This window comes from Bos indicus, chromosome 2, assembly GCF_029378745.1.
Source record: "Bos indicus isolate NIAB-ARS_2022 breed Sahiwal x Tharparkar chromosome 2, NIAB-ARS_B.indTharparkar_mat_pri_1.0, whole genome shotgun sequence".
Taxonomy (NCBI): Eukaryota; Metazoa; Chordata; class Mammalia; order Artiodactyla; family Bovidae; genus Bos; species Bos indicus.
The window spans coordinates 95580401-95652489 of NC_091761.1; the positions used below are offsets into that span (position 1 = coordinate 95580401).

At 41.1% G+C, this 72089-nt stretch overlaps 1 long non-coding RNA gene across 3 annotated transcripts; it reads left to right on the forward strand.

Annotated features, from left to right (window-relative positions):
• Window positions 1-15987: 15987 nt before the first annotated feature.
• LOC139186436 (uncharacterized) lies at window positions 15988-48784 on the forward strand. 3 transcript variants are annotated; one of them, XR_011569979.1, is made up of 4 exons: window positions 15988-16131; window positions 36820-36958; window positions 45196-45400; window positions 48136-48784. It is a non-coding gene; the product is annotated as an uncharacterized lncRNA (long non-coding RNA). The 3 variants fall into 3 exon arrangements; XR_011569978.1 differs by lacking the exon at window positions 36820-36958; XR_011569973.1 differs by lacking the exon at window positions 36820-36958 and having other exon boundaries at window positions 15989-16131; window positions 45267-45400.
• The last annotated feature ends 23305 nt before the right edge of the window (window positions 48785-72089 follow it).

The window sequence follows — 72089 nt, forward strand, 5'->3', positions numbered from 1 at the left end:
ACAAACTTAAGTGATTCTCTGAATGGGAAGGCCAGCCTTGTTTGCTGTGCTCTCCTTTTTCATCTCCGTGTATAAGCCCTGCCCAGCTCTACCAAGAGAACTGATGGAGTTCTGCCTTCAACAAGAGGTGGGATGGGGCAAGTGCTTCTCTGAGCTACAGAGAAGTTGGCTCACTCTCAATATTCTTTTGTTTTGAATCAGTGGTCTCTGCCTCCTACCCAAGCTCCTACCAGAGTGTTTGACACTCTGGTATTTTGCCACTTCTCGACTTAAAGAGACTTAAAAGTTTTCCAATTAGATAAATCTGATTTTTGAGGAAGTGATAATTGTTAAATCATGATAAAGAGACATTTTATCATGCTTTTCAGGGGAAAATTGTTGCAGCTGCTGACAATTTAGAAAGAGGCGCATACTTTACAACTAACATGTTAGACGTTAGAGTTCAGAGAAGGTCAATGAGAAGTAAGTGAAAGCATTGTTGAGATTACAATTCGAACAAAAAGGAAAGCACAGTTCAATTTCACCCCCAAAGGGTGATTTTATATGCACATTTTTAAGGGAACACATCCATGATTAAAAGTTAACTACACCTGTAGATCACATTCTTTCAGCACTTTCCAGTAATCCCAGCACAGTATGGAGAAAATGGATGCTTCTCTTAGTCAAGCATGTAATCACATGTTTCCAGATGAGAGGCACAAAAAATGATTAAAGGTTTGGGAAATTGGATCTATGCAGAAAGACTAATGTAATATATATCCTCAAGAAGAAGGAAGGACTAGTAGGAAAAGGGAGCTCTCAACCCTATTATGAAGGGATATGCACAACCAGTGTTTCTATGAATTAACTGAAGGCAAAAGCTTAAAATTCAACATTCAAAAAGCTAAGATCATGGCATCAGGTCTCATTACTTCATGGCAAATAGACGGAGAAAAAGTGGAAACAGTGATGGATTTTATTTTCTTGGGCTCCAAAATCACTGTGGATGGTGATTACCACCACAAAATTAAAAGACGCTTGCTCCTTGGAAGAAAAGCTACAACAAACCTAGACAGTGTATTAAAAGGCAGAGACATCACTTTGCCAACAAAAGTCCATCTAGTCAAAGCTATGGTTTTTCCAATAGTCGTGTATGGATGTGAGAATTGGACATAAAGAAGGCTGAGTGCTGAAAAAATTGATGCTTTCAAACTGTGGTGTTGGAGAAGACTCCTAAGTGTCCCTTGGACAACAAGGCGTCCCGAATATTCATTGGAAGAACTGATGCTGAAACTGAAGCTCCAATACTTTGGCCATTTGATGCAAAGAGCCAACTCATTGGAAAAGACCCTGATGCTGGAAAAGATTGAGGGCAGGAAGAAAAGAGGGCAATAAAGAATGAAATGGTTGGATGGTATCACTGACTCAATGGACATGAGTTTGAGCAAACTCTGGGAGACAGTGAAGAATAGGGAAGCCTGGCATGCTGCAGTTCATGGGGTTGCAAAGAGTTGGACACAACTTAGCAGTTGAACAACAACAACAAACGCATGGCTGTTCAAGAGCAGCCAGATATACTGTGAATAGGTGTTTAAATCTTTGACTATTTTGGCTATAGGACTACTTAGAACCATTCTAACAGTATCAAAAGAGGCTATGGGTCTGTCTGGAAACTTTAAGCAATGTTATACCTGGGATTTCTTTCTGGGTGAGCTTGGTTAGCCACAGAGAGAAGACCAGAAAGACTTTGAGAACCTCTCAGAATTAACATTTTAGAAACTTGACTAGCATTAAGCTCAATAAGATGGCAGCAATCTGACCAGAAAATAGCAGTGACCTTCAACACAGCCTCCTCAATCACCATCCAGATGTTGTCATGGGCCTACATCATCTCCTCAAACCACAGGACTGCCCTGAACCTATCAGCTCCATAAAACAAGTTGTTTAGTATGACATTCCTATCACTGTAAATGATGTCACCTTTTCTACAGTCATCCCAGCATGACACCACAGAGTGATTTAGACTCATCTGTCTCCCTTTGTCCTCACTGCTGGTCTGTCAACAATGCCTGTTGAGTCTTCCTTCTGTCTTTCTCATCTGATAACCATGACTTCTTTTTCACTCCCAGGGGCAACATCGTAATTCAGGTGATCATCAAGACACATCAGTGAGAAAATACTTAGATGTTCAATTTCCCTCTCTCAAATTCCAAATTCTTCATCAGTGTTTCTCAAAGGGTGGTGCAAAGATCAACTCCAAAACTACCAAGTTCAGTTCAGTTCAGACGCTCAGTCATGTCTGACTCTTTGTGACCCCATAGACTGCAGCATGCCAGGCTTCCCTGTCCTTTGCCAACTCCCGAGCTTACTTGAACTCATGTCCATTGAGTCAGTGATGCCATTCAATCATTTCATGCTCTGTCATCCCCTTCTCCTCCTGCCCTCAATCTTTCCCAGCATCAGGGTCTTTTCCAATGAGTGAACTCTTCGCATGAGGTGGCCAAAGGATTGGAGTTTCAGCCTCAGCATCAATCCTTCCAATGAATATTTAGGACTGATTTCCTTTAGGATGGACTGGTTGGATCTCCTTGCTGTCCAAGGGACTCTCAAGAGTCTTCTCCAGCACCACAGTTCAAAAGCATCAATCCTTTGGCACTCAGCCTTCTTTATGGTCCAACTCTCACATCCATACATGACTACTAGAAAAACTATAGCTTTGACTAAACAGACCTTTGTTGGCAGAGTAATTCTCAGCCAACCAAGCCCCAGGCTTAACAACATCCCAAGTTTCACATGACAAAACGAACAGCATTAATATGAAACCATAGCTGCAATTTGCTCACAGATTGATAATGATATTACTTTGCATCCTGGGATTGTAAGTGGGAACCTCAAACTGCAATCTTTGAAGTCTCACCCACGGAGTGGATGGGCTGCCTGGGACATTTTCCCAGTTGGGACTCCAGATGTGCTGTGACACGGGACTTCCCAGTGCTGTTTGAGTCTGGATGTTGGGCAAAACCCAATTTGGTGATGTATCCTCTGCTGTTTCTATTTCTCTTTTCTTTCAATGTTAGTATATTGAAAGTAAGCTAGACAATTCTCTCATAAATATTTGCATTATTTATGTGGCTTATTTTGTTAACAAATTCTTTGAACCTGAGACGAAAGTGAAAACTTTCAGCAAAACATCAACCACACCTCCTCCCTCTATCCCAAAATGTTATTCTTTCTCCATCCAAATTTTAACCATACATGAAAGACTGATTTTGCTTCCTCATGACCCCTTTTCCTGATCACTGTGGGTTGAATTGTGTCCCTCCAAAAGATGTACTGAAGTCCTAACACCTGGTGCCTGTGAATCACTGTCTTTGGAAATAGAATCTTTGCAGATGTATTGATAATTAGCTAAGAGGAGGTGATACTGGATTAGGGTGGGAACTAAATCCAATGGATAGTGTCCTTATAAAGAGGCCAAGTAAAGATACAGAGGCACATAGGGAGTTCATGTGAAAATAGACACAGAAATTGGAGTGATGTACCCATCAAAAGCTAAGAAAGAGGAAAGCAAGGATTTCCCCCTAGAGCCTTCAGAGGGAACCCCGCAACACCTTGACTTTGGACTCTAAAGTGATGAGAGAATAAATTCATGTTATTTTTAATCACCAATTTGTGATAATTGGTTATTGTAGCCCTAGGGAACTAATACACTGCTCCTACCCATGATCACCCTCTTTTACTCCTTGAGTCCCATGGCTCCTAAATTCTAAACAAATCCTTTGGCTGCTGTGGTAGCCGGCCTCCCACATGGCCCACAGGGATGTCCACCTCATGGTATTGATGCCCTTGTATAGCTCCCTTCCATGTTGATAGGACTGATATATATTTCCATGAGTACATTATGGAAATGGTGTGTGGTTTCTGAGGCCAGGTCATAAAAGTCACTGCAGAACTTCCCTGTTCTCTTGGACACTTCCCCCTGGAAGAAGCAAGGTGCCATGTCATTATACACTCAGGAAGCCCTAAGGAGACAGACACATGGTAACAGCCCTCACAACTCACCATTTATGAGAGTGAACCAACTTGGAAGCATATCCTCCAATCCCAGTCAAGCCTTCAGATGCCTGTAGCCCAGGCTGAGATCTTGGCTAAAACCTCATAAGAATCTTTGAACCAGAATTATCAAGATAATCTACTCCTGGATTCCAAATCCACGTAAACTATATGAGGTAAAAAATATCTACTGTTCTAGCATGCTAGGTGATGGGGTAATTTTATCAGCAACAATAGACAAATAATACAACTCTTATTCTCATACACTAGCTCATTTGCTTGGCTCTAAAGATAAAGATATTTGGGGGAATATCTTTACTCCTCTTCAGTTCAGTCAGCTCAGTTCAGTCACTCAGTCATGTCCAACTCTTTGCAACCCCATGGACCACACCAGGTTTTCCTGTCTATCACCAACTAGCAGAGCTTGCTCAAACTCATATCCATCGAGCTGGTAAAGCCATCCAACCATCTCATCCTGTTATTCCCCTTCTCCTCCCACCTTCAATCTATCCCAGCCACAGGGTCTTTTCTAATGAGTCAGGACTTCACATCAGGTGGCCAAAATATTGGAGCTTCAGCTTCAGCATCAGTCCTTCCAATGAATATTCAGGACTGATTTTCTTTAGGAGGGACTGGTTTGATCTCCTTGCAGTTCAAGGGACTCTCAAGAGTCTTCTCCAACAGTTCAAAAGCATCAGTTCTTTGCCGCTCAGCTTTCTTTATAGTCCAACTATCACATCCATACATGACTACTGGAAAAATCATAGCTTTGACTAGACAGACCTTTATTGGCAAAATAATGTCTCTGCTTTTTAATATGCTATCTAGGTTGGTCACAGATTTTCTTCCAAGGAGCAAGCATCTTTTAATTTCATAGTTGCAGTCACCATCTGCAGTGATTTTGGAGCCCCCAAAAATAAAGTCTCTCAGTTTTTCCATTGTTTCCCCATCCATTTGCCAAGAAATAATGGGACTGGATGCCATGATCTTAGTTTTTTGAATGTTGAGTTTTAAGCCAACTTTTTCACTCTCTTTTTCACTTGCATCAAGAGGCTCTTTCAGTTCCTCTTCTCATTTCTGCCACAAGGCTGGTGTCATCTGCATATCTGAGGTTATTGATATTTCTCCCGGCAAACTTGATTCCAGCTTGTACTTCACCAGCCTGGCACTTCACATGATGTACTCTGCATATTGGAGAAGGAAATGGCAACCCACTCCAGTACTCTTGCCTGGAAAGAGGAGTGTGGTGGGCATGGACGGAGGAGTGTGGTGGGGTCTCAAAGAGTCGGACATGACTGAGAGACTTCACTTCACTCACTCTGCATAAAAGTTAAATAAGCAGGGTGACAATATATAGCCTCAACATACTCCTTTCCCAATTTGAAACTAGTCCACTGTTCCATGTCTGTTTCTAACTGTTGCTTCTTGACCTGCATACAGGGCTCTCAGAAGGCAAGTAAGGTGTTCTGGTATTCCCATCTCTTGAAGAATTTTCCACAGTTTGTTGTGATCCACACAGTCAAAGGCTTTAGCGTAATCAATGAAGCAGAAGTAGATGTTTTTCTGGAATTCTCTTGCTTTTTCTATGATCCAGTGGATGTTGGCAATTTGATCTCTGGTTCCTCTGCCTTTTCTAAAACCAGCTTGAACATCTGGAAGTTCACAGTTCATGTACTGTTGACGCCTAGCTTGGAGAATTTTGAGCATTACTTTGCTAGTGTGTGAGATGAGTGCAACTGCACAGTAGTTTGAGCATTCTTTGGCATTGCCCTTCTTTGAGATTGGAATGAAAACAGGTCTTTTCCAGTTCTGTGGCCACTGCTGAGTTTTCCAAATTTGTTGGTATATTGAGTGCAGCATTTTCACAGCATCATCATTTAGAATCTGAAATAGCTCTGCTGGGATTCCATCACCTCCACTATCTTTGTTTGTAGTGATGCTTCCTAAGGCCCACTTGACTTTGTACACCAGGATATCTGGCTCTAGGTGAGTGATCACACCATCATGGTTATCTGGGTCATTAAGATCTTTTTGGTATAGTTCTTCTGTGTAATCTTGCCACCTCTTCTTAATATCTTCTGCTTCTGTTAGGTCCATACCATTTCTGTCCTCTATTGTGCCCATTTTTGCATGAAATGTTCCCTTGGTAGCTCTACTCCTAGATTCCAATTGAAAGCAGGCATCATTTTTTGTATTTCTTTGCATCCTCAAACATGTCTAATAATTATACATATATAAATACAGATATATATATATGAAAGTGAAAGTTTTAGTCACTCAGTCATGTTTGACTCTTTGTGACCCCCATGGTCTGTAGCCCACTAGGCTCCACTGTCCATGGAATTCTCCAGGCAAGAATACCGGAGTGAGAATACCGCCATGCCCTTCTTCAGAGGATCTTCCCGACCCGGGAACTGAACCTTGGTTTTCCACATTGTAGGCAGATTGTTTACCATCTGAGCCATCAGGGAGGCCCTATATATATAGGTATTGATATCTCACATTATATATGTGTGTGTGTGTGTGTGTGTATACATATGTGTATATATGTATACATATATATATATTTCACACACACACAATATGCTTGATAAATGTGGGCATACTGAATGAATAAAAGAGCACAGTGTATCCCATTAGATAGGCTTTCAAAATATTGCATTGAATTGACTCTCATTTAAAGATCAAGTTTATGGACTTCTGTTGCAAGCAAATCACTTGAGAAAAGCTGCGTTTGAAGCCGTTTCGAAGTCATTCTTTTTTCCCTCACCCAGTTCCCTGTCTCTCTGTTGTTGCTTGTTGGCTTCTGAAATGTAGGTCACCTCCAGTAGCATGACCTAATTAGGAGAGGTAATTTAACAAGAAAAATAAAATAAAAGAAATCCTCTGAGATGGCAGAATTGAAACAAAGAAAAGTGGTTCTTTCATTTTATGTTTTTTGGCAGTAGCTTCCCTACTAAAGTTATCCCCTTTCCACCCTCAAGCTACACAATTTGTAAAGCACAAAGAAGAAAGGAAGAAATGAGTTTGGGAGCAGCTGGAAATGATGAATTTATAATGATCGCAAAAGGAGTAAGAGTAAGCTTTACTTCACCAAAGTGCTCTGTGGGGCTTCTTCTTGGCAGCGCCGTGAGTGAGGCTTTGGAAGAAGAAGTATTGATGCTGATACAAAGCATCACACATCTCAGGATGAGAGGAGACCTTATGGCTCGTCTTACCCAACCCCCAGGAAATGCTGTGACACCTGTTGTGTTTGGAATACAATAAAATTTTGTATATACAGCATTTAAACAATAGTGGTTTTTTCTTCATACATTTGGCACACTTCTTTTAGAAAAGATAAAAATGGTAAGTAAGCTAAGCAGATTTTAAGGGTTATTACCAAATTAACTTCTAGGGGATGTCACGGGGCCAGGTTGGATTCAGCCCATCTCCCTCACGTCTTCCTCTCAGAGGCATGATGCTGGGTTCCTGTAAAATGCCTAAGTGCTTTCTGAATCACCCCAGAAACACTTAACTACACTGATCATAATTGAATGCATTATTAATTCCTTTTTGGAAAACTGATATTCCATGCTTGTCATTAAATGATCCCATTGATCTATGTGTTGTTGAGTTGCTAAGTTGTGTCCAACTCTTTTGCGACCCCATGGAGTATAGCTTGCAAGGCTCCTCTGTCCATGGGATTTTCCGGGCAAGAATACTGGAGTGGGTTGCCATTTCCTTCTCCAGGAGATCTTCCCCACCCAGGGATCGAAACTGTGTCCCCTGAATTGGCAGGTGGATTCTTTACCACTTCCCTGATAAACACTATATAAATTATATATGATATAAATTATATTTATATCATATATAATATATTTATAATTTATCAATTATAAATATATGATATAAATATAAATTTTATCATGTATAATTTATATAGTCTATATCTATATATATGTATATATAGATATATATAACTGTATTACTTCCCTGGTGGCTCAGATGGTAAAGTATCTGCCTGCAATGTGGGAGACCCAGGTTTGATCCCTGGGTTGAGAAGATCCCCTGGAGAAGGAAATAGCAACCCACTCTAGTACTCTTGTCCAGAAAATCCCATGAACGGAGGAGCCTAGTAGGCTATAGTCTATGGGATTGCAAAGAGTCGGACACAACTGAGGGACTTCACTAATACTGATTCTTTACCACTGACCCTAAATTCAAAAGCCCCTTTACCACTGACCCAAAATTCAAAAGCCTGCTATGTGTATAACCTACCTGATGGCTGACATTTATTAAGGTGAATACAGTTATATTAATCCCATTTTACAGAGGTACAGAAAGATTAGGCCACTTATTTAGTGAATAAAAGGTTAAATCCAAGAAAGAAACCCAGGCAATCTGACTGCAGAGGCTGTGCTCTTAATTCCCTACATTACTTTAAATTAGCTATAAAACTATATTCTTCATGTACTTGGGATCAGTGGGCATTTACTGCCCAGGCAGTATATCTAGTTCTCTTTACAAGTACTTTCCTAATTGCAGGAAAGTACCCTAGTCATTTTCAGCCTTCTAGGGTAAGAACAGATAGCAAACACTTGACTTCAGCATTTGGCCATAAAAAAGAATGCCCACTGCTGGGCATACACACTGAGGAAACCAGAACTGAAAGAGACACGTGTACCCCAATGTTCATTGCAGCACTGTTTATAATAGCCAGGACATGGAAGCAACCTAGATGTCCATCAGCAGATGAATGGATAAGAAAGCAGTGGTACATATACACAATGGAGTATTACTCAGCCATTAAAAAGAATACATTTGAATCAGTTCTAATGAGGTGGATGAAACTGGAGCCTATTATACAGAGTGAAGTAAGCCAGAAAGAAAAACACCAATACAGTATACTAACGCATATATATGGAATTTAGAAAGATGGTAACGATAACCCTATATGTGAGACAGCAAAAGAGACACAGGTGTATAGAACAGTCTTTTGGACTCTGTGGGATGCGGGGGAAATGATTTGGGAGAATGGCATTAAAACATGTATAATATCATATAAAAAGTGAATCGCCAGTCCAGGTTCGATGCAGGATACAGGAAGCTTGGGGCTGGTGCACTGGGATGACCCAGAGTGATGGTATGGGGAGGGAGGTGGGAGGGGGGTTCAGGATGGGGAACACGTGTACACCTGTGGCGGATGCATGTTGATGTATGGCAAAACCAATACAATATTGAAAAGTAAAAAAATAATAATAATAAAAAAATAAAACACAGAAAATAAAAAGAATGAAGTACATTCTACAGCTTGGATGAACTTTAAAAACACTGTGTAAATGAAAGAAGCCAATCACAGTAAACCATATACTATACTATTCCATTTAAATGAAATATCCAGAACAGGCAAAACTATTATAAAAAGTAGATTATTGGTTGCTTAGGGCTAGGGAAAAAGGGCACACAGTACAGGGGCCAGGGGGTTAAAGATTGGGAGCTATGATAGCCAAAGGATATGGAATTTCTTTTTGAAATAATGAAAATACTCTAACGCAGGCTGCAGTGATAGTTGTACATATCTATGAATATACTATAAACATGTACACTGATAAATTCTATGGATATGTAAAATATATGGTTTGCATCTCCTGCATTGGCAGATGGATTCTTTACCACTAGCGCAACCTGGGAATCCCTTAGATAAGAATGTGCATGTGCTAAGTCGCTTCAGTGGTGTCCAACTCTTTGTGATCCTATGAACTATAGCCCACCAGGCTCCTCTGTCCACAGGATTCTCCATACAAGAATATTGGAGTAGGTTGCCATGTTCTCCTCCAGGGAATATTCCTGAATCAGAGATCGAACCCATGTCTCTTTTGTCTCCTGAATTGGCACTTCTTCACAAGTGTCCACTCCTCACAAAGTGGTGAGGGGAGGCAGGTGGCCATAGACATCTTTTCTTCTGATATTTCCCATTGAGCTAGTGTCCCTGCAGGTCATACCTACTTTGGGAAATATTTTAGGACACAGCCTTACAGGAGTATCTTACAAACGTGGACTCCATTGCCAAAACAAGTCAATGTGCAGATTGTAGGAAGCCCAACAAAAAGCAACGAGACAAGAATCTAATCAGAAGATAGACAGAAAACCGCTTGAAAGACACTTCTCAGACATTTGATATAAATCGTGCCCTAAGTCAGGAGCTAGGGATAAGAGATAAAGGCACTCACTACTGACCACTGAGAAACACCTCGTCAGGGTGAATGTGTATGTGAAGTAAAGAGTGAGGGAGGTGTGGTCTGGAAGAAAGATTTAAAAAGAAAGACAGAAAAAGGTGTGTGTGTGGGAGGAAGCACAATACAGTGCCAAAAGGCTATAAATACAGATCCGAGACAGCTTCTTGTCTCTGTTGCAGAAACTTAGGTCACAAAATAAATCCCCCCCATACACACACACACATGTTTGCAGAATGAACTGGAAACATGGGAAGCAATAATCTTAGCAAATACCCATTGAGTGTTTACTGTTTACTTGTCAGAGCCACCCTAGGAACTTGACATACATCATGTCATCTAATCTCACAGCTCTTCAGGGAGGTACGTTTTTAATCTCTGTTTCCCAAATTGTGAAATTACAGCTTAAAGAGGTTAAGTGACTTGCCCAATGACACTCAGATATGAAATAATTGAAGTTTTCTCCACATCCACATGTTTAAACTCTGCACAACGCTGCCTGGGCAGTGGATGAAGTTTAAAATAGACAGATTTTTTCCCTTGTTTTAAAATAAAACTTTACGTAGGAATGAAAAGGGAAAAAAAAAAATAAAACCTAAGTCCTCCATCCTTAAATCCATTCTTAAAACAGAGTCAGCCTCAGCTGATGAAGGAAGACAGAAACAGGAGGGGAAAAAAAAGGAATGGTCAGTGCATAAGTGTAAGCCACACTCCAGGGAGACCCAACTCCTCTGCAAGAGGACAGAAGAAGCAGCCTTCACTCCGAGTGAGCACTTCCTGTGCCAGATATTGATCCGGTGAGACGGTGACACAGCAGAATGAATTAAGAAGTGTGTACTCAGAGCCACTATTGCCTCAGAATAACATATGCACCAAGCTAGAGTCCATTTTACGGTGGGGGTGTGTGTACACAGAAACAGTTTCCCAGAGATCATGAAAGAGGGGAGAAATGCCTGTTGAACAATTGCAAGGTGTCAGCACAGTCTGTCTGTCTGTTAGAGCTGAAGATCGAGACTCCTTTGGGCAGAAGTTTTTCAGCTGCATCACTGCATGGATCCAGTTAGAGACACATACGAATGTTCCAGTTCTGAACATACTATACACATGCGTGCTATGTTGGTTCAGTAGTGTCCAACTTCAGTCTGTGACCCCATGGACTGTAGCCTGCCAGGCTCCTCTGTCAGTGGGATTTTCCAGGCAAGAATACTAGAGTGGGCTGCGTGCCTTTCTTCAGGGACTCTCCTGATCCAGGTATCCAACCCGCGCCTCTTCTGTCTCCTGCATTGGCAGGCAGGTTCTTTACCACTAGCGCCACATGGGAAGTTCTATATTATACACAGTATGTATTAATAGGGAGAAGGCAATGGCACCCCAATAGAAACAGATCCTTTTATCGGAACCTATGAACTGAACTGAACTCATGGAATTGTCTTGGCCATATTTCTGGTTCCAGAAAGTATTACAGTCAAAGTAGGAGTAAGTGTGGCACCTGAGACACATCCCAAGAACTGTCTTTCAGTTTGGTATCACCCAGATATTTGGGGATAACAGGGCCTCCTTCTGCTGGCATATTCAACTTCCCCAGACTTGGAATCTGGCCATCTTGTCCCATTCTCCCCACTCTAAGATCAAAATTGGCTCTCCTAATTGTCACTTTTGCCGTTTTTAATTTGGCTTCATATAACTTAATCCGAATATATGAATTTTAAGAAATTATATATGAGGTGTGAATCTCTTTGCATAGATGGAATCCACTTGAAGAATCCTTTTGTAAAACCACATTTGCTTACATTTGCCAATAAAAGCTTCATGATAGATTTTCTTTCTTGAGTCTTCCCTAGCATATCCATTATGTACTCTGAATCAGGAAAATGACTTTGAAGAAGCACATGTAAATTGTGAGCCATGCCTTTATGGAGGTGGGATATGGAGAGAAGTTGTGCGATTGGAGGCTTTTTAGGGACGACATTATCTGGGTATCTAGTTATTGCTGTGGATTATAATTCATACTGACAGCCCTCAGCTTATACCAATTGCTAATGCTGAGTTCAGTGTTCAGTGGGGAAAGTATAGAATATTAGTGCTGGAGAGAAAATTAGAAATTTTGAGAAAACATTTTGTCTGTTCTTCTCACTTTATAGATAAGGAATCCAAAATTCAAACTGTTCATAGCTTACTCCAGATCATATGATACTGCAAGTTTGGTAAATATCCCAAACATTATAAACATTCTGCTGCTGCTGCTGCTGCTAAGTTGCTTCAGTCGTGTCCGACTCTGTGCCACCCCACAGACAAACATTCTAACATCACAAATATTATTAACCTTGGGCTTAGCATATACAGCCCAATCTACTGAAGACTTCAAGTGGTTACAGCAATTTTCTCTTATTCTCAGCTACAGTCATGAAGGAAATCAGATATTGTTACCCAGAAAAAAATTAGGGTGATAGGTATTGGTACAGGTTTTGGGGGGGCTGAAGTTTATAAAATGTAGAAGCCCCTCCGAAAAAAAAAATGCTAAGTACAAGTTTAAAATTAGGTACCTTAAAGCCCATTTATTTAGAAGGAAGAAACAAAATACACATAATTTTTCAAAATTAATGAATAAATATCACATACATCACAAATACAAAAAAAGTAACTTTTTTATTAACTTCCTGACATGCCTCTATGAAAACTATTTTTGGCTGCTTGCTCTTTGATAATTTCCTCACATGACAATAACTTTGATATATTTTATCCCATAGAGGAAATAGAAAGATAAACCAGTTTTTCCCCTAGTATGATTGGTCAAAATTAGACTTTGACTATTAATAGTTTAGAAGATCTTCAGTTCCAGAAGTCATTGTTGGTATTGTCATGTAAACTGTTGGCATGGTTGTCAAATTTGGCGAAATCTTCATCAAGTTTCTTTCCTATATATGAGATTTAGGATTTGGAAGAATTTCCCACGGACTGGCTTCTGGCTCTGCATGTCTGAAATATTTTTACTCCCTGTATACACATGTACACCCAGCCTCAGGCATCTTATTGGGATACTCTCAGAAACACCCTTAACCCAGGCTGGAGGGAATCTGAATTTACAGGCTACACTCTGTTCCTCCTCTTTTTCTGTCCTTCAACACAGGGCAAGGGAGAAGGCAATGGCACCCCACTCCAGGACTGTTGCCAGGAAAATCCCATGGATGGAGCCTGGTAGGCTGCAGTCCATGGGGTCGCTAAGAGTCAGACACAACTGAGCGACTTCACTTTCACTTTCCACTTTCATGCATTGGAGAAGGAAATGGCAACCCACTCCAGTGTTCTTGCCTGGAGAATCCCATGGACGGAGAAGCCTGGTGGGCTGCTGAAGCGACTTAGCAGCAGCAGCAGCAGCACACAGGGCAAGGCATCTACAGGGTCAAATGGACATGTGTACTCAATGCCCTCAGACAGAAGAAAATCTGTCTGCAATTCAGGAGACCTAGGTTTGATCCCTGGGTTGGGAAGATCCTCTGGAGAAGGGAATGGCTACTTACTCCAGTATTCTTACCTGGAGAATTCCATGAACAGAGGAGGCTGGAGGGCCACAGTGTATGGGGTCTCAAAGAGCCAGACACAACTGAACGACTAACATTTTCACTTTCACTTTTCACTCAAAGCCAATGCTTCCCACTTCTTGATCTTGCTCCAGGTAGATAGGATCCTAGGATTTCTTGTTCACACAGCACTTGCCCTCTTCCTCTGTCTGTCCTCCCAAGGGCCAACTTTACCCCACTGTAAACATTCCCAGGACAACCTCATTGCCAGGGACAGAGCTCATGCAAATGAGGGACTCAGCCTTAAACTTCACCAGAGTTGTGGCAAATCTACCTCTACACAGCACCCAGCTTTTCTGTGACGCTGCCTATTTATCTTGGACCCAAGCCAACGTGGAAGCTACTCTACCCCCCAAAAGCAGTCTACAAAAATTTCACTACCACCTCAGCATGGCAACCATGCAGGGGAAGCAGATAGAAAAGTTTCAAAGAGATAGAACTGTACATGGCTCTGAACACTGAAATCTTCCTGGATGATAATTATGTGACAGCAGACATCTTGCCTGTCTACCCTCCTGTAGTGCCAGGACGCCATCTTGGCACCCCTCAGAGGGCACCCCATTGCCATGTGTTGCCTCCACTGTTCCCATCTGGCAGAAATTGGGGAACTTTTCCTTAAACCTGACCCCTTCCCAGTCTCTTCCTCCTCCTTAACCCCATAAGATAACATATCAGGTAGAAATCCCTCCTCAGCCCCTCAACAACTCATGATATTGGCAAAGTGGGCCTGGCCATGGTTAATGGGTGGCACACCTCTGTTTGGGGCTTCCCTCATAGCTCAGTTGGTAAAGAATCTGCCTGTGATTCAGGAGACCCCAGTTCGAGTCCTGGGTTGGGAAGATCTGCTGGAGAAGGGATAGGTTACCCACTCCAGTATTCTTGGGCTTCCCTTGTGGCTCAGCTGGTAAAGAATCTGCCTGCAATGTGGGAGACCTGGGTTCAATCCCTGGGTTGAAAGATCCCCTGGAAAAGGGAAAGCTACCCATTCCCATATTCTGGCCTGGAGAATTCCATGAACTAAGTCCATGGGGTCGCAAAGAGTCGGACATGGCTGAGCAACTTTCACTTTCAACTCCATTAGCTTCATCAATTATGTATTAAAGTGAGAGAGGGAAAGCAGTCTGGCATAGCAGTGATCAAGGAGGGTCATCTACCCTCATGGAGTAAAAAGACCTTTTAGAACAAAGCTGATCCTTTGTTGGGGGGGCTCTCCTGCACCAAGTATTGGGTGCCCAGCCCAAGCAGCCACCCTCTTGCTTTCTTTCCCTTTCGTCCTTTGGCCCCTGTGACCACGCTTCCCTCTTACCACTACCCCATCTACTCGGGGAACACCCCTCTGATGAACAGCATGAATCCTCCTTAGGGACCAAGCTGGGCAAGCCCAGGCAAACTGGCAAAGGGGTCTAAGGCTTATTCCAGCCTATATTGCTTGGCGCCTCTCACATGTCATCCTCTTGGTGCCTTCAGGACCACTGGCACTTTCCCCTGACCCTCTGAGGCCCAGCTTATGGGCACTGTTTTTCACATTCAGGTATATGATATTAATAGCATCCCCTGCCTTAAGACGCGTCTTTAAACAGAAGACAAAGTCTTAAGCAAAACGTTCAAAGTCAACAGCTTTAATAAAACGCCTAATACACATTTAGAAAAACTTCTAGGCATCTTAAAATAGAGTGTTGCATTTAATCATCAGAACCCCCTGTAATGGAAAGAAAGAAAGAAACCAAGAACTTTGGGGGTAATGTAGCCAGGTTGAGGGGGGAGCCTTGGGAGTGGGCTGGGTGTCTTACTGACAAGGTCAGAAGAGTAGGGCTGGGGACAAGCTGTCACTGGCCTGGATTCTGTTTAGCTGGTTCCTCTCTTCACACACACACACACACAGAGCACAGCACAAATGCCTTTGGGGCTTCTTGCGGAGGGGGAGATACTAACAGCTAGCCCACGCCCAAGCCTTGCATTTTGCATTCCCTGCACTCTGAGGGGCAGCCAAGGGTGTGCAGGGGGTTGGGAGGGGCATCTAGAAGGAGAAGGACAAATTTAAAAGGAAAGATTTACGAGTCCATGAAGATGTTTCTCCCAGACTCCTGAGTGCAGGAGTATGACTTATTTATTTTATTTTCATTTGTAACCAAAACCTTCCCCTGACTCCCATTGGCCCCAGCTGAGAAGGGAGAGAGGGCCGGCCCGTCAGGCGTTGATCACCGGGCCAACGGGAGACAGTGTGGCGTGATGCTGACGCAGCCCACTGACAAGCCAGCGAGAGGCCCAGGGGAGCAGCTCTGAGCCGAGCAGCCAGAGCCAGGCAGGTAGGGAGCTGACAGCTGGGGAATTGCTAAGAGGCGCCGGGCTGGTGGGGGCAGGCTGGTGAAACAGCAGACTCAGAGAAGGTGTGATTCTGCGATGCGCAGACACTGTTGTTTATCAGCTTTCCTGGGCGTCTTCTCCACGTCCTCTGCTCCACCAAGCTCACCTCGTTTTCAATTTCCTCTCTCCCTTCCCCCACCTACGAGATCACCAGTCAGTTCCCATAATCTCTTTTCTGCAATGTTTGTCTCCCCGACTGCTTTTGGGAGAAGAAAGGGAGCAGATGACTACACATTAGTAACATCACTAGAAATGTCACTTAGTGGTCAGCTCAAAAAGGACAGTCTTTGCTGGCCTCAAGGCAAACTATTGGATTGAGAGCTGCAAAGTCAGAAGAAAGAATGGGCTGGGAACTAAGGGGTGTCCACACTGGGGACTCGTGATGCAAAGGCACAGGGCTCCTGAGTTAGCAAAGGCTTGAGGACTGAAAGTACACAGTTCCTAGAGGGAGGCATCCTAGGGAAAAGGGGAGCTGTGTCCCCAGGCTGGCATTCTCTTTTAGGGAAATAGAAGTTGAGAGGTAAAGGGGGAGCCAAGCTTCAAGCCTTTGGATAAGTCCTGAATTCTCTTCAGGACAGTGACCCAATACTGGCAGTCCCCTGCCCATTTATTGAGGATCACAGAGTCCCTTGCAAAGGCCTCCCATGTAGGAAAATCCATCATCCTTTTCATACAAAAATAACAAACAAAAATTAAGCAGAACTTTATTAATCAGGTTGCATTTACTTATCTTGCCTGTGACTTTTCTGGATGATGTCCAAAACAATGTGAAACCCATGCTGACACCTGTCTTGTCACTGAATATAATCAGCCAGTTCTCTTACACTAGACAAGGCAATATCATAATTTTCACTTATGGAATTATCAGGATAGACACTCCCTATCTGATGCCTGGATTACTCAGACTGATTTGAACCACAGATGATTCTCAGCTGCCCGAGGTCACATGCTCCCTGCTCCCAAGGACTTGTAGGTCTCTGCCCCTCCACCTCATTACTGGATAAGAGGTTATATCATTCCCAGTCTATAAATGGAACAATAAAGGCCTGTTTGGGTGGAAGTGACTCCATGAGTCTGCCGCTTCATCTATTGTATTGGAAGGTGTGCCATTGGAGACATATTTCTGCATCACCAGAGGGCTTCATAGCTGAGTCATCATTATGAAACTTGCTTCACTCCATCAAAAGTCAGAGCCTCAGAGCTTGCCTTCTAGTCCAAACTCTGACACCTGCTTCATGTAGAAGTCTTCAGGTCCAAGAGTCAGAAAGTCTGAGAATTACCACTTAGCAGTCATGTTAATCATATCACTTAAAATCTTCCTGTAGCTTCCTACTGCCTTTATGATAAGCCATAACCCATATTCAGAACTCTGTATGCCCTGGCTGTTGCTCATCATTCTACCCTATCCCACACTTCTCTCCCTCTCACACTTTACTTCCAGCTGCACCAGCCTTCTTTCTATTTCTGAAGTCACTGGGCTTGTTTACACCTGGTTGTCTTCATACCTTTGTTCCCTCTGCCTGTGTTGTCCTAAAAGGAGCCTACTAATCATTCGGAGAAGGCAGTGGCGACCCACTCCAGTACTCTTGCCTGGAGAAGCCCAATGAACTGAGGAGCCTGGTGGGCTGCAGTCCATGGGGTCGCTAAGAGTCAGACACAACTGAGCGACTTCACTTTCACTTTTCACTTTCATCCATTGGAGAAGGAAATGGCAACCCACTCCAGTGTTCTTGCCTGGAGAATCCCAGGGACAGGGGAACCTGGTGGGCTGCCATCTATGGGGTTGCACAGAGTCGGACACGACTGAAATGACTTAGTAGTAGTAGTAGTAGTAATCATTTGGCTCTCAACAAATATGGATTACTTCATGGCAAATTAAGCATAAGTATTATAAAAAGTGATGGCACCCCACTCCAGTACTCTTGCCTGGCAAATCCCATGGACAGAGGAGCCTGGTGGGCTGCAGTCCATGGGGTCGCTAAGAGTCGGACATGACTGAGCGACTTCACTTTCAGTTTTCACTTTCCACTTTCATGCATTAGAGAAGGAAATGGCAACCCACCCCAATGTTCTTGCCTGGAGAATCCCGGGGACGGGGGAGCCTGGTGGGCTGCCATCTATGGGGTCACACAGAGTCGGACACGACTGAAATGACTTAGCAACAATAAAGCAATAGTACCCCCAAAAATATGGGGAAAATAATTTGAGATTTGATATGTTTTTTTGATCTCTCGAAGTCCTGGGTTCAATTCCCTGGGTCAAGAAGATCCCCTGGAGAAGGGAATGGCAACCCACTCTAGTATTATTGCCTAGAGAATTCCATGAACAGAGAAGCCTGGTGAGCTATAGTCCATGGGGTAGCAGAGACAGACCTGACTGAGTGATGAACACTTTCATGTCAGTCATCCTGGGAAAGATAAGAATCTTTCATTTGCTCATTAATTCATTCATTTAGCAGACATTAATGGTACTTACATGCCATCTGTCTCCTCAAACTTAAAATTTAAATTCCATGAAGACAGAAGCCTAGTCTGTCTTAGACTCCATCAGCATACAGAATGTGCTTGAGAAATGTCTGTTAAATAAATAAGTGAATGAATGAACACATAAATGAGTGTAATCTCAGACTAATCACTTAAACTTTCTGAGCCTCAGTTTTCTCATCTTATGACTAACACTAACATACTTGTCTGCTTCAAAGTGCGGAGAGAGTCTGAAATAAATATGTGTATGAGACCTAACAGAGCCTGAAGCAGGGATTAAGTACTGGTGCTTTATTTAGAGGGTACAATCCTAGAGCATCCAGATTGAAGGCAAAAGGAAACAAGACAAGAAAAACAGGAAGAAATGAAAAGATGATGCGTTACTGCATTGACCAGCACTTCATGTGAAGCCACCGTGTCACCACCAGTTACTTGACAGATATATTTGCAGGATTATGTGAGATATCCATGGAGAAACTAGACCTGGAGACAACCCATCAAGGAAAGATGAGGCATGATGAATATTCACCCACTGAAAAACTTACTGCCCCGTACTTCCGGATTGCCCCATGCCTCTACCCCTTGAAAGTACCCAGAAAGTCTACTCCTACGTCCTTCTGAAAGAGCATAGTCTGAAAGTTTGTCCAAGTCTGAAAATGTCTGAAAGAGCCAAAGTCTCCAGGCCTGTGGAAGATTGACCACAGTGGTGACACCCCACAGCCCCACAGCTTCAGGAAGGGCAGCTCCTCAGAACAAGGAGCTGAGTCCAGGCCAGGAGGTGAGTGAGGATGAGAGAATCCAGTGAGGATGAAAAGATACACATACACTATTTCTGATAAAGTATCTGAAAGCAGTTTGAACGCTATAAAGTCCAAAACAATGACAAATGTTGCTGTCTTATTGGTCTTTAAAAAAAAAAAATCAAGTGTGTTTTCACCTCATAGTCTGTGCACTTGTATAAGTTTGATAAGCTTTCAATCAGACACTGCAAATGAAAAGAAGTCTCTTCTGTTTGCATTGCTATTGTTGAAACATCCCTCTCTGAAATAAGCCACCTTATCTCCACATAAAAAATTCTTTTGTCCAAAATGGAAGCATAAATGTGTTCTGTTAAAGTGGGCATTTTTCTTGTTATGTTTATTTAGTTTCTGTTCTTGAAAGAAAACACAGCAAACATGAGCAATTCATATGGGAGATACTTTTCAAGTAAACCTCTTGCCTCGTGATCCTTCCTCCATCACTGCTTTCTTGTAACAGTAGCTTCCTTGAGCCTGTTCTTATGTTTGTACGTTGTCTACACTGTGATCAACTTTAACAGACCTCCAAAATGCCAGTAAATGTTAATAACAGAGAGCCCATGGAATGGTTAGACTGGAAAGACTTCCTAACCTGAAATGCCTCCACTAGAAGTTACATAACTTGCTGATATGTGGCCCCCTCATCAGATTTTATCTACAAATCCCAAGCCTTTACTATTTAGGGTCAGCTTGAATTGAGGAGCCCCGTGTGTTTTGGATTTTCATTTCATTCCTGAGCCCAGTAAAATGAAATGCCTGGCACAGATTAAGATGCATGCCCATGGACATGCACCTGTATAGTCATTAAGTGATTGAATGAATGAATGCAGTCAGTTTGCAGTAGAAATTTAAAACATTAAAAGTATAGCTTCTAGAACCAACATGTCTGGGTTCAAATCCCAGCTTTATCATCAAGCAGTGACACTGGAACGTTTGCTTAACCTCTCTGTGTCTCAGTTTGTGCCTTGGCTTACTCACCTGTAAAATGAGGATAAGTTCACAGTTCCTTTACAGCTTTGTTGCGACAATTAGATGATACACGGAATGTGAGTCTCTTAGCCCAATGCACTATCAAAAGTTAGCTTTGATAGTAATTTTGCATTTTTATTAGCTCCCCTCCTTGTTCAGCCTAGGTCTGGTTGAACCGTGAAGACATGCTTTGCTATCATGCCATCTGCCTTCACTGGTTCAACCAGATGCAGGTTTACATGTGTTAAATCCACTGTAAAGCCTGTCCTTAAAAATTTGTGTAGCCAAAGGGAATCTCATACTGGTCATGGCATTTATGTTACTTTGTGATTTTATTAGCTCCCCTCCTTGTTCAGCCTAGGTCTGGTTGAACCGTGAAGACATGCTTTGCTATCATGCCATCTGCCTTCACTGGTTCAACCAGATGCAGGTTTACATGTGTTAAATCCACTGTAAAGCCTGTCCTTAAAAATTTGTGTAGCCAAAGGGAATCTCATACTGGTCATGGCATTTATGTTACTTTGTGATACACCGTGTTTTTAAATGTGGTGCTGTCAACTGATTTAAGTATTTTATTGGACAATTTTACTGTTCTGGTGCCCCGAAGCTTTTTAAAGCAAGAACCAGTTTTTTAAATCAAATAGATAAATGTAAAGTCGTTGCACTTGAAATAACAGCAGTACAAGCAGTAGGGCCAGAATTTCCACTCTGGCTGTTTAATTATTTCCCTGAAGATTTTCCTAAAATTTAGGGGAAGAGCAATGGGGACAGCTGACTGAACTTTACTACCAACCTCCTAACCCCTTTACCGGGTGTCCCCCAGACTCCCAAGTCCACTTCCCTGAAGTTATTGCCAGGATCCAGGACACATGGCAATTTGCTCATCCTCCAGGGCAGAGGTAGTGTGACCTCAGCTATGTCTCAAGTCCCTTTGACATCCAGTCGTGTCTCCCCCATCACTGATGGAATAATGGATAATGAGTCATCATTTTAGACTATTCTTGCAAACTGTTGCTTGTGTCTATTTTGTAAGCTGCAAATCACCTTACTTTTAGTACAAAGGAGCTCTCTACTGTCCAAAACATAAACTGTTTTCTTATAGAAACACTGAAATTAAAGAACTTTAAAAACTTTAGCATCACTAGTAGCAGAATATCCTAACCTTCCATGCCTCCTGCTATGACGCAGTATGGATCACTTTTGAAGAGCTCTTGACAACCTGAACTGAACTAAACCTTTGACCTAACTTCCAGTTTACAAGAAGTATAGGGAACAGAGGGAACATCACAATAGAACAATAAGAAAAATTCAGAATTTGGGAAGTTCTACAAGATAACTGGCCTAGCTTCTCAAAAAGTGATGTCATGGGGAAAAGGGGGGGTGGGATAAGTTTCAGACTAAAAGAGACTAGAAACACCAAATGCAATTGGTTGACGAAATAGAAAGGAACCAGGATTTGTTTCAGTTGATAAAGCCAGCATTATTTGGGGTTTCTGTGTCTTCCATGAGTCATGATATTCAAAGTTATTTCAATCACAAGTATATGAGGTCAACAGTGAGCTATCCTCATACTGTGCCTGTCCTTGGGTGTTATAACAAAACAGGGCACAAGTGTACATGAAACTGTCTCGGGGCCAGAGTGAAACTAAAAACCAGGACCCAGAAGAGGGGCGGGTGGTGGGAGCAACCCCTGGGTTGTCAGAGGTTACCGTGCCGGGTGGGGGTAGTCAGCCCAGAGGGCTGTGCCATGGCCTTCCGGAACATCGTCCCTAAAAAAAAAATAAAATAAAAAAATAAAAAATAAAAATAAAAACCAGGACCCAAACAACTGAATAGCTGAATATATTTTGAATTGTTCTTGTTTGGAGGATTTACTTCCCTGGAAAACACTTCAGGCTGCCACTTTCTATAAAGCACTCTTCTGCTAGTAAAAATGAATTCTTGCATTGCAAGAGCTCAACATGAAATCTCATCTAGGCCCTTCTTCTGAGACATCAAGAGAGTATTTTATTCATTTATTTAAAATCTAAAAAGAAAACCACGGACATTCATCCCACCCATGTTTTCATTCCTCCTTTTATTCTTTGGATTTATTAAATTCCCACTGGATAGGAAGCACTTCTAGTACTTAGGCGAGAGCAGACAGCATAACTAAGAGTCATCAAGATTCTTGCTTCCTAGAAGTTACACTCTAGTAGGACAGTGAAAGCAGGTTAATAAGGAATAGTGAACAATAAAGAATGGGGGTGTGGGGAACCTACCTTAGATATCATGGTCCAGGAAGTCCTCCTGAGAAGGTAAACTTGGAATTAAGACAGTTGCTCACAGTTACCCATGTGGAGATTTGATGAAGGGCATTCCAGGTAGAGAATGCAAAGCTCCTAGGGTAGGAGCGAGCCTGGTGGACTTGAAAGACAGAAAGAAAGGCCGAGTTACTGAACAATGTGAATGACAGAGAGTGAAATGAAATGTAGGTTTTGGTTAGGAGATTGGACTTTATTCTAATTGCATTGGGCAGCCATTGGAGGGCTTGAAGCAGCAGAGAGGCATGATCTGATTTTCACTTGAAAAAGACCTCTCAGGCTGACGCTTTTGATCAGGGACTATCTCCTCACATTTAGCCCAGATTCCTCCTGCTACAATTAAAGTGCATTTTCTCTCCTCACAGTGAACAGATGCTATTTGGTGCTGATATTAGTTCAGATGCCTAAGGAAACATCAGATGGCTATATCAGGATCCCCAGAAGGCTAGAATGAATGTAGTAAGAAGACCAGGGTGATGATCATCAACCTGAATTACAATCAGAAGCCCCTGATAAAATTAAAACCTGTTTCCTTCCCCAGTGGTGGTAGGGCTGGTTCTTTCCTTAGCTCTCCCATAGCTCTCGCATTCTCATTGTTTCTCAGACCCCACTCCCCACCAAGCAATCCATGGCAGCAGCAACATTAACATGGTGGAAGACTGTGTCAAGTATTTATGGTAGGGAACATATTGTTGGTGTAAAAGACCATTAAAATATGATGAATGGGACTCCCAGTGAATTCTCCCTAGCATCACAACAATTTAGATACAGAAAATTACAAAAATTAAAGTAAAATCATTTAATGTCTCTGGAAATTATCTTAAGGGCATAGAGCAAAAGGAGAAATACTCGTGCAAAATAATCTGCTGAATTGCATAAGAACAAGCATCTATGACATGTCTGCCACCATCTGCTCCTTTAACTCCCATATCCTGGGCATGTGCAGCAAAGAAGAGAGGGGCCTCCTCTCCCTAAAGTGCACCGTCTGGGCTATGATTTCACCCCAGGAGTGGCATGTTGCCAGCAATATTTCTCATACACTAGCCCACTGTTGCAGAAGCTCTATTCCTAGGAAGAAAGATCTAGGGGATGGGGCGCCTTGCCAAGTCCTGCACCAGTTGTAGCTCACCGAAAGTACAAGGACCCTGATCACCCTTGCCCCAGCTCCATTATAGAGGTTCTGTTCAGAAAGGGCAAGCTGAGAAGGCCAGGGGCTGGCACTGCCCCATCCCCAACCAGTGCCCTCATAGAACTGGAGTAGAGTTCTAGTGTAGCAGCATGAGGGTCCCACCCAGGAGGTGAGGCAGACCTGAAGGATGAAGGATCCTGAAACTCTGCCTGAGGGTGTTAATCATTTGGAAAAGGAAGTAGAGATCTCTATGCTTAAGGGTGTTTTAAGAAACATTGGAGATCTTGAAGGTGAAGGTGAAGTTGCTCAGTCGTGTCTGACTCTTTGTGACCCCGTGGACTGTAGCCTACCAGGCTCTTCCGTCCATGGGATTCTCCAGGCAAGAATACTGGAGTGGGTTGCCATTTCCTTCTCCAGGGTATCTTCCTGACCCAGGGATCAAACCCAGGTGTCCCGCATTGGAGGCAGACGCTTTAACCTCTGAGCCACCAGTGAAGATCTTGGTAGAGAGTAATTGTAGATCTTGGTAGAGAGTAATTAACAGGAGAAGGATAGCTCCTGAAGACATGCAAAACAGCAGAGCAGCCAGAAGTTTAACAGAGAGAACTGGGAAAAGAGCAGCCAGGAAAAGCCCTCCTGGGAGCAGTCAGAGTCCAGGATGGAAGCCTTGCTGGCACAAGGGGCTTAAACACACCCCCTGACCAAACCATGAAGAGTAGGAATTCTGATCCAGGGTGACACCTAGGTTTAAAACTAAAATCACACTCGCCCCTAACAAACTGGCAGATTATGGGCATCCCCAAGGCTGAGCCCTCCTGGGAACAATCAGAGAAAGAAGCTCCAAGCTATAAGTCCTTCACTGAACATAGGGCAATAAACACAAATTCCCTGAACTGTAATAGCAGCCTTGAAGCCACATGGATGTCATAAAATATACAGCAAAAATCTGACTGGCTAAGGGGGATAAGTACTACCTTTGGCCAATAAGTGGCTTATGCCAACCCAGACCTAGGGATGACCCTTACTTAGGTGAAGAAAGAAAAGTGAAAGTGTGAGTTGCTCAGTCGTGTCTGACTCTTTGCAACCCCATGGACTACAGCCTGCCAGGCTCCTCTCTCCATGGGATTCTCTAGGTCAGAATACTGGATTGAGTTGCCATTTCCTTCTCCAGGGGATCTTCCCGACCCAGGGATTGAACCCAGGTCTCCTGCACTGCAGGCAGATTCTTTACCGTCTGAGCCACCAGTGAAGCCCTTGGGTAGACAGGCTTAAAAGCAAAAACAAGGGGGAAAATGTAAGTATGGATTAAAGGGGCTGCCCATTGAGGGGGAAATAGATGCCACATGATTAGTTCAGCCAAATCACTAAACAAATCAACAACTGACAAAGCCAACAACCACCACCATCCCTTGGGAGTAAGGAAGGGAATTGGTATCTAGAGTTGCTATAATATACTACCAAGAAATTCAGTTTCCAAAAAAAAACAAAAAAAATGTGAGACATGCAAAACAATAGTAATAAGCACACCTAGCTCCCAGATCTTGGTTTCTAATACCCTTCTCAACCAAAAGGAAACAGGATTTTCTTGGACAAATGACTGATTCTAGGACAGGGGCAAGAAATATACAAGATGAACCTGGAGTATTTTGCAATGACAGAAATAAGGAAGTGCTAAAAAATAAATTAAAACCCTACATTGATAGAGATACGCCAAAGGAATATAGGAACCGATTGAGAGAGCTCCCAGTGGCCAAGGTTAGAATCATTTGAGCAAAATAAATAAATAAAATGGCATTAGATTATAGCCCATAGCATAAAAATAAATATCATGTGCCCACACTGATATAAAAATGATTGAATAAGCAAATAAATAGGGAGAAGAGAAAAATCTCCTGGCAGGAGAATTCCAAATAAATTATGTAGATATTCTGTTCCTAATGAGGGAACCTAACTTCCCATTCCCTACGTGTAGACTGCTGACCTCCTTCCAAAGAATCAATATAGAAGATACAGCTAGGTGAGAGTACCTTTATGGTGGAGAAACCTGAGAAACATTATCTCAGCCAAATGATCAAGGTCAAGATCAACAATGATGAGTCAGGCTGATAGTATGTATCTTGACATGATGTAATGAAAATGGCCCTTGATCTCTATGATCAAGTAAACCCTATAATGCCAGTTTAATCATAAGAAAAACACTAGACAAATTTCAATAGAGGAGCATCTTAGCATTCTTCAAAACTATGAAGATCATCAAAAATAAGGAAAGTCTGAGAGCTGTCACTCCTAAGAGGAAACTAATATAATATTGTATTACATTACAAATATAATGTTCAAATTTGTATATTTGTTACAAATATATGTTCATATTTCCAAATATAATATTGTATCATGGATGGTATCATAGAGGAAAGAAAATAAGTAAAAACTAAGGAAATCTGGGGTACATACCCAAAAGAGTCAAGAGCAGAACTCAGATATTTGTGTGCTCATGTTCACAGCGGCATTACTTCCAATAGACAAAAGGTGGAAGCAATCCAACTGGTCATCAACAGATGAATAAACAAAATCTGGTATGCACAAACAGTGGAATATTATTCAGTCTTATAAAGGAAGAAAACTTTGACATTGATGAAGTTTGAAGACATGATGCTAAATGAGATAAACCAGACATGAAAGGACAAATATTTCATAATTCTCCTTATATGAGGTAGCTAGTTAGTCAAATTCATGGTGATAGAAAACAGAATGGTGGTTGACAGGGGCTGAGCAGAGTGACGGTTGGAGCTAGTATTTAATAGGTACAGAGTTTCAGTTTGGGAAGATGAAAAGATGGATGGTGGTGATGGGTAGACAACAATATAAATGTACTAAATGCTACTGAACTGTACATTTTTGAGTGGCCAAAATGATAGCTTTCAGTTTTTTAAAGCTTAAATTTTTAAAAAGCTTTTAAAATTTTTTTTAAAAACTAAGACAATCTAAATCAACTATGGAATTTACTTAATATATCAATTGTTGTCATTGTTTCATTGCTAAGTCATATCTGACTCTTTGTGATCCCGTGGACTGTAGCCCGCCAGTCTCCTCTGTCCATGGGATTTCCCAGGCAAGAATACTGGAGTGGATTGCCGTGTCCTTCTCTAGGGGATCTTCCTGACCCAGGGATTGAAACTGCATCTCCTGCATTAGCAGGCAGATTCTTTACCACTGGGAATACTGGTTCTTTAATTGTAACAAATGTATTATACTAATGTAAGAAGTTAACAATAGGGAAAATTAGTGGTGGCATATATAGGGACTCTAATATTTTCTAAATTTTTCTATAAATGTAGTCAGTCAGTCAGTTCAGTCACTTTTTAGTCTGTCTGACTCTTTGTGACCCTATGAACCACAGCACTCCAGGCCTCCTTGTCCATCACCAACTCCCGGAGTCCTATTCTGAAAAATAAAGTCTACTTTCTTTTTTTTTTTTTTAATTTTATTTTATTTTTAAACTTTACATAATTGTATTAGTTTTGCCAAATATCAAAATGAATCCGCCACAGGTATACATGTGTTCCCCATCCTGAGTCTACTTTCTAAAAAAAAAGGTAGTAAAAGAGACATAGAAAAACAACAGGAAAAAAGACATGAGACACAGAGAACAAAACATCAGAATGTCAGATGTAAGTCCAATTATATCAATGATAACATTGAACATGAATGAGTTAAACAATCTAATCAAAAAGAGATTATCAGATTGGATTTAAAAAACAAAAAACAAAATCTAACTATCTGCTGGTAGAAGACATTAAATACCTTATATTGAAAGATACAAGTAAATTGAAAGTAAACAGATGGAAAAAGGTATATCATGTAAACAGCAACCATAAGAGAGCTAGGAGGGCTATACTAATGTCAAACACATTAAATAATGTGGTCACCCTGCTTACTGTACCAATTTTTGTGGGTCCCTTGCAAGATGGACCCTCCTTCCCAAAATTTGTTTCCAAATATAAGACCAATGCTACCACACCAAAGGGATAGGAAAAGATTCATTGCCTGAAAATGGGTTGAGAGAGCAGGAAAAGGAGACTGACTTGAGATATTTTTGTTGTTGTAGCTAGGCAGTGAGGCCAGGTTGAGGGTTTCCATTTGTTGTTGTTCAGTCATGAAGTCATGTCTGACTCTTTGTGACCCCATGGACTGCAGCACACCAGGCCTCGCTGTCCCTCACTATCTTCCAGAGTTTGCCCAAGTTCATGTCCATTGAATTGGTGATGCCATCCAACCATCTCAACCTCTGTTGCCCTCTTCTCCATCTGCCTTCAATCTTTCCCAGCATGGGTGCCTTTTCCACTGAGTTGGCTGTTTGCATCAGGTGGCCAAAATATTGGAGCTTCAGCTTCAGCATCAACCCTTCCAATGAATATTCAGGGTTGATTTTCTTTAGGATTGACTAGTTTGATCTCCTTGCAGTCCAAGGGATTCTCAACAGTCTTCTCCAGCACCACAGCTCAAAAGCATCAATTCTTTGACACAGCCTTCCTTATGGTCCAACTCTCACATCTGTACATGACTACCGGAAAGACCATAGCCTTCAATACATGGACCTTTGTCAGGAGGTGACGTCTCTGCTTTTTAATACACCGTCTAGGTTTCTCCTAGGGTTCCCATCCACTGCCACAGTAGAAATTTATTCACTTATGAAGGGAACTTCAGGTAAAGGGAACACCAGCAGCGTCTCCAAAGAAGCCAGGAGAGTGTCCAGAAGGGAAAGAGAAAGCATTGACCATTTACAAAGTACTTCCCTGAGCTTCAACACTTGTAGTGTCAGAAAGCAAGGTTAGATATATGCAGAGGGAAGAGTAGAAAAGAAGCAGAAAGATGACCACACTCCCTTCTCTGACTGCAACTGTCAGTCAAAAATAACACAGTGTAATGAGATGGAGAATGACTGTTAGGAGCTCTGACTCCTGGAGATTAAGGCACTGGAACCTAACTGATAAAAAGGAGACAGTCATGATGGAATCTGAAGAAAGAATATTCTAGGCAGAAGGAACACACAGAGTTCCTTGCTGAGCCCACAGCTTGTGTTCCATCAGTATAAACCCTACTAGTGCATCTCATAGAATGACTCACAAAATCATTGTTAGCTAAACAAATTCTCTCCCAGTAGCCTGGAGTTTTAGAAAAATATAATTTAAAGTCATCAAACACTTCATTCATATATACCACTCATATGCCAAGATTCAGCCCACTATGTGCCAAGTAAAAATCTCTGCTGGTCCTCACACATGTGATTATAATTTCTCTTCCATCTTGTATGTCATTGATACTGTATAACTTCAGCATGTGATTTGATAAGGGAATTTTGTGAATGTCATGTTCCTCTTTCTTTCTAGGAATAATGTTTTAATTAACTTTGGTCTTCAAATTTCTTGGCAAAAGTGTGACCCTTAACATTTTTCCTGTAAGAAAAGGAATGTGAACTATGTCATTCCTCTTCTTTGCCTTTAAAGACAAAATCAGTTAATTTCTATCAGGAATTGTTTTGCAGTTGTTCTGGAAAAACTCAATTAGTTTACTAGAGAGGACAGTGGGCTTTAAGTGGATGCACACAGGAGGAATGATGTTGTTATTACTATAATAATGAATGTTTACTGAGCACTTGTATGCCAGGCATCATGCTAAATGCTTATATGACTTATTTAATCAGACAACAACACTACAGAGTAAACATTATTATTTCAATTTTCCAAATGAGGAAATCGAAGCTTAGAATGTTGAAATAATTGTCTAGGGCCACATGGTTCTAGAAACTGAACTCAAGCACTCTAGCTCCATATCCGCACAGCAAAACCTGACCATTGCGTGATTACACCATGCTGCTTAGATGGGCGTGAGGATGAATGCAGGAGAAAGTCAAAGAGACTAAAGGTAAACCAGGCAACTTAGGGATTTTAAGAAGTTGTCCATAGTTGTCAATAATCATTTTAAGAATGACATACAAGATGGAGAGAGGGAACCTTCTTCAATTTTGCACCCCAGACAATTTTTGTGATCTTTATGCTAGTCTTGGTCTGGGAGAGGCAAGAGAAACTGTAAGAGCTAAAAACAGGAATAAGGGGAGGATCCTGTAGGGCCCTGTGGCTTCTACTAAGAACTTTGTTACTCAGAGTGAGTTGACAGTCATTGGAGAGGGTTGAGGAGAGAAATAGCATGACCTAATTTAAGCATGAAACTCTTTGGCTGCAGGATGATAACAGAGTATAGGAGGGTGAGGGCAGGGGCTGGGAGACCAGTTAAGAGACCATTGCAATAATCCAGGCAAGAAGTCATCGTAACTTGGACCAGGTGGCAGTGGGATGTTGGGAAGTAGTTGAATTCTGGATGGATTTTGAAAGTAGAGCTGACAGAATTTGCTGTTGGATCAGATGTGGGATGTGAGAAAGAGATCACGTGGAAGATTTTTCTCTAAGCGAACACCCCAGAATGCCAAATAATCAGAGGCCTAACAAAAACCCTATTGGATTTGGAGTTTAGAAGATGCTAAATGATTTAGGTGAAAGTATTTCATGATTAGTGATGGGGATGGAAGTAAGGTTGAGCTAAGCTAAGTTATAAATGAAACATAAGGAAGTAGAATAAGCTACACTTATGACTATATATGGAAAGGAGTCTTACAGTAGCTAGGACACTCTCAGTCAAGGGAAAGTTGTATATATATTTTTGAAGATGGGGGGAAATTGAGTGTATGTATGTGCTGAGGGCAGAAACCAATAGAAAAGGAGTGACTGAAAGCACCTAGTAAAGCACCCTGAACTGAGCCCCCTTAGGAGATGGGAGTGGAAGTGTCTGCAACCCAGAGCTCACTTAAAGGGGCTAGGCTGAACAAAGGAGGACTTTGGAGAGAAGGAGGGTATGGCTGTCACTGTTTATATATGACAGAAAAAAGAAGTTGAAGGAGTTCTTGCTGGTCAGGATATGTGTATTCTGTGAATTAAGAGGCTATGGGCTTCCCTGGTGACTCAGATGGTAAAAAATCTGCCTGCAATGCAGGAGACCAGGTTTGGTACCTGGGTCAGGAAGATCGCCTGGAAAAGGAATGGCTACCCATTCCAGTATTCTTGCCTGGAGAATTCCATAGACAGAGGAGCCTGGCAGGCTACAGTCCACGGGGTTGCAAAGAGTTGGACATGACTGGGTGACCAGCACTTTCACTTTCAGTAGGTTATGTCATGAGCCAGGCTGTTCAGAATGATCAGGAAAGGAAGCATAGGATTATGGCTGCAATGAGGACCCAGCAAAAGCTTGAGGTTGTAAATATGTAGCTGAACCAACTCACATGGTTGTATGAAACAGACTTACATAACAGTAAACAGTTTTTGCAATAAAACTTCCATCCACAGACACAGTGGACCATATTCAGTGTCTTAAGAATTAATAAAACATGGTCTACAAGCCCCAAGCCACAGTTTCAACCAGTAAAGAACAAATGGTGCCCAAACTTTCTTTGCTCAAGTTATGCATAGACTACACCAAAGCCTAGTGCTAAAATAGGTTTAGGTCAATGTCAGATTTATTTCACTAAGGACTCCCACACTCCCTCCCTCTTTCACACCATTTTTAAGAATATATCCACTTCAGTTTTCCATTGTGTCCATTTCAACATCCGATTTCTCTGATACTAATACATATCACACAATTATGAAACTTTTAAATCTCATCTTAATTTTGTTTTTTAAACAGAGAGAATATTACCTGGTCTCTACTTAAAACATAAATCTTAAAATTAAACTGTTTCATTCTAGAAGCTTTTCCAGCATATTTTTAAGATTTCATCAATCTTTCAATTGCACTTAAAGAAAGAGAGATAATTAAGTGTAGTTGAAAACTGCTTTATCATTGCAGTAGTTGTATCATTAGTTTTTTCCATTGGGCAATGTGCTTAGCAACTTGCACATTAAGCCTTCTATTAAAGTTATATTAATATCATAAATATGCAAAAAGGAAATCACTCTGAAAGTTCAAAATAATAGCAATAACCTTTCCCTCATATAAAACCTTTTATCTTGAGATGTCTATATACTTCCCCAAAAAGCCTGAGTACCCTGTCCAACCACTTTCGCAAGGAGCCAATTAAAACAGCAACCTCACTTTATTCACTGACTCAAAACGCTAGTAAGGATCGCAAAGCAAACACCCAATATAATCATGATTTTAATTCTTAATGTTTCCTATGGCAGCATGTATAATCTTTAAGAGGACCAGACCTCTCGTCTGTATGAAGTCCCTCGTGGCTGCCTCCTTCTTGATTTTATTATTTAGCCATAGCTGATGGAGTATGATAGAAAGCAGAGTGGGGAGGGGAGGGTGGATAGCTGTGGCGAACTCTTTCATATGACTGGAGAAACACCCACATGTCTCACACAGAGACACACATGCACAATGATGCAATCATGGCTAGAAATGAATCAGGGCCCTTGAGGCAAGAGCCCAAGACTAATTCTCTCTAAGGAGCCCATGGGCCGCCTGGTGAACTGGCTACAGCAGGCCCATTACTGAACAAAGCACAGGTGAGGAATGAGAAAAAGGAAAAAGGAGGGGCTGAGGCATTGGGTTCCAGGTTTTGAAACACATTCTCTTGAGATTATCCCCAGGGAATTATTTCTGGGCACTGGAAGGGGAAACTGAGATTTGGCCTGATCGATAACATGCAAACTCACTGTGAGATGAAGGATGACTTTCTTTATTTCCCTGGGCCTTAGTTTCCCCATCTCTAAAATATGAGGAAATTATACAACTACATCAGGAAGACTCCTACTTCCTCCAGTGAAAGTAGCTCAGTTATGTCTGACTCTTTGCGACCCCATGGACTATAGAGTCCACGGAATTCTCCAGGCCAGAATACTGGAGTGGGTAGCCTTTCCCTTCTCCAGGGGATCTTCCCAACCCAGGGATTGAACCCAGGTCTCCCGCATTGCAGGCGGATTCTTTACCAGCTGAGCCACAGTGGAAGCCCAACACCCTATGAAATAAAGTCATTATTTTCTGTCTTTCAAGAGAAATAGAGTGTCATTAAAAAGAGTGGGGGGAACACTTCCCTGGTGGTGCAGTGGATAAGAATCCGCCTGCCAGTGCAAGGACATGGGTTCAATCCCTGCTCTGGGAAGATCCCACATGCCAAGGGGCAACTAAGCCCATGGCCACAGTTGCTAAGCCTTTGATCTAATGCCCCTGTTCTGCAACAAGGGAAGTCACTGCAAGGGGAAACCCACACACCGCAACGACGAGTAAAGTCCGGCTTGCCGCAACTAGAGAAAAGCCCGTGAAGCAACAAAGACCCAGCACAGCCAAAAATAAACAAATTAATTAATTTTTTTTTTTTAAAGAGTGGAGGGAATCATTCTTCAGAAAAGTATTTCAGATTCTGGAGGAAGTATGACAAGCTCTCTGGCATGTTTCAACCCTGCTGCTTCCATTTGAAATGACAAACCAGCATAAAGAGTGGAGAGGAAAAGTGTTTCTCTCCTAGTCCTGAAGTCCTGTAAATGTCCGTGAGAGGCATTTTACCAACATGTATACACCGCTGCAGACAGAATCAAGAGGAGCATTTCTGACCACCGCCAGTCTGCTGGAAATGCATAGTGTGGAATATTTCTCACCACAGTGGCTAATTCTGCCCACTCACCACCTTTGGAGACATTATTCCTTAAAGTGTCATTTTCCTAGAATTGTGTCCCAGGGTGCCATTTATTAAACAAGTAACAAAAATCCATAAATATGTCAGCCTCGTTTTTCACCTGAAGAAGAAGTGAAAAAGAAAGATAACTTCCCCCAGCCTAGGTCAAGCCCAATCTAGGACTTGAAAATAACAATAAGAACATTTGGGAGAGGGAACCAAGGAAGGATCCTCAAGAGAGACCAGCAGGTGCTCATACCTTAGGCAGCAGCTACAGTACACAAGAGGCCCCCAGATCTCTCTTTTGCTTCTAAGAAACTGGGAGAGGGGTTAGCCTAGATTTTTCATTTTAATTGATGCCCCTGTAAACCATGTTTCTTCAATTATGGAGGGTGTTTGAAGTCTTCAAGATTGGAAGAACAAAGGTCCTGTTGAGCAACTGAAAAGAGAGCTGAGTTGAGCTGAACTGAACTACAAGTTGACCACAGTTTGGGGTTTGCTTGTAAGTGATATGGCTTTGGTTACCCCCAAAGTGGTAAATCTCCTTTCAGTACTCCTCATGACTGTGATCTGTTGCCTCTTCCTGGTGTTCTAAACAGTTGTACAAGACAAGACCCAGACACATTATATCAGAAGGACAAGGTGCTGAGAAAACTTAGCAAGGTAAGAGGAAGCAAGTGTCAGAAAAGGGAGTTTTTAGATTGGGGTCACAGAGAGCCACAGGAGAAAAGGAAGTTAATTGTGTCTCCAGAGAAATGGAAAACTGTCTTGTTGAAGATTAAATCCATATCAGCATAGAACCAGATCTGCAAATTTAATACTACTCTTGAAGTTTATTTTTCCCCAAGTGTTTTAGTGTAGGTATTATCTACTTTCAATTAGTACAATAACTATCTATCTGAAACTGACATTTACAAAACTAATCAGATGAGGGGCTATATTGATTCTCTCAAAGAGCCTCCCTAATGCACTATGTTACTCACTCAGTCATGTCCAACTCTTTGCAACCCCATGGACTGTAGCCCGCCAGGGTCCTTGGGATTTTGCAGGCAAGAATACTGGAATAGGTTGCCATTTCCTCCTCCAGGGCACCTTCCCTACCCAGGGATAGAACCTGGGTCTCCTGCACTGGCAGGCAGATTCTTTACCATCTGAGCTACCAGGGAAGCGCAAGGCACTAAATATATGATTTACAAAAAAATTATTTTTTCATAGTGTCTTTCAGGAGCACCATTATTATAAAAAGTGAATACCGGTGGTTTCAGACACACAAAAAATAGTCAAGATATATGATTTAGTATTGTTCCAAAAACTTGCCCATTTATATAGAAAACAAAGATTTTATATTTAAAATTTCACTATTCATGAATTTGGTTTTACCTAAAATCATATTATTTGCAACTGTGTCCATCTCACAAATTGTTGACACATAAAATACCATGCTGTTCATGTATCAAGTCAACAACTATCCCATGCCTTTTACATGCCCTGAATTATGTAGTTTCTGTGAGAGGTATAGGGACAGGATATGCACAGTACTCCTTGTGACATGGATTACAATGTTATTCCCCAATAACTTGGTTCTTTCAGATCATAAATGGGTTGCCTTTGTCTTCTAATAATCCATGTGATCTGCAGCAGAAATTTTCTAGATGGCAACCAATGGATTCACTAATTGTTTAGGTTTGTCCAAGACAGAGAGAGTTCCTAGGATGCCAGAGTTCCAGAGTTAAAATTGGGAACGTCCCAGGCAAACTTGGATAAGTTGTTCACACTAAAGAGCTGAGGAAAAAATGAAATTAGTAAATCATATTACTGCAATAGTCACTATAATTCCCATTACCAGTTCCAATGTCTATAGGTTTTTCCCACACTGTTCAGTAATACTCTGACACCAGCTGAGTATCCTACAGTTCAGCTCAATGCCATCCCTAGTACTGGGAGGTAGTACCATATGTTACAGGTTAACAGCTCAGACCTACAAGTCTGCTCCCCATCCCCCACTTCAGACACCAATTGTAAGTCCAAGTTGTCATCCATGCTTCTGACTGACATGCTCTAAACTGGAGATTCCAATATCCCACTCCTTAGGTTTGATAAATTGGCTAGAGTTGCTCATAGAACTCAGAGGAACATTTTGTTTACTTAGATTATCAGTTTACTACAAAAAGATACAACTCAGGAACAACCAGATAGAAGAGATGCAAAAGGGCAAGGTATGAGGAAAGGGCGCAGAGCCTCCATGCCCTCTCCCAGCCACAGTTTTGCTGAACCCCCATTGCATTCACCAGTCTGGAAGCTCTCTGAACCCCACTACCCCTCATTACATAGACATGATTGATTAAATCATTAACCACTGTTGATTGAACTCAATCTCAAGTCCTTCTCCATCTCTATGGAGGTGGGGAGTAGGAGGTGGAGAAACTGAAAGTTCCACCCTCTAATCACACAGTTGGTTCCACTGGCAACCAGCCCCCATCCTTAGGTGTAGCTCAAAAGTCACCTCACTAATATAACAAAAGACACCTTTATCATTCTCATTGATTAAAAATTCTGAGGGTTTTAAGAGCTCTGTGCAAGAAACTGGGATGAAGAGTATATATTTCTTATTATAAATCACAGTATCATACGCCCAGTCATGCTTGTCTTCTTTTTCATTCTCTCTCTCTCTGTCTCTCTCTCCCTTCTTTCCCATCCCATATTCGTCTCCCAGGGTACCTCTATGGCACATTGACTAAGAACCAGACTCTGGTTTCCAAATAAATATATGGCTAAGTTCCAGTCTTGCCATGACTTTTTAAAGAATCTTGAATAACTAAATTTCTCCAGTACTGCTTCCTTACTGTAATACTAAGAGCTGTTAGGTTTGGCAATTGAGAAAATGCACGTGAGGTATTCACCACCATGTCGGACACCTATGTCACCTTGTATGTGTGGTAAGTGTTATTATCTCACAGATCACATAGTTACGGATATTTCAGACTTTCTGTGTTCTGGATATAGTGAGTCTGATTTCAGACCGTGCTGTGGGTCAGCTGGGATTAAATCTTCCACCACAGGGCATTTGCTGAGCCATAAGCAGATCAATCCTTTCTCCCTTCATTAGTCTGAAACCAGAGCTTTTTCAGTTTTATTCATGCAGACTTTTCAACCAAGGTCTTTGCGCTATTGTTTACATATGTATCTCACACACACACACACACACACACACACAGATTTTTATGCTGTTAAGAGGGGAGAGATAGGATAAATATTTTTTTCTCTTGTTTCTTGACAAATTAGTATGAGGAAAATGATGTGGCACTAAAGAAGAACAGAAAAAAGTGAAGAGACAGGACCAGGAGTGGAGGAGGGGAGAAAGTACTGGGAAGAGAGCTGCAGAAAGAAGACTTGATGGGGCACAGAGTTCCTGATAAAAGCGGTGAGGAAGCCCCACCAGCCAGTGTGTGTGACCTCCTGGTAATTTCCCCGGGGAGTCCCCCCTCAGAGAACTTGTACATCCAGAATCAGGAGGAAGCTGAGCTAGGTAAATTCCCAAACAGAGGGGCCTGCCTAGATGATGACCTAAAGACAAACAGGACAAGTTTCCAAGCGGGTTTCCCCTCTCTGCTCCAACAGTCATGAACATGAGCTGAGCCAAGTAGAAGGGGATGCTGTGACTAGCGATTCTTGCTGGTATTTTCTTTTGTCTCTCAGCTTCCTGGGTTTGACATGCAGGAATCTGAGGCTTTTCTGTGACCACTCTTTGTCTGGGATTCTTTCCTCAAGAGGCGTTCATGAATTTGTCAGGACTGCCAGGAAAGAGCGTGAGTCACAGCTTCTGAGCAGACAATATTCGGCTTTAGAAATTCCCAGAGATACGACTTGTTTATAGGAAAGGAAACAGAGCTATTCTGAGCTGCCAGGGGAAGAGGAAAGCACTGCTCATTTTTTTCAAATGCTATGCTGAAAGGTCATACAAGTGGCCAGAGTGCCAGCAAGAACCTGGTATAGACATTGATGTTAGCAGTTCATTTGTCTACATTTTGGAGGCTATTTTTAAGCTTGGCATTTAAAAATGTAAGACTCATGGCACTGAAATTCTACTCTCAGTCTTAAACCCAGAGGCCAGAGCTTGCTGAGTATGAGCCAGTGAGGCCTGGCGGGGGCGGGCCGGGGGGTGGGGGGTGCAATCGAGGGGGCAGGGCCTGAACCTTTGGCTGGAGAGAGAGGCGCACACACGAAAGGCACCATCTGGGACCACCTTCCAACTGCACGTTTCATGAGCAGGCCACTGATTTTCATTCCCATTGTAGGGAAAGTAAAATTTCCTCGACCTTCCTGCAGTCTCCAGCTGGGACTGAAAAACAGATTCACAGGAGAAAAGTAGACACATTTTATTTATATATAAATGAGGGTCCTCACAAGAAAAGTGAAAAATGAAGAGCAAAAGAAGTAACTAGACTGAAGTGCTTCTCTACCAGGTGAAACTTTCCAGAGTAGCACTTTTGGAAAAGTAGCTAAAACATAAGGGTGACTAAAGGAGGACGAGCTGCTGAACACGTTTTTTGTTGGTATAGATTTTTCTCAGCCTCAATTCCCCATCTCCAGTGATAAGAATGGTTCTTTCTCCTGGTACAGGGAGGGCACCTTTCATGTGGGAACGTTATTTCCTACTTTTAGGAAGAAAAAGGAACATCCGAGTGCCATCCTTACATCTGCTGTTTTTCAAGCACCTTTAAAACAGCAAAACTAATACAATTATGTAAAGTTTAAAAACAAAATAAAATTTAAAAAAATAAATAAATAAATAAAACAAAGTAATTAATACACTGAAGCCTCACATACTGAGGTGGCATGTCCTCAACTCCTTTACTCTACTCCATACCGCCTCCTCTAATGTGGTTTTTTCATAGTGTTAACAACTCTGATGTCAACTTAGAAAACTGTCCAAAGCTACCAACTTTAGAGAATGTGCCCAAGGAGACGGGTTCAGGGGGGTTCTCTCTCACAACCCTTGCTTCCGCGTTGACCCACTTTCTTGTGTATTGAGTTTGGCCCTGGTGTGTTCAAACTCATCAAGACACCATTTAGACATTTATCATTGTTAGCAGAGCCGGTCAGCTGATAACAGAGATTGATTTCCAAGGAAAAAAAGAATCCACTGAGTATTCACTGATTCAACAATAATTAACCTGTGTGATAATTTCATAGACACCACATTTGATAAAATCAATATCTTTTCCTAATAATGAAGTAAACATTTAAATAGAATTAGGATGCCCTTTAAATCTGATAAAGGTGCTCTTGGCTTAAAATAAATAAAGCGTATATTTAATGAGTAAACACTGGAAATATTCAAAATCAGAAATAAACTTAAGATGTCCTTTAATATTTTTATCACCTTATATTCTCTGGCTAAAGCAGTAAGTCTTGAAACAAAAAGAATCCATTTTTTGAACTAAGATATTAAATAAAGTACTCAAAAATCACATAAGCATATATCTGAAAAAGCCAAATGAATTAACTAAAAGCTTTCTGCATTAATAAAGACATAAAATGACTTGAAATAGGATAAATACCTAAAAAGCAATAATACTCCAATATACTGACAATAACCAAATATACCATAAAATAGAAAAGAAAAGCTATTCAAAGAGCAATAAATAAAAGACCTACCAACTCAATGTGAAATGTATTAAAACTGTTAAAACTTTGATTAAGAGATATAATTTGAATAATTAATAGGAAGAGTTACATTTATATTAAATGGTAAAATTTTAACATAAAGGTGTCATGGCTTCTCAAACTTATTAAAATAATTCTATCCAAAAATACAACAGGACCTCTCTGGGAAGTCATTAGAATTAGTGTGGACTAACTGTTAAGCTTGGTGCCTATCTTATAACAAGGGATCAAAACTCTAAACAGGAATAATTAGCAAAGGAAAATCCCATGGACGGAGGAGCCTGATGGGTTACAGTCCATGGTGTCGCTAAGAGTGGGACACGACTGATCGGCTTCACTTTCACTTTTCACTTTCATGCATTGGAGAAGGAAATGGCAACCCACTCCAGTATTCTTGCCCTGAGAATCCCAGGGACGGGGGAGCCTGGTGGGCTGCCGTCTATGGGGTCGCATAGAGTCGGACACAACTGAAGCGACTTAGTAGCAGCAGCAGCAGTCTTACGGATCAGTCTCGTTGGATATCAGAATATAGATGTGAAGAATCAGCAATTATAACTGAGTTTTGATATAAATGTAAAAATGTAAACCAAAGGAAAGGACCAAACACCCTGGGGACAGATTCTGTTACACTTAGTGTCACATTTATAGATGGCTCTATAGTTTACAAAGCTTTCTACCTGCATTACCATTTATGCTTCAAAACCATGCAGTGAAGCAAGAATTATTCTTATGCTTATTTTCTTTATGAAGCAACTGATACTCAGAAATTAAATGACTTGCCCAACATAATAAAGTGAAGATGAATGTGGACTTGAGCCCAGATTTTTTGACTTCCCAAAGCAGGCCTCCTTTTACTATATTTTTCTCACAAAGCAATGGAGAATGGCTATTTTTAAAGTGATACTGAAATTTAGAGAGAAAAAACTTTAGACTCACCATATATCCCTGCTAAAGATTAAAAAAAAAAAAATCTGATCGTCTGAAGATTTCAATATTAAAAATCAAATTATAGAAACCTTGGCAAAAGAAAAAAAAAACATAAAGACATGAGGCTGAACCAGCATCTGAGATGTCCCCTCACTGAGCCCAGTCAGAAGTGGGAGCTGCAATGCTTCTGCCCTGTCCTGTTTTCTAGGACTAGCAACCCCTATCCACTGCAGATGAATTTCCCATTATCACAAAGATGTAGAAGTTCCCAAAGTAAAGATGAAACTCTCCAGGAAATAACTGTTCAGAGAAAGTGTATAGTCTTCTTGTTGGACTCCTATGACTTGGGAGCATTCACTGGATCTTACAGATGGGCAAAATCAGGAGTGGAAGAGAAGTCCCTACAGGTTGAGTTTAATTAAACAAACAGTTGTTGCACTGAACCAGGAAGGGATTTTGTGGATAACTCGTGTTGTGGTCACTTCAGGAGGCAGGAAGCTATGAACTTTCTCATTCACCCTATACACCCCCTCTCCCATCACAGACATTAAATCTGCTCCTCCAAATGCAAGAATATCTATGGAGTTTCAATGTGTGTGACAGGTACAGGCAGATTGATGGTTGTTTACAGAAACCAGGAAATCCCCAAACTAAAGTGATCTAGAGGAATTCATTTTGCTCCTCTGAATCCAAGTTTCCCTTTCTGTAGCATGGAAATGTCTTTCTTTAACCTTTTTTTGTCCCTCAGGATGTCAAAATAATAAAACAAAAAAAAACTCTATGTAAAGTTCATTGGGACCTCAGGGAAATGTGTTATGAAATGACACAGTCTCATTGTCACCTGATATCTCATGGCTTCAGCTGGCTCCGCTTCTTTGCATTTCCCTTTTGGCAGGGAACTTTGCCATCTTTACATTTAACATGTCTCTGTTGAGGGACTAGCACTATTAAGCTGGTGCTTTGACAACTACATCGACAAAAGAGCAGGATATACGACATGTGAAGGTGAAAGGACAGTGACTACGGGGAGCAAATGAGCTTTTAAACAAGCCTGACACCATCCAGCTAGTCTTCATACTGCCTCCTGTGAAAAATCCTGACATATTGGTACATTGCTATGAGTTATTTCTTCATATAACTGGCTATAGTGGCCTAACATTATTTGATCTTGTAAAGTGTTATCTGGGACCACAAACTTATTTTATTTTAAGCTCAATGACATTTCATCAGCAGTTAACACAGCATGAATAGCTAAAACTCACTTTGGCACAGTGCATGAGGCCCTCAGGATTTCTCTGCTTTATTTTTGTTCGAATACATAGCTCTCTGACTTTTCTACTTTTGATAGTTTTTGTTTTGATACAGCTTTGTGAGTTTTGAGCCATATTTTTAGTCCATTATTATATATATTATTATTTATTTCACCACAAGATGTACTTATTATCTGTAATAGTGAAAACTAATTCACTTCATTTCCCTACATTAGCTACACCTAAAAAGGGAAGACGTTTATTTCCTGATCATGTTTATAGGGGTAGAATGAAGAGGAGACAGAGATGGTCATTAAGTACTCTATGAGATGCTTCCATCCTGACAAACCTCTGTTCTGGGCTTGCAGAGGACTTAAACACAGGCAGGGTTCTCACTGAACCTTCAGAGGATTCTCTCGATTTGAAACTAAAACCCTCACTAAGACCTGGATTGTTATAATGCTTTCTGGAAACTCAAAACTATCAGTCTTAATTGCTATTGAGCTACCAACTCTCTGGGATTTTTTCTTTAAATTCAAGAAATTGTTTATTTTCTAGATGTATTTTAATTTTATTTTGTTTAAACTCTCTGATTTCTGCCCAATCAATAACATCAACCATACAATTAATCTGCTTCTGTCTTTGAGACAGCTGAAAAACTAGCTAATTTTTCAACCTACTAGGCATAAATTCAGCCTGTATGGAAACTCAGCCTACTTTTTCACCAGTTCTGTAACAACTTTCTCATCTGCAACATGAGAAAACAGCCACCTAGGTCATAGAGTCACCAGAAGAATTATATAATAAACAAGACTGCACCGTATTTGGTGATTGACAACATATATTGCTATCAATAGCAATATTTTCTTAATAAAACAATAATAACATATGCCCCAAGAAGATAAACAATAGATTTTTGCATGCTCTGTCCATTGCAATACTTTGCTCATGCCTAACAAGAATTCATCAGTCAGGGTGACCATATTAATTGATAAGGATAAGTGTTGACTTTTGCATCTGTGCTGATTATAATTTAGACCTCCCTTTAGAAAAACTTTTTATGGGTGTATAATATACATAGAGAAAAGAAGTCTGAGTGTTACAATGTGATGAATTTTCACAAAATGAACACAGGGTATGTACCCAATACTTGGATGAGAAAACAGTATTTCCAGCATCCTCAAAGTGCCCCTGTGTACCCCATCCTGCATACTGGAAAACTCCAGAGAAAACCACTAGCCTTACTCCTAATGCTGTAGGTGTTTCATCTGTTTTATAATTTTTTAGACATGGAATTAGACATGGAATTTTATGTATGGAATTATTAGTGCAAGCCTTTCTGAAGCTTAGTTAAGCTTACCACGTCAAGAAGGTCTGAACCCTAAAGAAGCTTGCCTTTTCTTGGGTAACTTAAGGAAAGTGAGCTGGAAGAGAAGGGGGATGAGGAGAAGAACCATATAATCTGCCATCCAAACTGGAACACCTTTGAGAGCAAAAGGAGGTACTATACATAATGCTGCTGGGACAAAGCGTGTCAACAGTGACTGTCCCCAGCAAACCAGGTCAGGTAGTCGCCCTGGTGAGAAGGGATGGTAGAAGGCAGCAGGGTTGCACTAGCAGGCAAAATCTATCTTAAAGACCATAAAATAAAATCCACTCACAGTGCCTGAGATGTAATTAAGATTGGGGGCTAGAGAGCAACTTCCCATAGAGTGTGAAAGTGAAAGTGTTAGTCGTTCAGCCATGTATGACTCTTTGTGACCCCATGGATTGTAGCTCACCAGGCTACTCTGTCCATGAAATTCTCCAGGCAAGAATACTGGAGTGGGTAGCCTTTCCTTCTCCAGGGGATCTTCCTGACCCAGGGAGCGAACCTGGGTCTCCTGCATTACAGGTGAATTCTTTACTGTCTGAACCAACAGGGAAGCCCCCCATAGGGTGTGGTTATTGGTAAAACTCAGGTCAATAATTATTTACTGAGTCCCAGGTAGGTGCAAGGCACCACAAGGGCATAAAGACATCTCAGGCATTGCTCACAATACCACAGTAAAGCTCAGAGTCTAATGGTGGCAATAAGACAAGTTCACAGATAGGTAAACTGCCAATGGAAATATACAAAGCACTCTGAATTCCAAGGACATATACAAAGAGATACATGGATTCTAAGGAATGAGAGGTCATGTCTACTGGGAGACAGGAAAAAGCACCATGGGACATGTAGCAGTTAAGATGAATTTAGAGTCTGCTCCAATGGTTCTCAACCTTGACTGCACATTAGAATCATTTGGGGAGCTTTTCAAACTCCTGTTACCCAAGAAGTACCCGAGACCAGTCAAAACAGAATCTCCAGGAAAGGTATTCAGGCAAAAGTATTTTGAAAGCTCTCTCTCACTGGTAATTTCAGTGAAGAGTCAAAGTTGAGAACCACTATTGTAGAAAGATGAATAGGCATTAGCTGGCAGGAAAGGTGGGAAAGAGAGGGAACCATGGAGAGAACAGATGTTAGTTAGTATATTCCATTTTTGGTAGGCACACAGAGAAGAATCATCCATTGGGAATTATATATGGAGAAGAGGCACCAGGGCAAAAATAATTTAACCCCCACCAGGAAAAAAAATTAATTAATTATGAAACCATTTGCTAAGGCCAATAACAGGGATGGATGGGGAAAGGATGCACTGAACATCAAGGGAACTCAGAATGGTAATAAATCCATCATGAATCATACAAGCCATCTGATAACTTCTGTTCCTCACATTAGCATCCCATTAAGCCGTTATTAGTGAGAGCAAGGAAACTGAATGAAACCAGCTTCCTGGGTTAGCACTAGCAGCCGGGAGAGAGTTAACAAGCTGCAGTCTTCCACTGGCATCTTTAAGGACCTGAGCTCTATTTATAAGGGATGCTTAGAGGCCCCAAATCTTGACCTATCACGCTCCTGCTGTGGAAGTTTGGGGGGCAGCTAGAATTAATCACAGTGGAGACACAATTTACCGATCAATATCAGCCAATTAGAAGGCTCCCTGCTGTGGAGAGTTCCCTTGGAATGCCAGATGACCTCTGCCCTTGACTTTTCATGGGGGCAGATGTTTCTTTATCACAGCTGCTGGTAAGTATGGTATTAGAGGGTGTGTAGCTCATTTCACAACATGCCAACCCCACCAGGGCACCTTGAAGCTGAAGATTCTTAGGACTTACATATGAGCCACCTGTCCACGGAAGACACAGACGGAAATTGTATCAGTAATTAATTCACAGCCAATGTGCCACTTTTTCTGCAAACTAACCCCCAACCTTCAAGAAGCCATTGATAACAACAGAAAGTAGGAAACTCAGTCTTTCTGGTGAATTCACTCTGGTGTCGCTCTCTTGCTCTACTGCTTGTGCTGTATCCATCAGAAGAGAGGAGATTCCAAGACCTGGAGCACAGCCAGAGGTGGCCAGATTTTTAACACATCAGTTTTGCCAATGGCCCATCACAGAACCACCTAGTGGGGAAAAAATCCTAGTAGCTGCCACTGTGTTCTGTGGTATGGTCAAGGGACTCAAGACAGAGCTTCAGCATGGGCTCTAGGACCTCCCATCCTCCCTGAACTTATGTGATAGCTGTTTGTCATTATTGTTTATAGAGTCAGACCAATTATTTTTTATCACTTTTCTGAGATCTTTGCCACAGAGGTAATAAGCCCCAGGGCAAGAAAGTTTAGAAAAAGAGAAGTAAATAATTTTGGAAAATGTTCTGAAATTTATCATTTATTTTTCTGCTTTTTACTTTCCAATTTTTATTTTAAAGAGAAAAATCTATTATTTACAGCCTTTCCTGCAGACTCCAGGACTTCAGGCATTTGACCCCAAACTCCTTATTTGTTTCATCCTCTCTTGAAGGACTGCAATCATGGTTTCTTCAGATGCACACTTAAGGAAAACTTCTCAACTCTTCTCCAAGAATCCCCTGCCTCCATCCCTAGAGAATCATGGCTTCAAAATGAAACATAAAACAAAGTTTTGAGCTGACTTTGGTAAGTACAAGACCTGGGGCTTGTGATTCCCTCCCCTGCCCGTACCCCAATCCATAAATCTTTTCATTTAAGTCAAACTTGATAAAAACAACAATTTAAAATTTCCTTGAAGGGAAAAAACAAGTTTTTGGAAGGTCAACCTAGAAGTTGTGAATGGATATGTTAGGGACAGCATCATAGATTTTGCCTTGGAAATATAGGAAGAGAAGGAAAGTTTCATAAGCTGATGATATTTCTACAAATTAGACCCAAGAATTTTGAAGTATTTAAATGCACCACTTGGGGCCAACCTCTTTCTGTCTTGAGCCTTCTCATTCACCAAATCCCTAAGTGATTCACTCTCTAAGCCCGTCCCCAAATATAAAGCAGTCCTCCCATATCACCTGATCTGAGGGATGACTCTGCCCACATTCATTACTGCTATAAAATGGGACATTGTCACCTTCCTATCTCATCACCTAGCTCTAAAAGCTTTGAAACCCTCTGCTGCGTTGCACTCTTGCCAAAAACGTTTAGCTTGATTCTTATCAGGAGAGAAAAACCCAGACAAGTCCAAATCAAGAGACATGATGCTTGTGTGAGTGCAGGCACAAAACTGGCAAAATGTTAAAGCAATCACTGGGTCTAGTAAATAGTATCAGGACTATATTACTTTTTCAATTTTTCTGTAGGCTCAAAATTTTTTCAAAAACCCAAGGTGTACCTCACACTGACACAGTGTTCGATCTGCTGCATATAGCAGTCCATGAATTAACTATGATAGTAAAAAAAAAAAAAAAAAGTCTTACACTAGTATTTGGCACAGGAAATGAAACAGATTCTTAAACCAATTTTCAACAAAACTAGAGGATCTTTATGAAATACTGAATTCCCTTTATCAGGAAACGATCTCTTAAAGGAAAATAATACCATGTCCAAGGGATCAACTTCCTCATGAACAGAATTAGAGAAAGTTCTTCTCTCCACGGTGACAAATCTTGTTTAAACTGCCTCATCAAAAGATGAAGAATTCTCAATTAACTAACTCAAAGCACTCAGATATCAAAATGGCAAATTTTCAGGAGAAAGCCACTGCTTTAGATATGGAAGGACCTCAGAAGTAATTTTAGTAACTACATTAAATGGTATGTAGGTTTCCTGCAATGTGAATGAGACCAAAAATGGATAATCAATTTATTTTATCTAAGAAATGTTAGACTAAATTATACTTTAAATTTCTTGATTTAAGGTCACCAGTTATATTTACTTGTATAGCCACATACATATTACATGATACAAACACGTATATGTGGCATGATACAGAACATGCTTCTAAACGCAATTTATTAGATTTATTTACCACATTGTTTACAAGTTTTGTGCCCAGGAAAGACATTAGTCAACTTATACTATTTTTAACTGCCTAGATGAATTTGTATTAGAATATGAAAATTTATCAAGTTGTCTATTATTTTTGTTGATTAAACACATTTCTTTAAAAAATATTGTAAGTTGACTAATGTCTTTCCTGGGCACAAAACTTGTAAAGAATGTGGTAAATAAATCTAATAAATCGCACTTAGAACCATGTTATGCATCATGCCACAGATATGTGTTTTTATTATGTAATATGTATGTGTCTATACCAGTCCATTCTAAAGGAGATCAGCCCTGGGATTTCTTTGGAAGGAATGATGCTAAAGCTGAAACTCCAGTACTTTGGCCACCTCAAGCGAAGGGTTGACTCATTGGAAAAGGCTCTGATGCTGGGAGGGATTGGGGGCAGGAGGAGAAGGGGACGACAGATGATGAGATGGCTGGATGGCATCACCGACTCGATGGATGTGAGTCTGGGTGAACTCCGGGAGTTGGTGATGGACAGGGAGGCCTGGCGTGCTGTGATACATGGGGTCACAAAGAGTCGGACACAGCTGAGCTACTGAACTGAACTGATGTGTCTGTACAAGTAAATATATATAACTGCCGACCTTAAATCAAGAAATTTGAAGCATACTTTAGTCTAACATTGGCTCAGATGGTAAAGAATTCGCCTGCAAAGCAGGAGATGCAAGTTCGATTCCTCGGTTGGGAAGATCCCCTGAAGAAGGGAATGGCTACCCTCTCCAGTATTTTTGCTTAGAGAATTCCATGGACAGAGGAGCATGGCAGGCTATAGTCTATGGGGTTGCACAGAGTCGGACAGGATTGAGCAACTAACACTTTAAGAGATCATTAACATGTATAAGAAAGAAAAGACAAACAAAGAGTAAAACCATCACAAACTGCGTATCTATAAAAAGAAAATATGCAGCACGTTGTGTATTTTCAACATGATTAACAAGGCTAATAATCTGTATTCAGAAGCATTAGTCCATGTAGCACATGCTACTTAAGGCTCTCGGACTGATGATCAGAATAATAATCATGAACAACTTCTCCTGAATGCTTACCAAGTGCCAGGCACTACATTAAGCACTTTGCATATATTATGTCTTGTTTAACCCTCATTTTGTAGAGAAAGCTCCTCAGACCCAGAGAAGTTGAGTGATCCGCCCAAGGTCATGTGTTTCATAAGTGGTCAAGCAGAGGTCCAAATCCAAGTGTCTCACTTCAGACCCCACACTTACCACCATTCCAGGCACTGCAACTGTCAATGAGCGGCTCAGAATGAGAGCATGAATGGGACCACTCATGCACAAGCCACCTCACAGCATGACAAAACGGTATAACTGTTCTGTTCTCCATTTGTTTTCCAGGTCGAAATCTCAAATACTATAAACTGTACAGTACTGTCTGCAGGTGGACCACATTGTAGGGGAAATAACGTGATTCAAGCCAGCCACCTGCCCCTGCTTTCCAGGATTCTACCACTCAGCTCTGATCAAGCTAGCATCCCTCCTCCTGTCACCAGCAAAGCCCATGAAACATTTCCAAGAATTAAAAATAGAATCTGGGTAATAAAATAAAAGTCTAACCTTTTTTTCCTTTGTGCTTGGACAAAGGAAATAGTTTCATTTGCTCATAGTGGGGCATGTGCAGAGGCCTCACACTGGCCATTCAGACCAGTTCCTAGAGCAAAATGGCCATGCCCACACCTCGGCTCAGGGCATGTGCAGGAGCGCTGTGAATGGCACTGCAATTCAAGTTGGTGGCAGCAGGCTGTGTGCACAGAGCCGCTGCTCTGGCACTGTGACCCAAAGCCCTGAGCAGCATGCCTGCGCCGGACTCACGAAAGCTCCGCCCCCTTTCCTCCATAGTAAGACTTCAATAAAGCAGCCCTGCTAATGGCTTGTTGGGGGGAACGTGTGCTAAAGAGCAAGGTTCCCCAGCCTCTGGGATCTAATGCCTGATAATCTCGTGGAGCTGAAATAATAATAATAGAAATAAAGGGTATAATAAATGTAATGCGCTTGAATCATCCTGAAACCATCCCGCCCACCCCCACCCCCAGGCCAAGGAAACATTGTCTTTCTAAAAACCAGTCCCTGGGGCCAAAAAAGGTTGGGGATCCCTGCTATACAGCACAATCTCGCATCTGTCCATTTTCTGATCCAAAAATAAAACTTTCCTTGGCTTCTGATCCCAGCTTGGCCTGATTGTGTTGGCCGAAAGGACCCCAAGCAGGAGCACCCTTGCTGGGGACCAACTCTGGAAAGTAAATGACTGTCCCCAACCCTAGGTCCCCACTGTGAGCTTGATCATGAGAACCATTTTTGCCCTGGAAAGCATGGAAAGGCCCTGCTAACAGGGGAAAAAATCAACCTGGAGCCTAAACAGGAAAGAACCTTTCTCTTCCACAAATCAGAAGTGGGGCTAAAGATTTTGGTTTTACCTGACTTGAAGACAGTGAAGAATGAAGTAAGAACCACGTATTGCACTTGGCACATAGGAAACATGCAGCAAATGGCTGTTGTTGTTACACAGCTTTTACCCTTGTACTCTCTGTAACAGAACTGAGTCATGCATCTTAGAAAATCTGTGTTGGATTCCAGTGCTGGGGAGAGGGAAAGGTTACCCCTAATACAGTCTGAGAGTGACAGACAGATGGAGCCCTGGGGATCCACAGTTTGCTGGAAGAAACCCCAATTCTTTCAGCGTGTAAAGTAGTGGCACATAGCAGAAAGGTGAAATTATTCACTGGACAAATGCATTAGAACATGTGACTTGTATTCATAGGATCTTTGCCATCACAGTTTATACTCTATCAGGCTGAATGAAAGCCACTATTTCATAATTTTAATTTTAACCTGTAACTCAGATACTAAGTTTCCTCAAGCTACATATTCCCCCTACAACTACAGCATCATCAGTTTGACATTGTAAGTTGGGAGCAGGGGAGCCATTTTTCAAGAAAAGCATTTTTAAGCTAATATATCATTTCCAACACATCCTATATATAAACTACATATAAAACTACTATGTTTCATGGGCTATTTAGATTATTTTAGTCTGTTAAAAAGAGAAAAAAGAAAACATAATACTTTTTGGACACTTCAGACTTCTTTCTCTTTGCTTTGATGATCTTCTTCTTTTCTCCCCTTAGTTTTTTCTCTGTTCAAAAGCAAAGTTTTAGATCGTGTAATTAGAAACTGAAACAATTTCTGGGTTTTGTACATCACCTGGCTCATTCTTCAGAATATTCTTTGCTCTATTTTTTAATGTACATTTTTAAAGGTAATAATGTAATCAACTTTGACCTTTAAAATCTTCAAAGAAATCAATTAGAAAGAGAAAAGGACTAGGTCATGAGCAGAATGGGAAAAAAAAAATATATCTAACAAGGACAGGAAGACATAGAAAAATCCTAAATGGAGTGTGTGTGTTGTTTTTCTTTTGTGTATGTATGTTTTAAGCAAGGAAATTTTGAGTTTAAAAAAAAAGTAAGAAATGAGAAAGATGGTAAGCTGCTTTTTCATAGGCAAAGATTTGTAAAGCAAAGAAAAGGAGAAAAGAATTGTAAAATATCAGTGTGCTGCTCTGTGGCACCTGTTTATACCATCAAGCTGACGCTTCCAGGCGCCTTGTGTCCACACTGTCATTCGGATTCTTTGTTCTCAGCCAGGAGGTGATACTGATGCTCTCTCTATTTCTCTTCCTTTTCCTTCCTTTTCCCTCCCTCTCCCCTCTCTTCTCCTCTCTCTTTTCTTCATTCTCCCTCTGCTTTTCCATTCAGTTTCTAGTGTGCTTCCTGATTTGCCTGCAAACATGGCTCGTTTTCCTGGTACGGATAACATTTTGTTTGATCAAAGAAAATCAGTGAATTAAAAGTCCTTCTGAAACCAAAAGTTCTTCCATGTTGTATCACAGTAAAATCTACAGCAGAGCCCCCGAAGCTGTTATCATGCTGCAACGAACATAGGAGCCGAGGCAAAGCCAATACAAGCTGAGTTCAACAGTCACATGTATCTGAGGCTAAGGGAAAATTACTCCTGAAAGAAGTAATATGTTGGCTGAAATTCATTATGAAATATAAATGACTACTGTCAAATCTTTTGCAGAAGCAGAAATTGATGAAGGGGAGGGCAGAGATAGGAAAGGGTGAGGAACCCTTTAAGAAGGGAGCCTTCAGCAGAAGGGAGAAAAATAAGCAGAAAAAGACCTTTTCTGAAGGTCATCTGGGTCTGTGCTTCTATTTCACCTTGAATTTGCTCGACCCTTCACATATGTGTGAAAGAGTCCAGGTATAGTCATCCAAAATCAAACAGAAAATAGACACCTATCTCAGAAAAATGGGAAGAATCTACAAAAATTCAAGGCAGTCATAGCCTAATTGTGTCTCAGGTTTGGGCCAGCCAACAACTCCCAACCCCAGGTCAGCTCCTAAAATTCTACTGTTCCTGTCTCACCTGGTAGAGGTGGGGCTGTGTGGGGGGGTGCTAAGTCACTTCAGTTGTCTCAGACTCTGCAACCTGGGCAGAGCCAGAATTTCCAAGCTCGTCACTGGACCATTGTTTTGATTCCTCCATCTCTTGTTCCTTGAGCAAATCGGCATTCTCATGCTGGCTTTGCTATCTTAAAGACCTTCAACAGTCTCTGAAATTGGATAGTCCTAATAGACTATTCCTGTCTAACTCTAAAAGTCCATGGCAAGAGGCAGTTTCTCATTTGCTGAGCACTACTTCAGTTTTACTGTATAGGATAGTTAGTTTGTGAGACTAGAATATCTCATTGAGGTCTACTTGCCTCTTCCTCCCCAAAGTATTAACTTATAGAAGTAAAAAAAATTTACCTCCAAAGCAGTTGGGGCATTATTCCCAAATCTGAGGATTACTAAAGGTCTCCTGACATAATTTTCTCCCTAAATATCAATGATAACAAAATGTATTTTTATATATAATCATAACATATCTCCATTTACTTAATGTTTATTATGAATCAGACACTTTATATACGTGTGTGTGTGTGTATATATCAGCTCATTTATAGATAAAATAGTTCTATAGGAAGACCTATATATATATAAATAAATATATCCTATACATATATAGAGTAAGATCTATCCCATTTTACAAATGATAAAATTGAGATTCAGTGATCTTAAACTACTAATTAGTGGCAATGGTAGCACATGAACCCAGGCAGCCTGACTTCAGAAGCCCGTGAGCTTACATGACACTATAACGCCTCTGTATGTGCCTCTGCTGCTGCTGCTGCTGTGTCGCTTCAGTCATGTCCGACTCTGTGCGACTCCATAGACGGCAGCCCACCAGGCTCCCCCATCCCTGGGATTCTCCAGGCAAGAACGCTGGAGTGGGTTGCCATTTCCTTCTCCAAGGCATGAAAGTGAAAAGTGAAAGTGAAGTCGCTCAGTCGTGTCCAACTCTTCACGACCCCATGGACTGCAGCCTACCAGGCTCCTCTGTCCATGGGATTTTCCAGGCAAGAGTACTGGAGTGGGGTGCCATTGCCTTCTCCTGTATGTGCGTCTAGCCATGGTATAACACCTCTGCATGAATCCTTTACAGTAGACCAGAAGCTCCTCACATTCAACTATGTCCAGATTTGCTTGATTTCATATTCTCAGTGTCAAGGCCAGGCCTATAAGAAAATGGTCAATGTACTTGGAAGTAATGCAGGGAGGAGCTTCCCTGGTTTGTACACAAAACACCCTTCTCACCTCCCCATTATATATCTAGGGTCACAGCTATCTACAATGCCATTGGGAAGATGCGCTAAATAAAGCTTTGTAATGTGATTTTGGAATAGATAAAAGTTCCTTTCTTCATATTTGGACCTTATACTGACTTGTGGAGCCTTTGGTAGCATTTACCTGGACCTAACATGATGGTTCCAGTAGCTTTTAGACCATTAAATGGATGGCATATCTCACCTTAACCAGAAAGTCAGTCTCTAGCTTCCACTCCCTCTTCCTTGCTCTCTCTCTCTCTCTCACACACACACACACATGCACACATACACTTCATCTGCTTCCTTCCTGGTTAAGGTTATATTACACTGGGCTTGCCAGGTGACGCTACTGTTAAAGAACCCACCTGCCAATGTGGGAGACATAAGAAACGCCGGTTTGATCTCTGGGTCAGGAAGATCCCCTGGAGGAGGGCATGGCAACCCACTCCACTATTCTTGCCTGGGGAATCCTATGGACAGAGGAGCCTGTAGGGCTACAGTCCATGGGGTCGCAAAAGAGTCAGACACGACTTAGCGACAGAACAACAACAAACGACAACAAAGAACTTCTTTAGGAAATTTCAAATATATTTGGAATATAACAACAGTACACATTTTCTAAAATTATGTATAACAAAGCCATTTTTCCACCAGCTATTCCGGTGGACCAGAGCCTGCTTATTCCAGAAGCCCCAGGATGCCTTAAGAATATTTGTCTCATTATCCCCATTATTTTCCCCTCCAGGGAACTGTCCCTAATAAACTTTGCTATGACTCCTCTCCTGGCTAGTTTTAATATGAGCCAAGGGAAAGATTTCAGAAAAGCATGAGTTCTTTTCTGCCTGGGCTTGCAAAATTGTCTCACGGCAGATGCATCTGTTAGTAATGGTTGAGACAATCTGTACAGCCTAAGACAACTTGTTGAGAGATGACTCTAAAAAGATCCTCTTCCAAGGAACATTTAACCTCTTAGTACCTTTTCATGAAAGTAGGATCATTAATTTAGTGGCTGCAGAAGACTAGATGATGCCTTCTCACTAGCATGGCCATCTTAAAGGAACACTTGCACTGTGAAACCAAGAGGACCTTGAGAACTTCAAGGCTCCCAAGACTATAAATATTACCTGGAAGGATATTTCAGGTTCATATCCCATTTCAAATTCTCACCCTCTCTCTTAGGGCCCCAGATGAATGAGCCTGATAAAGATCTTTGAGAGACTAGAAAACTGTCATTCTGTACATGGCCAAAAAGACCTCAAATTTAAAGCCAAATTCTTAGGATGCTGATAAAATCAGAAAACCCCTATATTTGAACTTAAACTCACTCCTCCTATCACCTTTGGTCTCAGTCTGAAATAAAATCACCATAGTTTCTAGCTAGAAATTTAGAGTAGCCTAGACATGAATACCAGGCTTTCCTGGCAGCTCAGATGGTAAAGAATCCGTCTGCAATGCAGGAGACCTGGGTTCGATCCCTGAGTTGGGAAGATCCCCTGGAGGACAGCATGGCAACCTGCTCCAGGATTCTTGCCTGGAGAATCCCCATAGATGGAGGAGCCTGGCGGGCTACAGTCTATGGGGTCGCAAAAGTCGGACACGACTGAGCAACTAAGCACATCACAGCATACAGCACAGACATGAGAATACCAGGCTCAGTGGCCTCAAGACAAAACTGGAATCATCTTTGGGTGTCCTATTTCCTCTGTAGCTTTATTTGCCAGCATGTTAACTGATACATAAGGCCACTCTGCTCAAGCCAGGGATTATAGACCCTAAGGAGCACATGGCCACATGCCAGGAGAACAAGAAGCTGCAGGATAAACATGAGACATTTTCCTCAAGTGCCAATAATAGGGGAAATTCCTTTTTTTTAAGAGCATTATAAACTAGAATACTATACAAACATGGAGTAAAATGCAAAATTCATGGACTTTTAAAATAAAATGAATCAAAACTATAAATAAATTTTGAGCCTGAAGCAAGAGCTTCCAAATCCTTCCCCAGATCTCCAGGGTCTAAATGTTTATCTTTCTCCTCCATTAGGGGCACTTTGATGGGTATTTGAGAAAAACTGTCTTAAGACACCTCTCCTAGAGTCACTGATATTTTAAAAAGATACTCTTAATGAAAAATAAAATCTGTTACCAAAAAAAAAAGAGAGAGAGAGAGAATGAATTAAGGGAAAAGAAGTATTTACAGTACATATAGCATATACTTACGACACTAGTCCTCGTTGTATGAAGGTGGAATCTGAGATTCAGAAAGGCTGAATAATTCATCTGATGCCACACTGAGTGGCAAAGCCAAGGCAGGCAATGAATGTAGATCGTGAGTAAGGAGATCCTTTTCTGAAACCCCTATATCATTGCCCATGGGCAGTCATTCACTCCACCTCTGGAAAGAGCCCTGGGATCCCCTGCAGTTGGTGTGTGGCTGCAGCACTGCCATTTTGCTCTAGGAAGGATTCTACCCACGTGCCTACCAGCACCACAACACCCTGCCAGACTCAGAGAGAGTGAGCTTACGTTTATTTCCTCAGGAGATATTTCTCATTTTTTCCCAATTTTATCGAGGTAAAATTGACATAAAACATATCCTAAAGAAAATAAACCCTGAATATTCATTGGAAGGACTGATGCTGAAGCTGAAACTCCAATACTTTGGTCACCTGATGTGAAGAGCCAACTCATTGGAAAAGACCCTGATGCTGGGAAAGATTGAAAGCAGGAGAAGAGGGCAACAGAGGATGAGATGGTTAGATAGCATCACTAACTCAATGGACATGAACTTGAGCAAACTGGGAGATAGTGTTGGACAGGGAAGCCTAGCATGCTGTAATTCATGGGGTCGCAAAGAGTCGGACACGACTTAGCAACTGAGCAATGAACAACATTGTATTAGTTAATCATATTAGTGTACCATGGGACTTCCCAGGTGGCTCAGTGGTAAAGAATCCTCCTGCCGATGCAAGAGATGCAGGAGACATGGGTTCAAACTCTGAGTCAGGAAGATCCCCTAGAGGAGGAAATGGCAATTCACTCCAGTATTCTTGCCTGGAAAACCCCATGGACAGAGGAGCTTGGCAGGCTACAGTCCATGGGATTCCAAAGAGTCAGACACAACTTGGCAACTGAGCACATACACACACACACACACACACATTAGTGTACAATATGATATTTGATATATGTGTATGTTTCAAAATGCTCATTATAGTAAGTTTAATTAACATCCATCACCTCACACAGTAACAATTTTTTTTCCCATGATGAGAGTTTTTAAGATCTACTCTCTTAAACAACTTTCAAATATATGATACAGTATTGTTAACTCTAATCACTATGCTGTATGTTTTATCCCCAGAACTTGTTTATCTTACAAGTAGAAGTTTGTTCCTTTTGACCATCCCATTTCCTCCATGTCCTATTCTCCACCACTGTTTCAGAAAACAGTGCATTCTGTTGCTATGAATTCAGATTTTGCAGACTCTACATAAAAGTAAGATCATGCAACCTTTGTCTTTCTCTGTGTCACATTTCATTTAGCATAATGCCCTCAAGGTCCATCCACATTGTTCCAAATGGCAGAATTTCCTTCTTTTTATGGCTGAAATTTATAAATATCACATAGTTTTACTCATTCATCCACCGATGGACACAGATTCAACCCATGTCCTGGCTATTGTAAGTACTGCCGCAATGAACATGGGGGTTATCAGAAGATATTTCTGTTGTCCTCTGTGTATCCCTCCAGCCAAGCCAGGGATAGTTTTGATGAGACAGACTTGCTATGCTTGGCAGTGAAAAAGAGGTCTTTGAAGGAATCACATGAAAATTTAAAAATGACCAAGCTGAGGATGCCTGACTATTTTGGTTCTTCTTCTCTCTGTGCCTCTCTCTGAGTCTCTAAAACTGTTCCTTTCTCAGTTTCCACTTTTCTCTGCCTTTTTTTTTTTCCTTTCTATCCATTCTCTATGTCTTCCTCTTCTATCCATTTTTCTCTTTATTTGGTTTGAAAAATTTGCATCATTTGCTTGAAGACCTAAATGTTAAGACTGGATACTATAAAACTCCCAGAGGAAATCATAGGCAGAACACTCTTTGACATAAATCAAAACCATATTTTTTTGGATCCATCTCCTAAAGTAAAGGAAATAAAAGCAAATATCAACAAATGACACCTGCTTAAACTTAAAGGCTTTTGGACAGAAAAGGAAACCATCAATAAAATGAAAAGACAACATACTGAATGGGGAAAAACAATTTGCAAATTATATTCCCAATAAGGAGTTAAATTTATATATTCCCAGAATATATAAACAGCTCATATAGATCAACAACATATACAAGAAAAGATGTTTAACACTGCTAATCATCAGGGAAATGCAAATCAAAACCATAAAAATATATCACCTCACACCTGTCTGAATGGCTGTCATCAAAAAGTTGCAAATAACAAATGCTGGCAAAGATGTAGAGAAAAGGGAATATGCTTACATTGTCAGTGGTAACAGAAATTGGTACAGCCACTGTAGAAAACAATATGGAGAATTTTCAAAAAAATAAAAATAAAAGTACCATATTACCTACCAATTCCTATATATATAACTACTAGTTATATATCTGAGAAAAACATTAACTTGGAAAGATACATGCATCCCAATGTTCATAGCACCATTATTTACAATTCCCAAGACATGGCAACAACCCAAGTGTCCGTCAACAGATGAATGGATAAAGAAGATGCGTTATAAATATAGAATGGAATACTACTCATTCATAAAAAAGAATGAAATACTGCCATTAGCAAAAACATAGATGGACTTAGAAGGCATTGTTAAGTGAAAAAAGTCAGATAAAGACAAATACTGCATGATATCATTTATATGTGGAATCTTTAAAAAATAGATTTTTTTTTAAGAAAAACAAACTAGTGAACATACCAAAAAAGAAGCAAACTCACAGATACAGAGAATTAACTATGGTTCCAGTGGGATGGGGGAGAATTAGGAGGTACAAACCCCTGGGTGTAAGATAACCTCAAGGATGTATTGTACAACATGGGGAATATGTGAATATTTTGTAATAACTGTAAATGGAAAGTAACATTTAAAAATTATATAAAAACTTAAAAAAATTTTAAAAAGGAAAAACTGTGTCCTTTGCAAACAAGCCTGAGGACATAAGCATTACAATTATGTAATTAAAATATGTAAAGCAACTGGCAGCCCTAGTACATTGCTTGGAATTTTTTGCATATTTATTAATTTATTTATTAATTATAATTTAATTTGAAATATTTTAGCCTAGACTGAGATATTCTGAATATGCTAGTTTAAGCTCCCACTCCAGGGGCAGTCAGCTGCCTTAATGGAAAACCTATACTCCTGGGGTGCCCAGTTAGCATCACATTTGAGAGGACTGTTCTAGAAGCAGCTACTGCAAATGATTTTGTCTTCTGTAGTCTCAATCAGTACCCAAGGTTTTCTAATTAGTGAAGTAAATTTTAGAAATATTTAAAATGGTGATTTATTAAATAAATGAATGGCTTTTTAGAGTATCACAGAAGTTTCCACATATTTGTAACATCACTCCTTAAATATTTTATTTTACAGAAGTGAAACCTGAGGTTCAAAAGGTTAAAAATGTGCTTTATTGGTAAAAATTAGATGTATTCAAGATGTATAGACTGAATAAAATATTTATAAGGCCCTCTGCATCCTTGCTTAGGTATCAGAATCGAGCTGGACCTGTAGCCTGTCTCTTTAAGATGATGCCCCAGACTTGATGTCTGAATGGTCCTACATCCAGTCATTAGCCAGGACTTCTGTAGCCTAAACTGGTCTGAACAGTTGCAGATTCTACCTCTACAATATCACCATGTCTTCCCCAAGTGGACCTTTCATACAAGTGAAGATAAACACAACCAAAAGGTGAGAGCCCTGAGATGTCATCAGGTTGGCAGAGCAGGTTGTATGAGCTCCTTTGTGCCAACCTGTTCATATTCATATATGGGGCAGAATTTGTCTTGAGATCCGCTTTCACTTGATTGAGAGGTTGTGAGGAAATAACTAATTCACCCACCTCCAGTTTCTTCAAGGCTCTGCTATATCCCCCAAAGAACTTGAGATTTGTGCATTAAAAATAGCCTTGGGTTAGTTACGGTAAAGAATCTGCCTGCAATTTGGGAGACCTGGGTTCAATACCTGGGTTGGGAAGATCCCCTTGAGAAGGGAATGGCAATCCACTCCAGTATTTTTGCCTGGAGAATCCCATGGAGAGAGGCTCCAGTCTGTGGGATTGCAAAGAATCGGATACGACTAAGAAACTAATTCACTGTTAACCACAATGTAAGGAAATAAGCAAAGGGAGCTTTGTTTCATATTTTTGCTGCCTCCAAAGGCCTGTGAAAAGGGAAGTCTGAGAGGAGCTAGTGGAATGACAGAATCATGCACTAAGAGGCTGTGAGAAATCTAGGTTCCCCATCTATCCCACCAATTACCTGTATGACTTTGCAGCAAGTCATTTAATCCTGAGTCTCAACTCTGCATCTGTAAAACAGGAACAATTGCTTACTTACACCCAGTGTGTCTTGAGTTTTACAAGTTATTGTTCAAAGAAGTTGCAGCTTTGCTTTGGGGGAGGGGTCATCTTTCACAACTTTAAAATGCTTTGACTCCTTTTTATTTAAATTATTGGAGATTATAGTTTTTGAGGATAGCAGCTTTCAGTTCAGTTCAGTCACTCAGTGCTGTCTGGTTCTTTGTGACCCCATGGACTGTAGAACGCCAAGCTTCCCTGTCCACCACCAACTCCCAGAGCTTGCTCAAACTCGTGTCCATCGAGTCAGTGGGGCCATCCAACCGTCTCATCCTCTGTCGTTCCCGTCTCCTCCTGCCTTCAATCTTTCCTAGCATCAGAGTCCTTTCCAGTGAGTCAGTTCTGCACATCAGGTTGCCAGAGTATTGGAGCTTCAGCTTCAGCATCAGTCCTTCCAGTGAATATTTAGGACTTGATTTCCTTGAGGATTGACTGGTTGACTCTCCTTGCAGTCCAAAGGACTCAAGAGTCTTCTCCAACACCACAGTTCAAAAGCATCAATTCTTCGTCACTCAGCTTTCTTTAGAGTCCAACTCTCACATCCATACATGACTACTGGAAAAACCATAGCTTTGACTAGACGAACCTTTGTCGGCAAAATAATATCTCTGCTTTTTAATACGCTGTCTAGGTTGGTCATAGCTTTTCTTCCAAGGAGCAAGTGTCTCTTAGTTTCAGGCCTGCAGTCACCATCTGCAGTGATTTCAGAGCCCAAGAAAATAAAGTCTCTCTGCTTCCATTGTTTCCCCATCTATTTGCCATGAAGTGATAGGACCAGATGCCATGATCTTCATTATTTGAATGTTGAGTGTTAAACCAGCTTTTTTCACTCTCCTCTTTCACTTTCATCAAGAGGCTCTTTAGTTCCTCTTCACTTTCTGCCATAAGGGTGGTGTCATCTGCATATCTGAGGTTATTGATATTTCTCCCTGCAATCTTGATTCTAGCTTGTGCTTCAACCAGCCCAGCATTTTGCATGATATACTCTGCATATGCAGACAGGCAGATGACACCACCTCAAATATGCAGATGACCTCAGATATACAGATAACACCACCCTTATGGCAGAAAGTGAAGAAGAACTAAAGAGCCTCTTGACGAAAGTGAAAGAGGAGAGTGAAAAAGTTGGCTTAAAACTCAACATTCAGAAAACTAAGATCATGGCATCTGGTCCCATCACTTCATGGCAAATAGATGGGGAAACAGTGGAAATAGTGACAAACTTTATTTTGGGGAGCTCCAAAATCACTGCAGATGGTGACTGCAGCCATGAAATTAAAAGATGCTTACTCCTTGGAAAAAAGTTACGACCAACCTAGACAGCATATTAAAACACAGAGATATTACTTTGCCAACAAAGGTCTGTCTAGTCAAGGCTATGGTTTTTCCAGTAGTCATGTATGGATGTGAGAGTTGGACTGTAAAGAAAGCTGAGCGCCAGAGAATTGATGCTTTTGAACTGTGGTGTTGGAGAAGACTCTTGAGAGTCCCTTGGACTGCAAGGAGATCCAACCAGTGAATCCTCAAGGAAATCAGTCCTGAATATTAATTAGAAGATCTAATGTTGAAGCTGAAACTCCAATACTTTGGCCACGTGATCCAAAGAACTGACTCTTTTGAAAAGACCCTGATGCTGGGAATGATTGAAGGCAGGAGGAGAGGGGGATGACAGAGGATGAGATGATTGGATGGCATCACTGACTCAATGAACATGAGTTTGAGCAAACTCCAAGAGTTGGTGATGGACAGGAAGGCCTGGCATGCTGCAGTCCATAGAGTCGCAAAGAATTGGACACAACTGAGCAACTGAACTGAACTGACTGAACTCTGTATATAGGTTACATAAGCAGGGTGACATTACACAGCCTTGAGGAACTCCTTTTTCAATTTGGAAGCAGTCTGTTGTTCCATGTCCAGTTCTAACTGTTGCTTCTTGACTGCATACAGATTTCTCAAGAGACAGGTATGGTGGCCTGGTATTCCCATCTCTTGAGGAATTGTCCAGTTTGCTGTGATCTACACAATCAAAGGCTTTCAGTTCAGTTCAGTTCAGTTCAGTCACTCAGTCATGTCTGACTCTTTGCAACCCCATGGACTGCAGCACACCAGGCTTCTCTGTCCATCACCAACTCCCGGAGCTTACTCAAACTCATGTTCATCAAGTCGGTGATGCCTTCTAACCATCTCATCCTCTGTCATCCCCTTCTCCTCCCACCTTCAATCTTCAGTCAGCATCAGGGTTTTTTCCAATGAGTCAGTTCTTTGCATCAAGTGGCCAGAGTATTGGGGTTTCAGCTTCAGCATCAGTCCTTCCAATGAATATTCAGGACTGATTTCCTTGAGGATTCACTGGTTGGATCTCCTTGCAGTCCAAGAGACTCTCAAGAGTCTTCTCCAACACCACAGTTCAAAAGCATCAATTCTTCAGCACTCAGCTTTCTCTATGGTACAACTCTTACATCCATACATGACTACTGTCAAAGGCTTTGGCATAATCAATAAAGCAGAAGTAGATGTTTTTCTGGAATTCGCTTGCTTTTTCTATGATCCAATGGACGTTGGCAATTTGATCTCTGGTTCCTCTGCCTTTTTTAAATCCAGCTTGAACATCTGAAAGTTCACGGTTCATGTATTGTTGAAGCCTGGCTTGAAGAATTTTCAGCATACTTTGCTGGCATGTGAGATGAGGGCAATTGTGCAGTAATTTGAACATTCTTTGGCATTGCCTTTCTTTGGGATTGGAATGAAAACAGACCTTCTCCAGTCCTGTGGCCACTGCTGAGTTTTCCAAATTTGTCAGCATATTGAGTGTAGCACTCAATATGTTAAAACAGCATCATCTTTTAGGATTTGAAATCACTCAGCTGGAATTCCATCACCTCCACTAGCTCTGTTCATAGTGATGCTTCCTAAGGCCACTTGAGTTCACATTCCAGAATTCTGGCTCTAGGTGAATGATCACACCACCATGGTTATTTGGGTCATGAAGATCTTTTTTGTATAGTTCTTCTGTGTATAGCAGCTTTACTGAGATAAAATTCAAATACTACACAATTCAAATATTTAAAGTATACAATTCAGTGGGTTTTTTAAGTGTATTCATAGAGTTATGTAATCATCATCACAATCAATTTTAGAACATTTTATCACCCCCAAAAGAAGCCCCATATCCCTTAGCTATCACACCTCAATCTCCCCATCCATTCTCTTCCAGTATCAGGTAACCACAATCAACCTTCTGTCTCTAATTTCTGCCTATCAGCCATCTGTTTCTACTTTCTGTCTATCTTGGATGTTTCATGTAAATGAAATCATACTGTAAATGGACTTCTGTGTCTGGCTTCTTTCACTTAGCATAATGTTTTCAAAGTTTATCCGTGCTATAGCATGTATAAGTACTTATTCTTTTCTATGGTTAAATAATATTCCACTGTATAGATATAACACTTTTTTTCATTCGTTTATCAGTTGATAGACATTTGGTTTATTCCTACCTTTTAATTATTACAATGGCAACCCACTCCAGTAGTCTTGCCTGGAATTCTCCAATGCATGAAAGAGAATGCATTCTCTTTCACGAATTGGAGAAGGAAATGACAACCCACTCCAATGTTCTTGCCTGGAGAATCCCAGGGACGGGGGAGCCTGGTGGGCTGCCGTCTATGGGGTCGCACGGAGTCGGACACGACTGAAGTGACTTAGCAGCAGCTTAGCAGCAATGCTACTATGAACGTTTCATGCACAAGTTTCTGTGTGGACATACGTTTTCATTTGTCTTAAGTATGTACCTAAAAGTGAAATTGCTGGGTTCTACTCCATGTGGTCTCTCTATGTTCTTTTGAGGAACCACTAGCCTGTTTTCCAAAATGACTGCAACATTTTGCATTCCTGCCATCCTTGTATAAGGATTCCAATTTCTCCACATCCTGACAATACTTGCCATTGTCTATCTTCTTTATCACAGCAGATAAAAAGTGGTATCACATGATGGTTTTGATTTGCATTTCCCTGATAGCTAATGACATTTAGCATCTTTTCTTAAGTTTGTTGTTCTTTTTTCCTTCATTTTGTTGCCTGTTCTTTTGGTGTCATATCTAAGAATCCATTGCCAAATCCATAGTGACAAAGATTTACTCCTGTTTCCTTCTAAGTGTTACCATCTTTGGAAAGATGTTTACTCAAATCATTTGCCCATTTTAAAATCTGGCTATTATTGAACTGTAAGAATTCTTTACATATGGTAAATATATATTCTAAGTATTCTTAGAAGATCTGTGATTTGGAAATATTTTCACCCATTCTGCAGGTTGTCTTTCCAATTTCTTGATAGTGTACCTTTTGAAGGAAAAAGTAGTTTTTAACATTAGAGAAGTCCAATTTTTTTTTTTTTCATTTTGCTGTTTGTGCTTTTGGTGTCATATCTAAGAATTCATCGCCAAATCCAAAGTCACAAAGATTTACTCCTATGCTTCCTTCTAAGAGTCTTACAGTTTTAGCTTTACTTTTAGGCCTTTGATCCATTTTGATTTAATTTTGTAGCGGTATAAGGTAGACATTCAACTTCTTTTGCATGAAGAATGGCTGTCCATTTGTTGGGTCTATTCTTTTTCTATTGAATTATGTTGGCATTTTTTTCCCCAAAACCAGTTGACTGTAGATACGTAGGTTTCTTTCTGGGCTCTCATTTCCATTCCATTGATCAGTACGGCCATCCATACTCTGCTACCATACTGTCTCAATTACTGTTGTTTTGCAGTAACTTTTGAAATCGAGAATATGAGTCCTCCAACTTTGTTCTTTTTTTGCCAAGATTATTTTGTTTTTTCTGGGTTCCTTACATTTGCATATTAATTTTCAACTCCTTTCTAAAACTTCAAAAAGAAAAGCTCTTCCAGTGTTGGTGAGCTGTCACATATATGAATTTTTTTTTTCTTTCTGGGGATATAAGAACAAAGAAATCAACGTTTTTCTAAGTCTGCCTTCAGTATAGTAGGAATTTCCCCAAAACAAATTCATCCAATTGAACATTCTTTAAATTTACCCTTTGCACTATTTATCCTCTTCTTTCCCTAATGAGAGATTCTTTAAAATTGTTCAGCTTGAGAAGCTTTGCCTGTAAGAACAATCTCAGACACTTGGCCACATCTTTCTTAATTCCAAGCTTTAGAGGTTGTCACTGGTTAGTCAGAGAAGGAGGCAACAGTAATTAGCCCTGCATCAATTTGCAATTTGACAAGAATATATTGAAGAAATGTTCTCTAAAACCATTCTCTTATTTTAAATTCTTGATATTGGCATCACCTAATAAAAAGCTGATGCCTTTACCCACCCTCTTCACCCCCACGGAGTAATGCAATGGTCTCAAGAATTCATGTAAAAGCCCCCTCTCAAATGAGCATATTTAGAGGCAAGGGAAATGGTGTTGAAAGCAATGGAGACCTGCAGAGAGAGCAGAGGAAAGGATAAAGAGCAAGATAAGGGCAGAAACCAATTGGAACAGAGAAAGGAAGAGAATGAAGAGGGAAAGGGAAAGGGGAGCTCAAAAAGGGAGAGCGAAGCATATGGCAGGTATCAATTATTTACCATTTATGCACAATAAAAAAAATGCACTTTAACTACAGGAAGAGCACCAAATCCACTCAATAACCATTTAAAAGCATATGGAAATAAAACACAGCCATTTAAAGGGCTGTAATAAATGTTCAATGCTCTTTGTAATGCCCCTGAAAGAATACAAGTGTTAAGCCTTGGTAAATTACACTTAAAAGTAAGTGTAACATAAAAACAAAATTAGGCATACAAATAACCTCACACTTAGGCATTTTTTAAAAGTCTCTTTCAAACAGTTAATTAGAAAAGCCTCTAAGGAGCATAACTTTTCTTCTCTCATATTCTCTTCCCTAAACAATAGAACCAAGCCAGTGGCAAAAGCAAATAAACATAGATCCAGGATGCACAGAAGGTCTGCATGTCCTCAGCCCTGGAAAAAAAGAAAAACAGAGGAAGACAACAAAGAGCAGGCACTGTCAGAACCGTTCCCTTCACTTATTAGAGAACTGAATGAAACCCTTAAACATGAGTCATAGGAATATATAGATGGCATCATAGGCTCTGTTTCCCAACTGCACATTTTAATAGCTTAAGTGTTCTCTTCACAATGCAATAAGCCAATCAAAAAGTACTATTAAACTCATAGTCACATTTCCAGTAAACCAGTCCTACATCTTACAGCCTTAAAAGGGAGAGAATCAAAAAGAGGCTGGCTCCAAGGGAGCCATAGCCATGAAACACCAGCTTAAAACAGGGACAGGGTGGGGTGGGACTGCTGGCAGAATTTGCCATGTTCTAGCCTGCAAATGCCACATTAAGGTTCTCATTACAAACAAGAGTTGTCTCAGCTGTCAATGAGCAGCACATGTTTTCCCTACTCTGTCAGCCCCCCAATCTTTTTGCATTTGTAGTACAGCACATGACACCTACAGAATTTCATGAATGTGGCAGCCTGGGTGTCCCAGGAACAGACTCTGAGACAGAGATTAGAGTGCAGGACATCTTTAGGGGGCTGCTCTTGCAATACCAGCACCTGTGGAAGGGAAGGGAAGACAAGGAAGTAAAACTGGACAGAGAAAGAATTCGAGCTGCAATGCAGTTTCTTTCTTTCTTTTTTTTTTTTTTTCTTTTCTTTTTTTAATCTTGGCTGGGTCAGGTCTTAGTCGTGGTGTGTGGGCTTAGGTGCTCTGCAGCATGTGGGATCCTAGTTCACAAACCAGGCATCGAACTCACGTCCCCGGCATTGCCAGGTGGATTCTTAACCACTGGACCACGAGGCAAGTCCCTGTAATGCAGTTTCAGTGGACCTCATTCTAGAGGTTGGCTTCTCAATGCTATCCCATTTGGATGAGAGAGCCAGGGCTCCTACCCCTTGCTCAGGCAGTCCTTGGATGCAGCTGTCCCAGGGAGGGGCTGTGGCCTTGTTCAAAGCAGCTCTCCTCACCAGAGAGAACCCAGAGGGGCTGGCTGCCTGCAGCACCCCAGCAGTTGGAGGTATCAAACCCATAGGACAGAGAAGGGATCTGATCAGCACCACAGTAAGCAAGTAGAACAGGCCTTTTGGGGTTCATCTGTTCATTCAGAAAACATTTGGTGCATCATTTCAATGGGCACGGCCCTGGAGGTGGAAATGGCAACCCACTCCAGTACTCTTGCCTGGAAAATTCCACAGACAGAGGAGCCTGGCGGGCTATACAGTCTGTAGGGTCGCAGAGTCCGACATGACTGAGTGACTGAGCACACATGCACATTCTTTCCGCAAACACTTGTTGCATCATTTCAGTGGGCATGGCTCCCATCTACAATGATTGATGAGCGTTTCCAGCATGTCTGCCTGCAGAGAACACAAAGAGATTTATACTCATCATGCCCCCAGAGTCTCTGTGAGGCAATACTGTATCAGGGACTCACCTGCCCATTTTAGACATAAGAAAACTGATGATGAAGAAAAGCAATCAGCTCAACTCTTTTACAGGTCAACTGTCCAGTATTTAAAAGAAAAAAAAGGCATCCTGAGGAGATGATGGCAAATCTTGCCTGCCAATATAGGCAGTCCACTGACATGGAGTCATAGATGGGCAGGAACAGGACAGACAGAGCTAATGAGAAATCTCCTAAGCTCTGGACTCTTTCCTCCTCCCTGGATTCTAGCTATTTTTGCAGATGCCAGAGGGCAAGATGTAGTCCGTAAATTATACTCTGACCCCATTTTCTAAATTTCATTAAAAACATTTTTTTTTTCTCTTTTATCTGAAAATTTCTCTTTCAACTCCCATAAAGACACTCCTGGGTCAGTCTTATTACCCAATAAGTAACCTGCTACTGTTCACACGGACTGTAATCAAGCCTGTGCCGCGGTCCTAACAATACACCGAAGTGTGTCACAGACCGCCAGCATTCACCCTCTTGTGTCATTTCACTTAATTAATAAGTGGGACAAAGATTACAGAAAAGGAAGAAATCTGATTACGCAGCATTATAATGGCACTGTAGTCTCCTGTAAAGACTGAATGGGGTCTGCCCCCTTAAAAATCTCCATTTGCTCCACATTGCACCACGGAAATGTCAGCTTGACTCTCCCCAGGCGCCCCCCACCCTGAGGTGACCTTTAGCTGCATCTCTCGGTAATACTAGCCCATTAGTCATGCCTGGGTCACTGATGTGTCAATAACAGAATAATTATTGAAGAAAGCCTTAAGAGGAAGGACAGCAGTCTGGATTTTGAGTTAGCTCAACCCAAACCGGCACCACGGCTTGTTGAATAAATGAATGGATGTCGAATAAATGGTCCCTTTACATCTGGAGACCTAAAGGCTGTTGATTCCATTAATCCCGGAGGTTATTTGTAGCTGCTAAATACCTTTTTAGACAAGTAAGTGGCATGGCTTTTACTCCCGCTGACAACACCCCACCCGCTCTAGTAGAACAAATTCGCCGTACTTAATGGTTCTGGCATTTTAAAAGGAAGGCAGTCAGGGCTGTTCAGCCTGCCTGCACCTTTGGGGGCAGGAGTGCACCACTGGACACAGAGATGAACCTCTTCCTACTCACAGGAGGGACAGGCTTAAGATCCTGAAATTAGAGATGCTTCCACACTTTGTGGAGGATCTCTGATAGAAACCAAACAGCCAGGTGCCGATGAAAGAAACGAGGAATGATGAGAGAGGCCAGGTGGCTTAATGGTTAAAGGAGGAGGGCAAGAGGCAGAGGCCCACCCAGACAGAATGCCGTGTAGAGACTGGTGTGAGGCTGCCACAGTTAAGGAACCATCAGAAGCTGGGAGAAAGGCCTGGAACAGATCCTGCCTTGGCAAGTATGGCCTTGCCGACATCGTCATCTTGGACTTTTAGCACCCAGACCTGTGAGACAGTAAATTTCTGTTATTTAAGCCACTTAGTTTGCGGTACTTTGTTATGGCAGCTCTAACAAACTAATATACTTGTTAATAACTTGCAATCAACAGACCTGGTATGGAGTTCTGTCCTCATCATGTACTTGTCGTGTCATCTTGGGCAAGTTACTTCTTTAGCCCTCTAATTCCTACAAAAGCAAGACAATAATAGTTGTGGGAGTCAAGTCTTTATGTATGCAAAAGCACTTTGCAGACTCTAACAGAACACATGTGCATTGTATGTGACAAGAAAGTGTCTAGGATGACATTCTGTATAGTAGTAGTACATCCCAAAAGGTATGTACAAATTAGGGTCTCCAGAATTCTATAAAGATAATTCCAATGATGTTCAGAAAATAAACAAACCAACCCAAAACTCCCGCTTCCTAACCATTTTGGCTATAACAGACAAGATAGATTTGAATAAGAAACAGGGAGTCTATTGAGGAAAAAAGGGAGAGGCCAGATCTAGAGTTACCTCTTCCTAATATTACACTCCAAGTGCAAACAAGAGCAAAGCAAGGTAAATAACATACCAAATAGGCACCAGCCAAGATCAGCTGCCCAAGACACATCTATCCCCCAGGAGCACAGAGGCCCAGAGAGGGAGACACAGCTGGAGTTAAAGAATATAATTCACAACACTCAATGGCAGCTTCTATACTGTAACAATCTTCTTTAGAAGCCATATCTAATATTCTCATGTTGTTTTAACAAGCAGGTGTTTCTTCTATATTCAATTGCAACCAGAATAAATCTATAATTCTTCAGTTTCAGCTATTACATGAAGCAGCACTTTTTTTTTTAAGTCCAAGAAACAAAATGACTGCACAAGGCAACCCACAGATAGCATGTGCCCCTGATTGGATACCATGAAATTGGCACTTAACCTCTATGGTCTTCCTCCATAGAACCTGGTCTAATCATAAGAAAAACAGGAGACAAATGGAGAGACATCCTACAGAATACCTTCCCAGTACCCCTCAAAACTGGCAAGGTCACCAAAAACAAGGGAAGCCTGAGAAACTACCAACCCAAAGGAGTCTAAGAAGGCATAGCAGTTAAATGTAATGTAGTGTCCTGAATAGGATTCTGGAACAGAAAAGGGACATGAAGTAGAAACTAAATGAAATATGAATAAACTGTGAACTTTAGTTAGTAATGATGTATCAGTATTGGTTCAGTAATTGTAACAAATGTACCGTGCTAATGTAAGATGCTAATAATAGGGAAAACTGCATACAGGTATATGGAAACTCACTGTACTATTGTCTCAGTTTCTCTGTAAATCTAAAACTATTGTAAAAAAATGAAGTTCATTAAAAAAAATTTAAAGGCAATCCAAATTATGTTCTCGTCTTTTGAAGAGTACTAGAGGAAATTATATTTTTGTCTTACAAAAACACTTCTTTAAAATCCCCTTTCTTCTTCTCTATAGATATTATACAACCTAAAATTTCTCCAGAGCCTCTTGCTCTTTTAAATCCCTACACACATATGCACACACACACCTGCACGCACACAACCCAGGAACTATGGCATTTTTTTGGTCTCTCATTATCCCTTGCTGAGAAAATGCTATCTCCCTTGTTACCATTCCTCACCCTTCCTGAATGTGTCACCATCGAGACTTCTGTTCCACAGGACTTCCCTGATGGTCCAGCAGTTAAGACTCCAAGGTACCGATAGAGGGGGCGCAGGTCTGATCCCTGGTCAGGGAACTAAGGTCCCACATGCCACACTAAAAGAAAAGACTTCTCTTCTAGCCAGCCAGTCACAGCCTCTCTGGAAACCTGGATGACACAGTACCTAAATGGTACCTATCCCATGTACCTCTTCCTTCCTGTTGTTCATGAAAGAAAAGCATAAGGCATTCCCTAGAAAGTGCAGTTCTTCTCCAGGTCTGTCAGATTTTCTTACATGCAATTCTAGTGGAGCATGTATAACAAATAAAATTGTCTACCTCAATATATGATAAGTATTTTAAAAGTCAAAAAGTAAACATGTCACTAATTTAATTCTCTTGCTACCTAGATACATGAAATAGTGTTGAGTTTTTTTTTTTAAAGGTAGTCCCAGAAGACTATATGCAAAATTCATACTATTTAATAAAGCTCAAAAATAAGCAAAACTAAAGATTATATTGTTTAGACAAATCTGAATAGGTAATAAAATTAATTATTTTAAGAAACAAAGGAGCAATAAACACAAATTTCAGGATAGTGGTCATCTCCTATGAAGGAAGGTAATATTCTAGGTCTTATCTTGAATAAATATTGTATTTTATAACATACATATATATGTGTGTGTGTTCTTTGGTGTGTGTAAAATAAAAAGATGTATTTTCAAAAGATAATTCAAGCCCTATTGGTGTATTTTATCAGCCAGATTCCCCCAGGCAAAGAAACCAACCTTGGGTTATTTGAGCAGAAAAAGATCTTATTAATAAGATATTGGGCAGATCACAGGATAGCTGGAAGGACTGGAAGGCCAGTCTGGGGGTCAACCAAGAACTCAGACAGCAGAGCCAGCCATGGGAAGTCACCACTGAACACAGACACTACAGCTTACATCGCCAAGTCAACAGCACGGGACTCTGATGAGGGCACAAGAACCTTACCACACTGCCTCTCAAAACTGGACAGGGGATAGCTGCAGCCAGCAGGTGCCCTGTGACCCTTGCTTCGTCTCACCTGCTGTCTCTAGTTTCCAGCTCTGGGTGGGTAAGTCTGATTGGTGGGGCCCAGGTCACATGTTTGTTGTACCTTATCTGCAAGGAAGGCTGGGAACCTATTTGGCTTTTCCTGTAGGAAGCGGGCTCTGCCTCCCCCAACACTCATAAGGTAGTGAATCTCCCACACAGAGATAGTGACTTCAGATGTTGGGTGTCAAAACAGTTGATAAATGTCCACATTTCAGCTTTTAAATATCAACTTGCATCCTTATTCCCATGCTTCTGCTTTTTAAAATATTGCTGCTTAACATAATATCCCTCATTTAATCAATGACATATCACCTTATGCCCACAGTATGAAGAGTATCCAAAGACCCAGGGTCTCACCAGGTCCTGTACCCAGCTCCAAGATCTCTGAGGGTCCATTCTTATATAGTTCTATCCTGACCTTCTGTATTCTGTACCCTCTAAACCAAACAAAGTGTTAAGCTAATTCCCATAAATTCACCCTATGAACATAATGGAGGAAACAGAAAAAAAGGAAAAGGGAAGAGAAAGAAAATTAAAGTATAAAAATACATTTAACCCAATCAAAAAGACTCTAGCTGGTCATGAGTCAATAAGTGGTAATTACAGATTCCCTTTTTCTTGGGGATGGTCTTGATCACTGCCTTCTGTACAGTGTCACCAACCTCCGTCCGTAATTCCTCAGGCACTCTGTCTATTAGATCTAATCCCTTGAATCTGTTTTTAACTTCCACTCTACTATCATAAGGGATTTGATTTAGGTCAGCCTCACTACAAACCAAGCTAGTGGAGGTGATGGAATTCCAGCTGACCTATTTCAAATTCTAAAAGATGATGCTGTGAAAGTGCTACACTCAATATGCCAACAAATTTGGAAAACTCAGCAGTGGCCACAGGACTGGAAAAGGTCAGTTTTCATTCCAATCCCAAAGAAGAGCAATGCCAAAGAATGCTCAAACTACTGCACAATTGCACTCATCTCACATGCTAGCAAAGTAATGCTCAAAATTCTCCAAGCCAGGCTTCAACAGTATGTGAACCATGAAATTCCAGATGTTCAAGCTGGATTTAGAAAAGGCAGAGGAACCAGAGATCAAATTGTCAACATCCGTTGGATCATAGAAAAAAGCAAGAGAGTTCCAGAACAACATCTATCCCTGCTTATTGATTATGCCAAAGCCTTTGACTGTGTAGATGACAACAAATTGTGGAAAATTCTTAAAGAGATGGGAATACCAGACCACCTTACCTGCATCCTGAGAAATCTATATGCAGATCAAGAAGCAATAGTTAGAACCGGACATGGAACAGCAGACTGGTTCCAAACTGGGAAAGCAGTAC